The sequence below is a fragment of the Phyllostomus discolor genome, chromosome 9, assembly GCF_004126475.2.
Source record: "Phyllostomus discolor isolate MPI-MPIP mPhyDis1 chromosome 9, mPhyDis1.pri.v3, whole genome shotgun sequence".
Classification (NCBI taxonomy): Eukaryota; Metazoa; Chordata; class Mammalia; order Chiroptera; family Phyllostomidae; genus Phyllostomus; species Phyllostomus discolor.
Genome location: NC_040911.2, coordinates 77,935,868 through 78,007,956, shown reverse-complemented (window position 1 = coordinate 78,007,956; position 72,089 = coordinate 77,935,868). Strand labels below are relative to the sequence as shown.

The following is a 72,089-nucleotide window of genomic DNA, read 5'->3' as shown; positions in this document are numbered from 1 at the left end:
TAGTGTCCAGTGTTTGGCTCTGCTAGCACCAGGTGTGTGAACTATTTCTGTTCTGTAACAGATAAAGAATGAGAAGTATTTAGATGGGTGAAAAGGAGAAGGAATAACATTTTAAAAGTCATGGATGATATAATTGAGTTGAATTTGTAACATGGGGAGGAAGCCAACTTTTGGTGAGGAATCATCTGATGGGTTATATTTCCCAGGGCTTTGAGAGACAGACCAAAGTATGTAGATTTTTATTGATAGGACTTAGAAAGATTTAAAGATTTTTGAGTCATTAAGTGTTATAGGTAACAGACTCTTGGAGTTCCAGCCAAGATGGAGGCATAGGTAGAAACCCTTTGCTTCCTTACACAACCAAAAGGAGGAAAACAACCAATCTAAAATCAATAAACAACCAGAAGCACCAGAAAATCAAACTGCATGGAACTACTACAACCAAAGAATTAAAGAAAAAAATCAATCAGAACAACCAGACTAGTAAGGCAGCAGACCGCATGCCCTTAAGCTATGAAAACAAAAACTAAGCAAACAACTAGAACAGGACAGAATCAGAGAAATGGACATCACATGGAGAGATTTTAGTGGGGACTAGGAAGGGAGGAATGGGAGGAAAAGGTACAGGGAAGAAAAGCATAATTAGTCGGCATAAAATAGATGGGGAGAGATAAAAAATGGTATAGAAAACAGAGAACTCAAAGAACTTATATGCACAACCCATGGACATGAACTAAATGGGAGTGGGGGGGAATACTGGAGGGTTGGAGGGGCAGGGTAGAGCGGGATAAAGGGAGAAAAAACTGGGAAAACTGTAATAGCATAATCAATAAAAAACACTTAAAAATAAAACATTTAAATGTGAAAAAAGAAACTGTTGGAAAATGAAAAAATGTTATGAATAATATTAAATATTTTCCCAGCATGACTCTGCTAGGTAGAGTCAGGGTTCAAACCCAGGAACTCTGGTTCTAATGCCTGTCATTTTAGCTTCTAATACTGAATTCCTTAACAGGCCCACTGAGTTTTAAGTTTGTTTGGTCAAAAGTGCATTAACAAACATATTGACAGGATGGATGATAGGTTATTTCACAGTGCCTTACATCTGAGGAAACACAGAAGCTTGAACATGGATATTTTTGAAGCAATGCATCAAGCAAGTTACAAAACTGTGTCCTGAACATATGTGAGGGAGCTCCATGAGCACAGACCTGATATTGAGGAACTTACCCAGTTGAAATAAAAAAACAGAAGCTACAGAATTAGCACCAAAAGACAGAAATGTAACCAAGCCCAGAGATTTCCTGGCAAGAGTAAAGCGTTATGGTAAACTCATCTCCTGCTTGTCTGGCCTAGTAAAGCCTGACTGAATTATTAGAGAAAGGTAAAAAATTAAAATAAAAGATCCATTCGCAGAATTCCAACCAAGGAAACCTTTTTGGATTGAACCAAAAAGTTGGGAAGTGAGGTACAGCTGATTCCAAAACAGTAGATGAGTTATGAAACCACTTGGATAATTACAGCTTGCCAGGGCAGTGGCGTCTGGGTCATAAAGTGAAGCACACCCCCGCTAAGTGCACTGAGTTCTCTGTTTGTCAGTGCATGTGTGTGTCTGCTGAAGTGACCTGAGACAAAACACAGCCTGCAAGACTAAGCACTAGTTTAAAATTTGGTCAATTTGTTAATGCTTTCCTCCTTTTTCTTCTTTTTATTTGAAAAATAAACTGTTACACTTAAAGAAATAGGATAGTACAAGTTATTAACACACAGTCCAGGGTGTCCACATTAGTCAACACCAATCACAAACTGTGCTGACCATCTGTAAAAATCAATCAATCAATCAATCAATCAATAAGAAGAGGAAGAGAGATGAGAACCACTAATCTGGGGCTCAGAGATATTTTAAACATCATTTTCCCTCTTTTATTTCAGCAAATTATATTTGTTAAAAGGCAGATAAGTGAAAAAGTCTTCCAGCACATCTTGGTATCAAGAATTGTGGAGTAAGAACTTGCGTTTACATTCTTCTCTAAAATTCTCACTGAAATAATAAGAATTATTTAGAAATAACCCATATGTAAATATCCTTGGAAAATAGTTGTACCATCAGCAATCAGTAAGTATCAGCAATTTGATTTTATCTCATTCCCTGCATGTTCAGAGTGACTGACATCAATCTCTTACTCCTGACTAAACCCCCAAGTCCTATCTCCTTTAAACGTGAAAGATCTTCCTGGGAGGGTTACCCAACATTGGCATTGCATCTTGTATAAAAGTCAATTGGAGCCTTAAAAATGTAATAAAAGATAATAAATAAAATAAGAATAGTTGGGGAAATTATTAAATTATTAGTGCCTTTAATCAAGAGGCTAAATAATATAATAGATAACATGAGGAAAATGATTAGGAATTTAGAAAATAAATCAATTAAGTCCCATAAAATGAAGGGCAACAAGATGTATGACAGGCAAATAGGAGAGAAAGTTTAATAGACTTAGGAGATATGTGCACCAAACACAGTATTAAGAACTCAAGAAGAAACAAAATAGCAGGCAAAATAACCAGATTCAGCATCAAAAAACTGTGACCCTTGGATTTTACCCTACTTTCAAGCTAAGAAGTTAGCCTGACCCGGTTTTATGGACACTGGCTGAAGGAATAAGACTCATGGCTGTGAGATAAAAGCCTTTGATACTTGTGCACACAAAGCATCATAAGCATCAGAATATTCGAATCGGTTTCTCTTCCCCCAAATCCTGCACGGTGACATGGATGGGCCCAGATGGATGCCTGCTCATGCAGTGTATTGCATTAAGGAAGAAGAACCTGAGGTTAATTAACCAAATCTTTTATAAGGGCAATAAGGATGCAGATCTATTATACTGAAGAAAGACATTATTCTTACCTTTCTAAGCTGTATGAAAATTTACTCTGAATGGGAGTCACTATCTTTACATTCCATGGCTATTTGTTATGTGGCAAAACTTGTAAAAGATAGTATGGAACAAATATACAAAAAGGTGGTAGACCCGTGGAAGATGTTTTTTGAACAGGCATGAAAATACAGACACATTAGAAAAAAATTCCACAACATGAAAAAACATCAAAATTTCAGCCATGAAAAACCACCAATATGTTGCTAAGAAAATGAAAAGACACACACTGGTAAGATTTCTAAGGTCCAAGGATAAAGAGATAATCCTGAACACCCCTCATGTGGGTTGAGACCTTGTGCTGCAGTATTCTATTGCCAACTGTGTTAAGGAAGAAACTATATACCCCAGAATATCTTTTTCCCTGTGTGGTACTGCTTGAAGTTGACCAAAAAGGGAACCTGCAGAAGATCAGGTAGATAGAAGTGAAGCCCTGACCATTGCTTTCTGAAGATAATGACTTGATGAGGTGAGAAATAAAAAGATGTTTGACAGTTCCAGTTTATCCTCAATCTCTCCAGCTCAATGTTCAGTTCTTGTTACTACAATTCCTACTAATTAACAACTATTCCAGGCCAAGCGCCAAACTTTTGCCTTCAGATTACCAAACACAGGCATTTCTTGTAGACTTCTTAACCACCTTTCCTTTCCTAATACCACCAGATACCTGGATATGCTTGGCTTATTAGATGGAATGGTTGTTGATTCTGTGATCTTCCAGTTGTTCCTTTCAGCCTTTCATATCTTCAGCTCCTCCCACAAGTGTATAAGATCAATTCATTAAGTACTTCTCATCGTTAAGTACTGACTCATAGTAGTAGTTTTGCTTTCTTGACTGAGTCCTCACTGATACAAACTCCCAGGTTTAGAACTTATGAGTCTAGAGTTAATAGTTCCTTATAATGACTGCAGCTGTTTCAAATAATCTTAGTCCATAAAATAGTATTAAAGTAATCCCTGAGACTAATGCCCATAAGGACATAATAGAAAATCAACAATTAAAATAAAACCAAATTTAAATCTTTTTAAAAGGAAGTTAACTCATCTTTCACCTGAGATCTCAAATTATTTTGCAAATCAGTTTACAAATAAATATCTTCCTCATAATAAAAAGTTAATCACATGAAGAGGTAAGTCAACATGGAAGAAAGATAATTAACAAAGAAAAATACCCACAGGGACTTCAGATTTTGCAATGATCAGGCATAGACTTTAGAAGAGCTATGCTTATTATGTTGAATGATATAAAAAATGAGATTGAAATTTCAAGCAAGGATTTGATCTTTAAGCAAAACTAAATAAAAGACTAGAATTAAAAAATACAATAACCAAAATGAAGATCTAAATAGGACATACAATTGGACACACCTGAAGACAAATGTGGGATATATGGTAAGTCAGAAAATTTACCCAGAAGGAAATCAGAGAGACAAAAATGATGTAAAATACAGAAGATTAAGAGATATGGAAGATACCATGAGAAAAACAAACTACTTGGAACTGGAATCCTAGGAGGAAAAAAGAAACAAAATGAGTACAAACTGTATGTGGAGAGATAACCGCTGAGAATTTTATAATACTGTTGAAAGACATTATATCACAGGCTCAAGAATCACAACCAGGCAGTGAAAGACAAATACCATATGATCTCACCTTTAACAGGAACCTAATCAACAAAACAAACAAACAAGCAAAAGATAACCAAAGACACTGAAATTGAGAACAGGCTGACAGTGACCAGAGGGGAGCAGGGAGGGAATTTCAGGGGAAGGGAAGAAGGGTTTGCAGGAACTAGTATAAAAGACACATGGACAATAACAAGGCGGGTGGAAATGGGAGGGAGGTGGGGAGCTGGGGGTGGACTTGGATGGGGGTAAAGGGCAGAAAACTGTACTTGAACAACAATTAAAATAAATAAAATAAAATAAAATAATCACAACATACCCCAGCAGAATAAGCAAGAAGGAAACCACCTAGCCCCCTTATAGTAAAAGTGACAATTAGGCAATTAGTAAATATCAAAATAAAGCAAGAGGAATAAAAAGACAAATTACCTTCAAAGGAGTAGCAATTATATGGAAAGCTAACTTCTCAGTAGAAAACAAAAACCAAAAAAATAAGTGACGTATTAAATCTGTCAAAAGAAATAACTACCACCCTAAAATTCCATATCCAGAAAATATCCTTCAAAAATGACAGTGAAAAAAAGACACTTTTTTTGCTCAAACTAAACTGAATTAATTGTCAGCAGCAGACCTCCCAAAGGAAACAGTAAATGATACTCTTCAACCAGAAGAAAAATATTCTAGGTAGGCGTTTTAAAATACAGGGCATTATGAAGAGCAACAGAATAGATAAAGCTTTAGGTAAATCTAAATATTAACAATATTAAAAATAAAAAGTTTTACAGAATATATAAAGAATTAAATATATATGGAAACATTGCATATATCCAAAAAGGAGTAAATGGAGAATAAGGGCTTTAATGTCCTCAAACTATTCTAGAAAAGGGTAAAATTAATCATTAACATCACGTTTTGATAAGGGAAGAATATCTAGTCATCACACTAAAAGAATAGTAAAAAAACATACAAATAATAAACTAATATCAGAAAATGAAATAATAAAAATAATCAACAGTGCAAAAGAGGACAAAAAGTAAGTACAGTATTACAAACAGCATGTGGTATAAAGACAAAGCACTTAATCAGGTCATAGATTTAAAGCAAAATACTGAAATTAAAAGGTGACTTGTCATACAGGCTAAAATTTTTATTTATTTTTTACTTTTTGAGATTTTATTTATTTATTTTTAGAGAGGGGAAGGGAAGGAGAATGAGAGAGAGAGAATATCAATGTGTGGTTGCCTCTCATGTGGCCCCCACTGGGGACCTGGCCCACAACCCAGACATGTGCCCTGACTAGGAATTGAACCAGTGACCCTTTGGTTTGCAGCTGATACTCACTCAATCCACTGAGCTACACCAGCCAGGGCTACAGGATAAAATTAAAATACAACTATGTGCTGTTTATAAGTAACACACCCAAAACAGGAAGATAGGTGCCATGACCATATGTTCACGATATAGTCTTTCCTGAAGGCAGCCTTTGGTCCCCACTCAGATTTCTTGACCTGGGCCTTAAGGTCCAAATGTACCTAGGTTGCTTACAGCACTTGGCTATTGTAAATTGTGCTGTTTTGAACATTGGGGTGCACAGGTTCTTTTGAATTAGTGTTTCAGGATTCTCAGGGTATACTCCCAGCAGTGAAATTGCCAGGTCAAAAGGCAGTTCCATTTGTAGTTTTATGAGGAAATTCCATATTGTTTTCCACAGTGGCTGCACCAGTCTGCATTCCACCAACAGTGCACTAGGATTCCCTTTCCTCCACAACTTTGCCAGCACTTACTGTTTGTTGATTTGCTTATGACCACCATTCTGATCATGTGAAGTGGTATCTCATTGCTTTTTAATTTGCATCTCTTTGATGGCTAGCTCCAACCCTTCTTGACAGTGGATGGAACTGGAAACCATTATGCTAAGTGAAACAAGCCAGGTGGTGAAAGACAAAAATACCATATTGATACAGCCTAAAAATTAAAATAATAAAAACACAAAAAAATTAATGGTGGAACTGAATCAAATAAGCAATAAAACAGATAAGCAAGCAAAACATAACCAGAAGACACTGAAATAAAGAGCAAACTGACAGTAACCACAGGGAAGGGGAGAGGGGAATAAAGGAAAGAAAGAAGGGGAAGGGTCATCAAAGAACATTTATAAAGGATCCATGGATAAAGCCAAATGGGGGTAGGATTGAGGGTGGCAGATGAGGTAGGTGGGGCAGAAGAAAGTGGTGTGGGGAAAATGGAGACAGCTGTCCTTGAACAAAAGAAGAAAAGATCCAGGAAGTACCAAGCCACCTGTATGACCACCAGTCCTACAAGTGACACTGGCACTGAGAAATAACAGGAAGCCAACATAGGTGACTATGCTATTGACTCAGACTTTGAATGCAGATTTACTCAGCTTTTTTATTAACATGAATGCATGTTTAATCCAAATCTATACTAACCTAATAACATATTTAATCAAGTCAGTCTGAAGGTTCAGGTGAGGCACAGTGAGCAATGGAACCATCTTGCAAGGAAGATTCTCCAGAGCCAGGTGGGCAGCAGGGCAGACGAAGTCCTCAGTCCAGCAGGCCAGAGCCTCCAGTGGCTAATGCCAAGGGAGATCAGGTGGCATAGAGCAGCACTATGTTTTGTGGAGCTCAGCTCACTAAGCAGTGGTCTGGAGCCTACCTCAGTTATACCTTGAAGTGGCATACTCCACCTGTCTGGGTCTCTTGAAATTTGCCTTGGCACCCCTGATGGCAAGTGGAGAATTTCTTCAGGAGCCTTCCTATGGGTGGTCCTGCTCTGCAGACACATTTGTTCTGATCATGTGCACAGATACTGTAATTGTGTCTCCTTGCCAGATGTGTCCAGCGTGACTTAGGTAGTTTCTCTCTTCAACCAAAGTGTCTGGCTGATTGGCAGCTATCTTGGTTGACATGAGTGTCTCCATTTTGTTTTATATACTTTATACTGTCTTGACTGGACAAAAGCTACTTTATTGGTCCTGCTCTCCACATAGGCTAAAAGTTGAAGTATGGCAAAAGCTAGTGTAGCAATATTAACATTCAAAATCAAGAATAACTCTTAACAAAAATTATTGCTAGAATTTTAGAGGATACATAAAATAAAAAGTTAAATTCACTAGGAAATATAAAAATGAATTTATGTAATCAAATAATATAGCATCAAATATAAAACAAAAATCTGAAGAACTTTGAAGAGGAAAACAAAGCAACAGTTAGACCAAAAAAATAAAAAATCCCTCAATTTGTCTCCCATTTTCCCTTGTCCCCAACACCCACTTTATTATAAGTTATGTGTCCTTGGAAGTATATAAATAGTGGTTTTCTTTCTCAGTACAGTTATATTATTTAACAAAAACTATGGGGACTTCCATTTCCAGAATTATGGTTGGCTAGTTCATTAAACCAATCTTCCTGTCCAAATCAACTAAGGCTAGATAAAATAGAGTTGATAATTTAGTAAACAGTTGCCAGTCCAGATATAGTTAAAAGTCAGAACCTGGTCATTTAAAAGCCTTGTGGGAGTTTTGCCTGATTGTATACACCAAATCCGAGGAAAAACAACTTAGTGTCCCAATACCTAATGGGACCATGGAATGGGAGTCAAAGCTCAAAGGTCAGAATTCTCATAGGAGCCTTTGTTCTCATAACCCTGGGAACTGAAAGAGCTATAGGATCACCCCCATCCCAGAAGTCTTAGATGGATCTGAATGGGGCAGGGGAAATATCTCTGAGGTGTTCAAAATTTATAAGCTGTGCTCCCTGGCTCTGCAAACATAAAATTAAAATTACAGTGGTACCTCAGTACTCAGGGTTAATTCATTCTGAGCAGTGATAAGCAAGCTATGATTGATAAAGCATTATCTCTTATGGGGTGGTGTCATAACTCATACAAGTTCTAGCGAGTGAGACAAGTGGCAAGCAAGCTCCGAGTGCTGAAACATTTTTTCTCATCAAACCGTGATGAGTACCAGGTTTGAAGAGTTCTGAAGCCAATGAGTACTGAGGTACCACTCTCTCTGGGAGATCCACACTACTTGCAAGCCAGGACTAATTTAAACTGGCCCCAGACCACACACCTGGCAGAAGCAAATGCAGATCCTCTTGAAGAAATGCACTCTCATCCTAGGCCTCAAAGAATCTCTAACAAGAATTTTCAAAAATAAGCAGCTCACAATAAAACAATAACCTAGCTTATGAGGCAAAAGGCACCATTAGCAAAACCCACAGAGTGCACAAGGAACAATAATTACTACCCCTTGACTAAAAATGGTATTTTTCTCTGAAAATTTTCCAAGAACAGAAAAAAAATTCAGGTGGCTGATTTCAGATTTGTGAAGAGTAAAATAGAAGTACCAAATGTGGAAATGCCCACTTACCATACTCCATTTGCAACCAGTATTGCCACTCTTATTGCAGCAAATAGAAGAGAATCTACTATGAGAATCAGTGCAAGTCCATTGAAATGACAGGTAAACCTCAATTCCCCTTAGACAAGTTGTTGACTCTTAAAATTTTTGTCATCATATATAAGCCAGTTTTCAGAAATGAATTAGATGTCTCTTTAATAAAGGCATGGAAATTTGTAGTAAGGATGTTAGGAAACATTATAACATCAAAAGTTAATTGTATCAAGTGAATAAATAATGAAAATAAATCACTTTTCCTTGGAAATCCATTTTATTAGCATTTCAAGTTTCTAATTTTTGTGCTATGTGTAGATGTCTCCTGGGTAGTTATTTATAGAATGCTTTGATACTGATAAACAGTTATTCTTGCAATGTTTGTAGGAACTTTTGAAGTGACTATCTTCCTTCCATTCTATGTCTCAGAAAAAAATTATTCAGACAAAATGACACTTTCTTTTTCTTTCTTCTTCCTCCTCCTCCACTTTCTCCTCCTCTTCTTCTCCTTCTTCTCCCCTTCTTCCTAATTCAGTTTACTTCAGTTTAACAAACTCAGATTGAAAGCCTATCTTATAACATGTAGTATTACATGAGTCACATTTGAACTTTTCTTGTTCTTTGCCAGCTAATAGTCTAGTCAAAAAATTAAGTCATTTCTTATAACATCAAATTCAATTTGAAATTCACCTTCCTACAAGTGGTTTCTCTAACTGTGGCTTTGTGCCTGGTTGTCACCATGACTTTGAAACAACCTGTCTCTTATACATAGGTTATACTAGGTTATATGACTGTCCTCTTGTTTATATGTCCAGGTATGTTTTGCTGTTGGCTACTGTAAATATTTACATGAGGAAGGAAGCTTGAGATGATTTATAAAAACAAGGGAATAATTCTCTATTAGCTGAAACTCTTTCTTCTGCAAAAGAGGGAAACCTTAAACATAATCTGAACAGGAAATTTACAGGCCTAAATAACTAAAACACACAAGAGTAAATTAGATATAATCAGAACTTCAATTAGGAGATCTGATCTCTTTCATTTATTTTCCTTTTTTTTTTCACTTACAAGTGAGTTGTTCTCCGACTTGGTAAGGAAAAAATGGATCCCAGAATTGTCAATATGATCTTATTCTTGGAAGAAGGAAAAAAATCCCCTTCCCAAGAGATACATCAAAAAATCATGAAGCTGATGTGGACTGGTCCAACTTGGACCATATATGTCTTTCTCTGCTCATCACTATGGCTCTGATTGGCCAGGTCTGGGTCACATGCCCACTACAGAAATAAGCAGTAAGATGGAACCAAATAGGAACCAAATAGACAAAAAATAAAATAAAAGAGGAATGATTACCCTAAAAATAAAAAAGAGATTGACCCTACTTCCAGAAGAAGAGAGGGTGGCAGTGAAAACAAACAATATTTATACCAATTATAATCTATTTCCTCTCATATGGAATCTTTTGTTACCAAGAATTAATTTTATATGTAATATCTGGAAGAGATGTAGAGTTGTACAGTAAAAAAATGAACACTTCATTTTGGGAAATGCTTAGCACTAAAATTAGTAAATCAGAACTTGTTTTTCTTTATCAACTAACATGAATCTTTTATCATTTTGTCTTATACAATCTAGACAAGATGAATTTCTCTAACTAGAAATTCTACTTTGTGAAATCTGTTGTTGAAAGCCATCAGAATAACAGTGGCTTAGAACTACTTTAGAACTAATCCCCTTAGAACTACTGTACACAGAGCTGTCTTAGAAAAAAGTAAGTGAACAACATTACTTACATTTTTACAAGTAAACAGTAAGAACAATTGTATGGACCAAAAGAGAATGGAAGAAAATTTGTCAAAAAAGAATATTATCTGTTTAGGCATGGAGGCCCTGGACATAGTTACATTTAAATAACCTCATAGTTTGTATTTAAGCAGGCTGGCATTGAGTAGAAGAAAGTAATACCTTTGTAGACCCTTGTGTAGCATTTTTTGCATACTTTTTATGAATAGGGGAAGAAAAAAAAAAAGTGTTGTGCTCTGGCCATGGTGCTGAATGCTGGAGGGCCACACCTTGGGCAGCCCCAGGCTGACTTGCACAATGCAGGTCCAAATTGCAGATTCAAAGCCACAGTGAATGCTTGATTTTTGAAGGAAAGAGGTATTATTATTTTCTGACTTTGTTTAAGAAGAGGAAGAGTTGTGACATGGGATGAGGCAGAGGCCTTGGCTTGCAGGAAAGCTAAGTATTGGCTCCAAATCCTGTAGAACTATTTAATACTTCCTACTCAGTACCATACACATTCCTTAACTAGTTTGAACAGCAAATTAATTATAGACACTATTTGCATTAGTGATTAAAAAACTCTCACAACCCCAATGACTCAAAAAAATACACAGTTCCTTTGCTTAAGATGTGAGCTCCATGATGGCAAATGTTCTGTTTTGGTTTGGTTTTATTTGTTTTGTATGACCCTTATACATTAAACTGCACCTCAAAAATATAAGCACTATTCTTAACAGTATGAGAAAGTATACAAATATATAATATTGCATGAAAGTACTCAATCATTAGGAAAACAAATGTGAAATATCAATGAGATGTTAGTTAACATTCACTAGAATGGCTACAATGTAAAGGTGGACAGTAAAATTTCACAAGCATGTAGAGAAATTAGAACCCTCATAGATTGCTGGTAAGCATGTAAAATACAAATAGATTGTCATTTCCTCAAAAAGTTAAACAGAGAAACCCTGGAACTCAGCAATTGACCTCCTAGGTATACACTCAAGATAATTGTAAAGATAAATCTTGCAAATACTCATATAACCATGTTCACAGCTGTATTTGTCACATTATCCCCAAAATAAAAACAACCCAAATATCCACTAATTGATGAATAGATAAATAAATGTGGTATATCCATACAAGGGAATAGTATTTGGCAATAAAAAGAAATTAAGTATTAATACACATTACAGTGTGCATGAACACTGAAAATATGTGTGTGACAAAAACTGAGACATGAAAGGTGGTATTTTGTATAATTCCTTTTATATCAAATATACAGAATAGGTTTAAGTCTACAGAAACACAAAGCAGATTAGTAGTTGCCTAGACTGGGTGGGGAAATAGATAATGACTGTCAAGGAGGCAGAGTATCTTTTAGAAATCACTGAAATCTTTTTAAATTGATTTTGGTAATAGCTGTACAACTCTGTAAACATAATAAAAATATTAAAGCTGAATTCTAAATTGGCAAACTGTATGACCTGTGAATTCATTTAGGTTGGCCAAAAAGTCTACCTAGGTTTTTTTCCTGTAAAAAAAATCACATTTTTCATTTTCATCAATAACTTTATTGCTTTGGATATTTGAGTGTATTGGCCATCTCCTGATATTGGAGTCTGTTAGGTAGAGGCAAGGGGATGTGGCTAAATATTCTCCAATGCATAAGACAGCACCACAGCAAAGAATTATTTCACTAAATTGTCAATAGTAACAAGAAACTTCACAAACCACTTTTGACACATTTGATCAGTCACAGCATCTTCCCCATACACTGCACAATTTTTTTTTCTGCATTTCAGTTGCATTTTTACCTTTCTTGAAATAATAAAGTATAATACACCAAAACTGGTGCATATTTTCTTCCATCTTAAATATTTAAAAGGCTTCACAAAAATTCACAATTTTCAAAAGTTTTTTTTAATGCACACTGATATTACAGCTGTCACAATACAATCTAACAAAACTGTTTGGAATGAAGTTAAAGACAACTAAGCACTATTAGAGCCATTGTATGGAAAAAACTAAATGAACATTTTGGCCAACCCAACATTTTAATAAAGATTTTTATAAAAAGTAACTACATGGGAAAGAAATTTAACAAAATAGATACACAAAATGTATGCAGAAAATTACAAAACACTGCCAAAATAATCAAAGAGAATCTTAATTAATAGTATGATATTTTGTTTCCTGATTTGAAAGACCTAATATTCTTAAAATGTCCAATTTTCCTAGCTTAATAAACAAAATTAATACAATATTGATCAAAATCCTAAAACTCTTCTTTTGTCAATAATGACAAACTGATTCTAAAATTTACATGGAAAGTCAAAGGGCCTAAAGTAGCCAACACAATAATAAAGAACAAAGTTGGAGAACTCACAATACCTGATAATCAAGACTTACTATAAAAACTATTCAACACAGTTTGGTTATGGCTAAATAATAGACATATTGATGAATGAATAGAACATATTGATGAATGAATAGGCCAGAAACAGACCTGTACAAATACTGTCAACTAATTTTTGACAAAGGTACAAAGACAATTCAATGTATAAAGAACAATGTTTTTTTAAAATGTGGTACTACAACAATTTGATATCCTTATGCAAAAATGTGAACACAAACTTGGGCCTCATATGCCACAAAAATAAATGTAAGGTTAATCAAAGACCTGAATGTAAGATGCAAACAGATAAAACTTGTAGAAAAAATGATAGAATCTATGTGACCTTGGTTTGGAGATGACTATGTATACAACAAGGAAACATGATCCATGAAAGAAGAATTGATAAGCTAGATTTTATTAAAATTAAAACTCTTGCTCTGTAAAAGACATTGTTAAAAAAATAAAAACACAAGCCACAGGTTTTTAAACAGATTTTATTTATTTATTTTTAGAGAGAAAGGAAGGGAGGTAGAAAGAGAGGGAGGGAAACATCAATGCAAGAGAAACATCAATCAGTTTGCTTTCACAGGCCTCCAACTGGGGATGGACCTGGCCCACAACCTAGACCAGGACCTTTCACTTTGTGGGACAAAGCCCAGTGCACTGAGCCACACCAGTGACAAGCCACAGTTTTGAGAAAATATTCACAAAACACTTATCTGATAAAGGATTTGTACCAGAATATACAGAGAACACTTAAAACTCAGCAATAAGAAAACAAACAAATCAATTTAGAAATGGGCAATAGATTCCTCACCAAATAAGATATACAGATAGCAAGAAACACAAAAAGATGCTTAATATCATATGTCACTAGGGAAATGCAAATTAATACAACAATGAGACACTACTTGGTTCACAGCTTGGCCTCTCCTGGGCACCTCCATTCCTAGCATAGTAGCTGTCATCTGCAGACAACTTCATAGCTTATTATGCTGTGTGTACCCAGAAAAAACAAAGGTGGTGGCTGACTTTGAATGTACCAACAGTAATCAGGGCTCAACTACAACAGGAAAATGTACACAGTCCACATAGTGGGTACACCTTGAGTACTCAGCTTGGGTAATAGGGGAGGCTGTGCCACTGGACCCTACATGACACCCACCACCTTAGACCACTCTATCAAAGCTGTTTGATGTAGCAGCTCTACCTAATACCTAGAAACAAACACAGGGAGGTTGCCACACTGAGGAGACAAGGAAACATGGACCAAATGAAAGAATAGAACAAAACTCCAGAAAAAGTTAAACCTAGTTCAAAACACTGATTATAAGGATGCTCAATGAACAGACCTCAACAGCATGAAAAAAAATCTAGTCAATAATGAAGGATACACTAATTGAAATGAAGAACAATTTAAAGGGAATCAACAGTAGAATGGATAAAGCCAAGAATCAAATGAGCAATTTGGGATACAAGGAAGCAAAAAACAACCAATCAGAACAGCAAGGAAAAAAAAGAATTAAAAAATGAGGATAGTGTAAGGAGCCTCTGGAACAACTTCAAGCATACTAACATTCCCATGATGGGGGTGCCAAAAAGAAAAGAGAGAAAGCAAGAAACTGAAAACCTACTAAAAAAATATAATGACAGAAAATTTGCCTAAATGGGTGAAGGAAACAGACATACAAGTTCAGGAAGCACAGAGAGTACCCAACAAGATGAACCCAAAGAGTCCCATTCCAAGACATATCATAATTAAAATGTCAAAATGTTAAATACATAGAGAAAATCTTAAAAGCAGCAAGGGAAAAGCAGTTAGTTACCTACAAGGGAGCTTCCATAAGACTATCAGCTGATTTCTCAAAAGAAACTTTGCAGGCTAGAAGGGATTGGCAAGAAATATTCATAGTGATGAAAAGCAGGACCTACAACCAAAATTACTACACCCAGAAAAACTATTATTTAGAACTGAGGGACAGATTAAGAGCTTCCAGATAAGAAGAAAACCTAAAGGAGTTCATTACCACCAAACCAATATTATATGAATTGTTAAAGGGTCTCCTTTAAAAAGAAGATAAAAATATGAATAAATACATATCTGTCAACAATTGAATCTAAAAGAAATAAATGAGTAGAACAGAAACAGAATCATAGATACAAAGAATATTTTGATGGTTGCCAGTGAGAAGGGAGATTGGGAGGATGGACAAAAAATGTGAAGGGATTAAGAAGTACAAGTTTGTAGTTACGGAATAGTCATGGGGATGTAAAGTATAGCACAGAGAATAGAGTAGCCAAAGAACATATATGCATGACCCATGGACATGGACAATGGTGTGGGGATTGCTTGAAGTCTTGGGGGTGTCTGGGTGAAGAGGAACAAAGGGGGAAAATTGGGACAAATGTAATAGCATAAATAATAAGGTGTAATTTTAAAAAAGAAAATTAAATAATAAAACAAAATAGTTAACCAAGGTAGGAATAATTTTAGGTGATCTAAATTTCCTTAGACCCTTCCTTTTTTAGGTCCCAATCCCTGTTATCCTGAAAAAAGTTTGGAATAATTCTGCAACAACAATAATGACATCTATCATTGGCCTAGTTTTATAAAGCATCAAATTATCTGCTGTCTATACCAAATTCTCACTGTCTTAACAACTATAACTTTATCACCAGTGTACATTTGTGCTAAACCAAAGGCCTTTTGTTGTTCTTTTTCAAATATATCTTAAACCTCATAAAGCCTACATTACTTTATGTAATTTTAGGATCTGTTTGCCAAGATCTGTGAAAAAATCCAATATTTTAGGGTTTTAATAATTAATAATTTTAAGATTAATATATTTTGTGGTTTTAATTGGAAATATATTTATAGATTATTTTATTGAAATTATACATTAAATTTCTACCCATGAACATTGTATCTCCTTCAAAAATTAAGGTTTTCTTTTATGACTTACAATTAAGTTCAATAATTTTCCTCATATAAACACGTTTCACTCTTTCACTCCTAGATATATCCTGGGTTTTGTTCCCATGGTTAATGGGATCTTTGTAAAATGTGTTATACTTTCTAATTGCTTTGAGCTGGTATAATATATTCATGCTATGGATTTTTGTATATTGATTTTGTATCCACAAATAAAACATTTTAGTATGTTATTTTTCTGAAGACTTTGTTACTGCCTTTAAAAAATACACTTTGATTTCCTCCTTTCTGACAGTTATTTTCAAATATCTGAGAACATTTTTTCACTGTTTCTGGTCTATGTTATTTTTTGCTATTGGTATAGTTATTCCTTCCTAGAAAATCTACTTTTTCTCTCTGAATTCTTAGAAAATGGTTTTTCTTTGTCCTTTCTGTTCTACAGTTTTACTATTAGTCATAATATGATTAACTCATTCATGTGACTATCCCTCATGGTGGATTGTTTCTTTGTGTATTTGTAATTTTTTTACTATCAACTCTTTTTCATCTGATTGGTTATTTAATGTCTTCTGCTATGTTGCTACAAAGCACCTATTAGATTTCTTATGTCTTACATATATCAAACCCTAGTTTGGAAGGCCTCTACTAACACATTTACAGCATTAAACTGCACTCCAAACCCACAGAGAGGATAAATAGCCTCAACTCCTTTTCTCATGTGAGATTTTGTTCCATATAGAGATCCAGGCAAAGAGATGTTTTTATTTTCCCTTCTGTGGACTAGTGTATAAAGTTAATGTAGTCTTCTTACCAAAGAGAAAGTTCTTCCCACTATCCTAGCTCAATGCATATATGTAAATTCTAGTGATATGCCTTCTTACAAGCACCAAAAACAGATACCTGTCCTTACATGTACTTGAGCAATTCAGCTTCTCATCAAAAATATATGTGGTTTTTGTTTGTTTGGTTGGTTGGGTTTTTTTTGGACCCTAGCACAGACAATTATAAAGGCCTTTTCTTGTGAGGCCTCACAGGGAAAGCTGTGCACAGGTTGGAAGTCTCTGAGAACTGCAGTCACAGTCTCCAGCCTCTTCAGCTGGGCATACACTCACATATTAGCATTCCTACCTCAGGTGCCTTCATTCCTGGGTCTCTTTATCTGAGGTCTTTTTTCAGGTACTTCTGCTGAGTTCTCCTTTCAGGGGAGGAGAGGGAAATCTTGAAAACATTTTCCCCACTCCCAGTCCTCCAGTACTTTCCCACCCTAGTCCTTCATCTTTGTCTACCACTCAATGCAGGGATTCAGAACTCCCTCAAACAGTGAGACAACCCGGCTACCTAAGTCTGTGCTGGACCCATCTGATGCAACAGGAGAGCTGGAGCTTTCTCGGGTGTTAGCATCTTGCTTACCTCATCACATTAAGTGATGAAAGGCTTAACTCTCGTTTGAGCTTGTTTTAATGCCTATTCTGACAACTGGCAGCTCAGTTCCTTCTCTCTCTTCCAGCCCAGTTGAGCTCATGACAGCATTAAAATCCTGCCTCAAAATCCTAACATAAATATTGGACCCCATAACTTGCCCAGGCCACCAGATTATCAGCTTGTGTTTTGCCATTTAGCTTTTGATCCCCCCTTTGTTTCAAAGGCTTCATTTCTTTTTTGAAATGAAGGCACCTGAGGTAGGAAGCTAATATGTGAGTGTATGCCCAGCTGAAGAGGGACTGAGCTCAAGCTCAGTCCCTAGGTTTGCGGGATGCGAACCCTCATTTCATTTTTGCCCCCTAACAAAAAAGCAAGAAGAATTCTGCTTAAAGGGAACGTTATAATACATCAAGGCTTCAAATCTACACAGGGTGGGAGAAAAAGGAGAAAAGTTAACTGGATTGCCAACAATTACACAGGATCAAAGTTAATAATTTTTAAATTATGAAATCATTAGCCATTGAAATGTTCACTCAGAATCTGTTAAGAAAAAGACACCTAATTCTCAGGGATGACTTGAGATCTGGGTGTCCGGAATCTCTAGGTTCCTTTCCCACCAGGCATATCCACGATGCTTACTTTTGAAAGAGTTATAATTTTATAGGTTGTTTCATAGCTGAAAAAAATGTAAAATATCCATTTCTCACTATAATATACTCCTATATACATTTAATTTTTCACTGCATAGAATTAAATAATCTTGTTTAAATATGCAGAGTATAATGGTTTCAGGGCACTGTGTTAAGAAGTAATTTCATTCATCCCTTTGTACAACACATACAACTTCTTCCTCTTTTTTTTCAAAATAAGAATTTTATTTATAAATGTACCCTTTCCACATTGTTGATTTTGCAACTTCTTTCTCTTTGCTCAACTATTTCCCTTACTTACCAGTCTCCTACAATGACTGCCTGAGGGTTCTCAGTGAGTACATTGGTTACATTTCTAAGAAGCAGAGCCTAACATATTTGTTTGTTGTGTGTGTGTGTGCATGTGAGAGAGGGAGAAATGGTTTACTAAGGAACTACCCTCAGGAGAAACTAAAAAGGAGTGAGGAAAACAGAAGAGGAGGTAATACCTATGCAGATTGGTGGTTCAGTAGAAGCCTCAGTCTGACCTTAATTAGAACTTGAGGCAAAATGGGAAGGCTTTTCTACCCTTTGGTCATTTGGCAATTGGCTAGCAGATATATTCTCTTGTGGGAATGGGCTTCCTATTCATCGCTGTATGGGTCATATCCCACTGACCAAGGGAAAGTTTTGAGAAGCCATGGCAGCTGTGAACATGAGCAGCAAACTCACAGAGTTTGCACTAGAAGATAAGTGGAATCTTGGTAAGGCACTAACAGTATGTACCACAATGCAATACATCTTCTTGCCACTGTAAGGCAGTAAGAATGAGGATAAAATGGAATTAAGCATTTGCTTCTTTTGGGGGGACTTTGCTCCAAGTTGAGTATTCAGAATTACCAGTACTTAGGCACAGTTTCAAAATATATTTTAAAGACAAATGTTATTTAATCAGTAGCACATCTCCATTTCTTCAGCTTTTACTGTATTTGATGCCTTGCACATAACTGAGACTATAGTTAGGAAGGTAGAAACAGCTCATGTAGCAATGATAGAAGCAGCTACTCCCCAGTCAGCCACACTGCAAGCCCAGCCTCCACTCAGGACTCTCCAGGCTATAGGCTGGTTTCCTGAATCACTGGAAAGAGGCCTTTTCCATTCTGGGGCTATTTCACATTTGACCAAAAGTCTGTACTCTTCATAAAGAAGAGACACAGTCTGATGTGCAAAGGTTTGGATCCATACAGAGTTGGTTATGAATCTGCTACCATGACATCTCAGTTCTATGAATGAAGGCATTAGAAGTTACCGGCTGGCTGAACTGCAAAAAGGTTTCTGGATGATATTCTGTTCTCCAAACTTTTTGATGTTGGACTTCAAAATGAGTTAATCTGATCAGTCTTTTCAGAACTAGCCTTTCTGAGGTATCACTAAAATATAGCATATTTTTTATCAAGAAAAAACTATGAGCATTCTCTCATTTACCCGTGACTACAAACAGTTTTTAAACTTTCTTATTGTTGTCACTATTAGAGATGTTGCCCATTTATCCCCTTTTTTCCACCCTCCACCAAGCCTCTGCCTGCCCTCACCCCCTGGGACTTCACCACATTGCTGTCTGTGTACATAAACTTTGAATATTTGCATACATGTTTTTTTTGGCTAATCTGTTCCAGTCCCTCCCTCCCCACCTTCCCTCTGAGAGCTATCAGTCTGTTCCATGTGTCCATGCCTCTGGTTTTATTTCCACATATGATTGAGATCATACAGTATTTGTCTTTCTCTGATGGCTTATTTCACTTAGCACAATATTCTCCAGGTCCATTCATGCAGTCCCAAAGGATAAGAGTTCCTCCTTTCTTATAACTGCTTAAAATCCTATTGTGTAAATGTACCACAGCTTTTTTATCCATTCATCTACTGATGGACACTTGGGCTGCTCCCAGACCTTGGCTATCGTAAATAACACTGCTATGAACATATTCCAAAAATTTATATGGAACCAAAAGAGACCCTGAATACCCTCAGCAAACTTACAAAAGAACAAAGTTGGAGATATCACAATACATGATATCAAACTTTGCTACTAGGCCATTATAATCAAAACATCCTGGTACTGACATAAGAATAGGCATATATATCAATGGAACAGATCAGAAAGTCCAGAAATCAGCCCATGTCTTCATGGTCAATAAATATTTGACAAGGGAGGCAAGAGCATGTAACAGAGTAAAGAAAGTCTCTTCAATAAATGGAGTTGGGAAAATTGGACAGGTACCATGCCAAATAAATAAATAAATAAACTAGACCATTAACTTACACCATATACCAAGATAAACTCAAAATGGATTAAAAGACTTAAGTGTAAGTCATGAAACCACAGAAATCCTAGGAGAAAACATAGGTGGTAAGATCTCAGACATCTCTCATAGCAAAGTAAACCATTTTTAATCACAATAAGGGGCAAAAGAATAAAATGCTAAGTTTATACCTTCATGCCCATAAAAACAAAAACTATGGTATAAAGAAGGGCCACATGGTTGCTTATTTATTAATCTATATTTTTCATAGTCTCCTGAAATTCCTAAAACATCATTTCTTTGCACAAACAATAATTTCTAATAATTTCTACATTCCAAAGACAATGAGAGCAAGAGACCAATATTCCAGGCACAAGTTCTGTGACATGAAATAATGTATGGAAATGACTACCACTGCTAATTAATATTTCAATTTTCAGGTACTTTTTCTAGGTTTCATTTTATGACTCTAAATTGTGAAACAAAGTTCAATGAGTCCATTTTAGAACCCAATTTTCACATTGCTGAAAAATCTTCAATGTTCTTAATAACACTATTTAGAAGAAAAGGAAAATAATAGTAAAGTCACAAACTATAAATTTTGGTTTATTCTGTTTCATCTTAACTTCTTTGTCCTGCCATTTCCTATCAAGATTCTTAAATACCAGTTTAATGTACTAATGGCCAGAAGAACCAGAGAAAAGTGTTTTCAAGCTACACTAGGATCACATTTATGGTTTTCTCTTTTTTGAAAATTTTACTTGAAGTAGGAGAGATGAGTGAGAAACACTTTTTTGAGAACACAAATCTATAGTATAGCAGATGTAAACTTTCTAAATTCAAATTCCCCACTCTATCACTGCATGGCCTTATAGAAAGACTTAGAACTTAGTACATAGTCTCTCTATGCCTCAGTTCTCTGGTTTGAAAATGGGATTAATTATTACACCTGGCTCAAAGCTATCATGAGGACTGATAAATGTGAAACATTCAAAATAGTATCTGAAAAGTTAATATTCACAAAAGTGTATGTTCTTCCCCTCCATTACCTCTGTTGTATACATTGCAGGCACTACTGGACCATCTAAACTGGTTTGTGACAATTCCCTTGTGACAAGAAATAATCAAGCCCACTTTGAGATCAAGAAGGAACTGGTTTAAATAACTTTTCCTCATTCCTCTACCCAGTTCACAGACCAAAGCCATGCTGCCTTCTTTTTGTAATTCCACTGGAAGCTGCATTCCTCTGAGGATCACTTATCTGTTCCCCACATCTATAATTTTGTCAGTTTTAGATTGTTATATAAGTGGAAGCACACAGTATGTAACCTTTGGAGGTTAGTTTTTTCATTCAGCACAATTCCCTGGACCTTCACCCAAGCATTCATCCACTGTGTATCAATGGTTTGTTTCCTTTCACTGCTGAGTAGTATTCTGTGCTATGTATGCACCAATTTGCTCGATATTCACCAACTGGAGAACATGTGTGCTTTTTCCACTTTCAGCTATATGAATAAAGCTTCTCTGAGTATTTGTGTATGTGTCTTGGTGTCAACATAAATTTTAATTTCCCTGAAATAAATGCCCAAGAATGTAACTTCTGGATCATATGGTAAGTATATGTTAAGTTTTTTAATATATATTTTATTGATTATGCTATTACAGTTGTCCCATCCCCCCCTTTATTCCCCTCCACCCTGTACACCCCCTCCCATCTGCATTCCCCACCTTTAGTTCATGTCCATGGGTCGTACATATAAGTTCTTTGGCTTCTACATTTCCTATACTATTCTTAACCTACCCCTGTCCATTTTTCTACCTACGATCTATGCTACTATTCTCTGTACCTTTCCCCCCTCTATCCCCCTCACACTACTCTGCTGATAGCCCTCCATGTGATCTCCATTTCTGTGATTCTGTTCCTGTTTCTAGTTGTTTGCTTACTTTATTTTTGCTTTTCTTTTAGGTCACATTGTTAATAACTGTGAGTTTGTTGTCATTTCACTGTTCATACTTCTTATCTTGTTTTTCTTTGATAAGTCCATTTAACATTTCATATAATAGGGGTTGGGTGATGATGAACTCCTTGAACTTGACCTTATCTGGGAAGCACTTTATCTGCCCTTCCATTCTAAATGATAGTTTTGCTGGATAGAGTAATCTGGGATGGAGGTCCTTGCCTTTCAAGACTTTGAATACTTCTTTCCAGCCCCTTCTTGCCTGCAAGATTTCTTTGGAGAAATCAGCTGACAGTCTTATGGGCACTCCTTTGTAGGTAACTATCTTCTTTTCTCTTGCTGCTTTTAAGATTCCCTCCTTATCTTTCATCTTGGCTAATGTAATTATGATGTGCCTTGGTATGTTCATCCTTGGGTATAACTTCTTTGGGACCCTCTGGGTTTCCTGGACTTCCTGGAAGTCTATATCCTTTGCCAGATTTGGGAAGTTCTCCTTCATTATTTGTTTCAATAAGTTTTAACTGTCTTGCTCTTCCTCTTCTCCTTCTGGCACCTCTATGATTTGGATCTTGGAATGTTTAAAGATGTCCTGGAGGTTTCTAAGGTTCTCCTCATTTTTTTGAATTCTTTCTTCATCCTATTCTGGTTGAATGTTTCTTTCTTCCTTCTGGTCCACACCATTGATTTGAGTCCCAGGTTCCTTCCCATCACTGTTGGTTCCCTGCACATTTTCCTTTATTTCACTTAGCATAGCCTTCATTTTTTTCATCTAATTTGTGGCCATATTCAACAAATTCTGTGAACATCTTCATTACCAGTATTTTGAACTGTGCATCTGATAGTTTAGCTCTTTCTTCATCACTTAGTTGTATTTTTTCTGGAGCTTTGGCCTATTCTTTCACTTGGGCCATTTTTTCTGTCTGGACATGCCTGTTACATAGTAAGGGGTGGAGCCTTAGGAGTTCGCTAGGGCAGGGAAGCCCATGTCACTTTGTTGCAGCCCTGTGTGTGGAGGAGGGGTCTGAGAGGGAGCAACACCACCTGTTCTGCTCTCTGCTGACTTTCAGTCACTTCCCCTGCTACCCACAATCAAATTGCACCCTTCTGGTGCTGATTCCTGGGTGGATGAGTTTGTGTATGCTCTAGGATCCTGTGGGCCTCTCCAAGGAAGTCTCCCATGAGGCTGGGAGCTTCTCCTGCCACCTCAACCCCCACAGGTGTTTTCAGTCAGAGGTTCTGAGGCTTTATTTCCCTGCACTGGTTGTGCAGTCTGTCTTGCTCCCCAGTTGTTCCTCCTAGTTTATCTGCATGCAAATGTAGGACCTCCCTGTCTGCCAGCCACTGCCTTGCCAGGTCCACCAGCCACCCCAGTCCACCACCTGCCACCTTGCCACAAGTCTTCTCTGCCTGGCTGCCCACCTCCACCCCTCTTACTGTTGTAGATGAATGTTTCTCCTTTAAGTCCTTGGTTGTTGGAGTTCCATACAGTTCAATTTTCTGTTGGTTCTGGTTGTTCTTTGTTTTTAAATTCGTTGTCCTTCTTTTGGTTGTGCAAGAAGGCACAGTGTGTCTACCTATGCCTCCATCTTGGCCAGAAGTCTAGTACATGTTAAGATTTGAAGGTGATTTCCATTCTGTCTTCAAGAATGGCTACACAATTTTATAATGGTGTCAGCAGTACATGAGTGATACAGCTTCTCTTCATCCTCACCAGCATTTCATGTCATCACTATTTTTATTTTATCCATTATCATAGGTGTATAGTAATAAACTGAATCTCTCTAATGGCTAATGATGTTGTACATCTTTGGTTTTTTTTCATCTGTATATTCTTTTCGGTGGAGTGTCCATGATTGTTTTAAAATTGGGAGTTCTGTCTAAAATACTCTTTGTTACATATGTGGTTTGCAAATATTTTCTCCTGGTCTCTAGACTCTCTTTCAATTTTCTTAAGAGTGTTTTTCACAGAAGGGAAATTTTAAATATGATGATATTCTAGTTATCTACTTCTGATATACATCAGAAAATCCCAAGGGCATCAACAAATAAAAATTGAAAGAATCAATTATATATTTTATCAAAAGCTACACAAAATTTAGAGATTTCTGGCCAACTGAAGTCTAGTAAGTTCAATTTATCTAAACATAGTTCAAGAAATGGAAATTGAGTTTAATTTTTCATAAAACTGTAGGTAATGCTTTCTGCTTTAAAACAACAGTTGAGATCCTAAGAACATATTATGGAAGAGAAGGTGGTAATACAAATGAAGATAGCCAACTTCATTACTCAGTCAACTTCAGATGTAGTAGTTGTGTCATATGACAGTCAGGATTCGAAGGGTAACTATTTTCCATGCATCACAGACTCAGAACAAGCAGGTAATGAGGGCAAGCAAATTGGAGGTAAGACTAGGAAAGGAGAAGACTTCTTAGCAGCATGTAAAAAAGTAAAAAATTCAGGTGTCCTTGAAACTGGAGAGTGCCCCACTTAGCTTGCTCAGAAATCCTTTGTGTTCAACCTTAACACAGACCTACCAGCAGTAATAGCCTTGCAGATTTCCACACCACACTTCCACAGTGTGCTGACTCCTCCACTTACCTTTACTTAACCCATTACTTCTTGCCCCTCATCAAATGAGTGAAAGAAGTATTGTACCTAGATTATAGAGCAAATCCTCTGTTGACAGCAAAGGATAAAAAAATCAAGAAGATCCATTTTTGAATCCTACTTCTGCCAGTCACCTGTTGTGGACTAGATAAGGCATACCACATTTTATTGTGCTTTGCAATATTGCATTTTTTACACATTGATGGTTTGTGGCAACCCCACATCAAGCAAGTCTGTTGGTGTAATTTTCCCAATATCATTTGCTCAATTTGTTTCCCTGTCATATTTTGGTAACTCTTGAAATATTTCAAACATTTTCTATATTATTATATTTGTTGTGATCAGTGATTTTCTTTTTATCCTCATCTGAAAACATTTTTTTCATTGCTTTTAGAGAGAGGGGAAGGGAGAGAAAAATACTGATGCAAGAGAAAAGTACTGAAGTGCTGATTGGTTGCCTCCCATATGCACCCAATCATTCACAACCAGATTGGACCGGGGGTCACACACACCTCTCTGCAGACCAGGGATCAAATCCACAACCTACATATATGCCCTGGCACAAAACAATGGATATTCAATGTAGAAACAGCCTTATTTTGGAAGAAGATGACATCCAGGACATTCCTAGCTAGAGAGAAGCCAATGCCTGGCTTCAAATCTCCAAAGGACAGCTGGTGATTTTAAATTGAAGCCATTACTCATTTACCATTCTGCAAATCCTATACCACTAAGAATTTTGCTAAATCTATTCTGTCTGTGTTTTATAAATGGAACTACAAAGCCTGGGTGACAGTACATCTGGTTTACTGAATATTTTGAGCCCACTGTTGAGACCTACTACTAAAATAAAAAAGATCCCTTTTAATATGATATCGTGTATTGATAAGGCATCTGGTCACTCAAAAGCTGTGATAGAGATGTATAAGGTTAATATTGTGTCCATGTGTGCTAACAAAATGTCCATTCTGCAGCCCATGGATCAAAGAGTAATTACAACTTTCTCATTGTTTAAGAAATATATTTCACAAGGTGATATTTGCCATAGACAGTGATTCTCTGATGGACTTAGGCAAAGAAAATTGAAAACCTCCTGGAAAGGATTCACCATTCTAGATGTCACTATGACCATTCATGATTCATGGGGAGAGGTCAGAATGTCAACACTAACAGGAGTTTGAAAGAAGTTCATTCCAACCCTCAGGGATGACTTTGAGGGGCTAGGGGTGTCATTGCAGGAAGTACTACAGATGGCGTGGAAATATCAAGAGAACTGGAATTAGAAGTAGAGCCTAAAGATGTGACTGAATTGCTACAATCTCATAATAAAACTTTAATGAATGAGAAGTTACTCTTTATTGATGAGCAAAGAAACTGATTTCTTGAGATAGAATCTACTCCTGATGAGGATGCTGTAAATATTGTTGAAATGACAACAAAAGATTTACATTACATAAACTTAGTTGATAAGCAGTAGCAAGTTTTGAGAGGACTAACTCCCATTTTGAAAGAAATTCTACTGAGGGTAAAATGTTATCATGTTATCCCTGGTTGGCCTAGCTCAGTGGATTGAGCTCGGTCTGCGAACCAAAGTGTTGCAGGTTCGATTTCCAGTCAGGGTACATACCTGAGTTATAGGCCATACCCCCAGCAACCACACATTGATGTTTCTCTCTCTCTCTCTCTTTATCCCTCCATTCCCTCTCTAAAAAATAAATGATAAAATCTTTTAAAAAATGTTATCATGTAGCACTGAATGTACAGAGAAGTCATTAGTGAAAGGAAGAGTCAATTAATGGGGAAAACTTCATTGTTGTTTTATTTTATGAAATTACCACAGCCACCCCAACCTTCAACAGCCACCAACATCATGACAAGAACCCCCACCAGGAAAAAGATTCTGAATCACAAAAGGCTCATATGATGGTTAGCACTTTTTAGCAATAAAGAATTTTTAAATTAAGGTATATATATATTTTTATATATAATACTACTGAATACCTAATTGATGTGGACCCCGGCTTGTGGGGTCACCACATTGTGAATGAGACACAAGATATTCACACAGACTACTGAGTCCTGTGCAGGAAAAGGGTGAGCATGGCTTTTCTCTCAAGGGGAGCAAAAAGCTGTGGCCTCTGCCATGACAGGCCTTTATTCCTTTTCTCTGGGCACATTACATGATGGTCCTCATTTACTATGCACAGGTTCACTTCGGATGGTTACCTTTTACAGAAAACAAAGAAGCCAATGCCTCTAATCACATCACAGAAGAAGGATGTTTGCAAATGAAAAGGGAAAAGTGGTTGAACTGGTTACATTCCATACTGGGGAGTTTTAGCTTAGATTTTAGGAAGTTACAGTAAGCACTTGCTGTCTCAATTCAGGGTGAGGGAGTTTTAGCAAAAGCAAGTCTCAAAGTGACCTAGGTATACTGTAGGCCTGATTTCCCACAAGAGAACCTATCCATGGGCATGGGTCCTGTGCATCTGTGAGTGGGAGCTGGGCCCATGCCACACAGAATGGCCTCCTACACCTAATAGACTATAGTGTATTATAAACATAGTTTTTACATGCAGTGATGAATCAAAAAGTTCATGTGAATCTCATGATATCTACTATATTGTGGTGGCCTGGGACTGGACCCCAATATCTTCAAGGTATGTCTGTACAGAAAACATTAACATATCTAAGGTTCTCACTTGTAAAATGAAGATAATTATTCTTACATCATAATGATATTTTGATCCATAAATAAGATGATGCACACACTGGACCTGGTATACTGGGCCTGGTATATTTTAAGATCTTGTAAAGTAACAGTAATTTTATTATAGTCAAGTACCTATGCCCCAACAACAGGTAATCAGAAGTATGTCAACTGTTGACTCACCTAAGGAATGAATCAAATTGTGAGAGTGCTAAGATAATTTACCTGCCTTTAAAATTTGGGAGCTCTTCCAGAAACAGGCTAGCCCTACAAATTTGCAAGTTCAATTCTCATCCAAGAACATGGCTTGAAATACTTGTATAAATGGAAAATGGAAAAGAATAGGTAAGCTCAAGTAGTAATTATGACAAACATAAAATAGATCATAATTCCATTTCTGATTTAACCAATTTTCATTTAGAATTGGCCATAATAACAATTGCTATTCACAGTTTATAAATATTAGTCTAAGTTCAGAATGTTATTTCTATTTCTAAATAGTATAGACCAATAGTATCTCCCTGAGACAATCAGCTACATTGAATTAGCTTAAGGGTTATAGAGCATTGGTTATTGTTTTGGGTTGAGTTCTATAAAGGTAGAATCTGAGACAGGGATTCGGGTGTGCTCAGAAAAAGGGAAATGGGGGAAGCACAATAGGGCAGAAGAAGGGATTAAATGAGCAAGGATGTGGTCTCAACGAGAGCTGAGCTTCACCCTGATCCCCCATTGACCTCTGAAGTACTTGCACCATAGACTTGGTGCCTCTTTTAAGTATGGAGGCAGACCTCTGTAATTTATGTCAATTGTCACTAGCTGTGAGCTGTTACATCCAGTGAGCAAAACTTCACAGTCAGCAGGAGATCAGTTCTCTGGAGAAGGGGACAGTACTAAATTGATAGCTTCTGATACTTACAACAGCTAGAGGTTGGATGTACCTTCCTCTAAAGCGGATCTGTAGCAGTGAGGGAAGTGAGTATTCCTATTTGGAACCTCCAGAACCTCTGTTCCTTATTAAGAATATATTGGCTGTATTGGAAGTTAAATAAAAAGGCAATAATAAAATGCCCACATGTTGCCAAAGAGAATCTATCATCTTAGTCCTTACATTTGTGTGTGTGGGGGGGGGGGGGGTATGAATATCTAAAATATTGTGGTAAATGCTATAGACTTGTTTTTAAGAAAATGCACAAGTGTGTGTACATACAGTATTTGCACAGAATTCAAAGTTTCTTGAACTTTTGATGAAGCTTGCTTACAGTACATTTGAATTAGAAATTTCTGCTTTTAATCTGGCTTTGTACTGGTTTTGACACTAACACTGGAAAAGCAACCAGAGTTTAGAGGAATAAAGAATATCAGTGGAGATGCAAGATACAGATCTGTGTTACCAGGACAACAGAAGGACAATAGTTGAAAGAAATCAGTCATAACCCATAATAAGAAGTCCACCAGACTAGTATCTCAAGGGACACATGGTGTAGGGAAAAGGACTTGAGGGGGAAAAGAGGGGGATCCTGCAGTGTGCTTCTGCACAGCTGTTTACATCCTGCCTACACATCGTGGTGACATTCCCACCCTTCTAGCACAAGAGATAACAGCAGTTCCTAACAGGATCAGAAACAGCCACTTCAGGCGATCACAGTATGTACTTGCTTCCATGTTCAGTGCATTTGGAGATGTCTCTCTCATCAACCTCTGACTCTTTAACATGAAACAACACTGAAGTCCAACAAAGTCCGATGACCCCTATTTCCCAACAGACCTCACTAAAAGTCTATGAATGGACACCACCCAGAGGACACTCTAAAACCCAATCTGGGGGGAAATTTTTTTGAAGCCCAAAACTTGAGAGTAGGTATTGAGTGAGATATGAAATGGACCATTGTCTTTGAGATGTTTAGTGACAACTTCCTGTAGGTGTTTCAAAGAAATAGGTAACAGAGTTTTGTTTATTTTTACTGACATATAACATTTATATGTTATATGTTATATTTATATTTATATGTTAACATTTATAACAGCTCCCAAATCAAGAAACAGAACTTAACCTGCATCTTAGAAGCCATCCTGAAACCTCATTTCTGTGGTCACAGTTATATCTGATAACTTTCTTGAAGCAGGGCACAGCTGACCTGGAACTAATTAAGCAGAAGGTATTCATTTTGTAGCTAATTCATTCTGCCTATATTCATTTTAACTCTACCCCATTGTCTGTGAATACTTTTCACAGGATAACTGATAGTTATCCTTCAATTTAATTGTGCGTCTTGCAATGATACCTGATGATAAGAAGTTTCTCACCTTCTCTTCCAAATAATTCCCTTTGTAATTTTAGTTTCTTAGCATCTGGAATTCTGGGCATTCAAATACCCTTCATAAGAAACAACAAGAATACCTTTTCATGCTGACCTCTATTTTAAGGATCAGTTAAGAGGGTAAGGAAGTAATATATCTACAAACAGGATGGGAAGTACTGATCACACACTGATATCCACACACTTGGACAGGGAAAGTGCAAATCTGGGAAATATTAGTGACTTGGGCAAGAAAACAAGCTGAGACATTCATTGAATCATCTGCACTGGTTTAGAACCTAAGAGTAGATGTTCTTTCATTGCTGTGAAATGTAATGACAGGCAGGGCTTCAGATAACTATCCCCAAATCCGGATGCTATCTAAACCAAACCTGCCTGCCTGGAATCCTTTTGAATTTCAAAAATAGGGCCTGAATTCATGGAGAGTCTAGCTTCCAAGGCAATTTGGGGCAGTTCCTGTGTTTAGTAAGAATATTTTTAAAGAAAAGAAACATCAGTTTCTCCTTGCTGTCCTCCAGTTTAAACGTAAACCGTAAAGACAAATGTAGGGCAAAGCTTAATAGACAGTAGAGATCATATACGCAATAATGGGGAGAAGTGTTACAAAAAAAAAAGTAGGAAATATAGGATTTCACTTGCGACTGCCATATTTTTAAGTAGAAGAACTTCATCATCTTACACCTCTATCAATCACCACTAAACTATTCCTCTTATTCTTTTTTCTCTTTTTCAGTGATTGAGATATTTCCAATAGCTTCTGAATAGAAAGTATTTTTACATAGTAAAAATACAGGAATTTAAGTTCAGAACCTTCTCACTTCCTCTCTCAGAGGCAACTGCTGCTCCCTCAAACATCCCCCAATATCCATACATCTCTTTTAATTCATTCCTTTATTCCATTCATTTGTTCCTTCATTTGTTCATTTAAAGATTAATTGAACCTAAGTTGTGCCATAACCTGAATGTCTTTATGTCCTTTAGTAGAATTGCCTTCAGGAATTTAGGAAATATTTGGCAACTTCACTCTCCCAAGGCAAAAAATCTCAGTGTCACATAGTGTTTCATGAAAAGGAAATCATTAAGGTCAGAAAATGCTTCTATGACAGAGAAGATGATCAGGGCCCACCACTAGCATAGGTAGCTAGTTAGTTACAAATAAAGGAAAGGAGCAAAGGGAATAGACATTAAGCCTAATAAACTAGGGAGAAAAACTGGCTAAGTTTAATTAGGTCAGAAGCTACAGCTTCACATACTCCAGGGGACTGTAGTATAACTTTGCAAAGGGGATAAACACCCGTCTATCCCCCCCAATGTAGGGCGGAAGGGCCAGCTTTCTACTCTTCCTATGGCACAAATGGTCCACTCACCCAGGCTATGAGGGGAAGGAATAAACAATAAAGGGGAAATTTCTCTGCTGGGTGCATATCCAGTAGAAATCAAGATGGTGCAGGGGAAGGTTTTTCTACTCTGAGGCCTGAACAGTAGAAGCCAAGATGATGACCAAAAGGGGGAATGCCTAGCCTAGGAAAAGGATCAGATTGGATAAGGGACACAGAACCCCAGAAGTAGGAAATGGATTGGTTGGAGGAGGGGCCAGCACAAGCCCATAAAGGATTGATTGGGGAAATTGATTGGTTAGTTTGAAAACCACCTGCCTCTTTCCCAAACCCGAGATAATATAATCAAATTTTAACAAAGGCCTCTCTGTGGGTAACACGTGTTTGTGCATTCTCTCTCCATAGCAGCCATGAGGGCCTAGTAGCTGCACGGGTTCAAGTGCGGGCTCCAAGCATGGGCCTGAGTACAACAACTCAACATGGGCCAGAGTGCCACACAGAACAGACACTAAACTAGCCAGATGGGGAGAGAAACTGAACTGGACTAAGCTGTGGCATGGACTGAAGCAATGGCACAGAATTTCTGGACCCTAACCCTTCTTCCAGGCTGATGAAGGCAAGACTGGACTTCTTCCACAGCAAGATGAAGCTGAACCACCTGGTGGTGCATGAGACACAGGCACCAGGAACCTGGAGACAGTCTTTTATTTCTGTTCCAATAAATCTTACAACTACACCTCACCCTCCCATGTGTGGTCCCCAGAAGACTTTTCTTGTAACACTGCATTTCCACCGGCAACATCAGGTGCTCAGTTTTAGGTCTCAGCTTCCCAGAATCCCTTAAATTTAACCCAATAAGGAGTGGATTCCCTACTCAGTCTACTGGTAAGTTTAGTTCTGTGTAAGAGAGATTTAGACACACACAAATTGGGACTGAAAACTTGAGTTTCAGTCTCTGATCTCCATTTCCCTTCCTTCTAATTGATTTTCTATATTGCAACCAAAACGTCATCTACCCATCAATGTGGCTTTTGTCACAAAAATATAATCATGACTGTTGATACTTAAAATCTTCCCCTGAGTGTTAAAAGATAAAATGAAGTACATTAAAAATTTGAAGAGTTCATCTGAGCAAAAATCAATTTGCACAGGGACAGTGCCAAACCTGAAGTGGTTTAGGGACACTCTGCTTACAGGAGCTGCAGGGAAGACTGATACCATGAAGTAAGAAAGCAAAGAGAACAAGTTATATGAATGGCCATAGATTGTTTGTCCTTACTATTTCAATTCCAAAACCTTGAGGCATTCACAGGATTACAGTTAGGCTTGCTTACATAGGCCACCACAACATTAGAGTTACCTCAATCAAATGGCTTCTTTGCTTAATTAATTTAACAAGAGAAAGCTGAATTTTTTTCAATTGGCTCTAAGACTAGCTCAGGGTGTCCAACATGCATTCCAATACAAAACCATACATTTACTTAAAACATTATAAGATTTTTTTGTGATTACATGTCTGAATGTATTTAATGTGTGGCCCAAGAGAATTCTTCCAGTGTGGCCCCAAGATGCCAAAAGGTTGAACATACCTGCAGGATTTGGGTACTACTCACCTTTGTATTCTTCTCACTCCCAGTCACTTTGCTCCAGAATTCTGAGCTGGGATTTGATTGATGTGGAAAGCAGAGTACAGTCCTGAAAAGTCCAGGAAACCGTGAGGCACCTGTGAGAGGTCAGCAAATATCAAAAGGCATCAGAATTAGGATAAAGGAGTTTAAAAGTCCCTTGCTAGTTTCTTCTTCAAATCAGAATTTGAGGAAATGAAAATATTAACTCCTAATGAACACAGTTTGAGGAGGCCCTGCAATTGTTTACTTTTCATACTGAAGCAATATTAAAACTTTATTTAGCTATTTTTCAATAAAAAGATAAATATATCGGTAAAAACTTCAAGGACTAATACAAATATACACTTATGCCAATTTTCATAAATTCTAAGACTTCATATTTCAATATTTCCAAAATAAAATAATCATTACAAGTAATAATAATATCAAAATCCATGTTGTATAATTTAATGGGCAAGGGTGTTTATTTTTAGTATTATACTGAATGATGATATGCTTTTTAACAAATGTTGATTAAGTCTGATGAGGTATGAGAGTTAAGTCTCCCATCCCAGGTCTTTAGTGCCCACACCAATGATAGACACTTCTGGTATACACTTCTCAAAAGTTTTATGCCTATACAGATGTACATAAATGAGAGTATATATGATACATACTTCAAACCTCACGTTATAGTTACATTATACTTGCAGGAAAAATGTGAATGATGTTGTTAATAAAAATCTTTGCCTTTATTGGGTAATCCCACTTACAGTTTTCATATTCTTTTAAAAAGTTACTAGATTTTATTTGTTAATAATGTAGTTGCATGACAGCATTCATATTTATAATTGTCCATCATTTTCATAATTTTCTTATATTGTTTTTCTGGGTTATATTGAAGTCAAAATAGTAATCTGGGAGTTCTAATTTAACTTTGTAAGGTCTAAAATCATTTAAATAAGCTTGAACTTCTCTGTTTCCCAATGGTTTGAGAGAATGCATATGTTTATAATGCTAAATTAATTAAGAAAGGAGGTCATTACACTGTGGTGGTTTTAAATGCCTTAGTATCATACATAAGCAAACCAAAATCTAAGCCTGTAAATGCCTCAAGTGTAAGAAATCAAAATCTAAGGACAACCAATCACAAACAGCCAACTACATGTTCCCAACTAAGGCAACCCCTTAAGAGAGATATAGCCAATCAAATTATTTCCTGGCCTCACTTCTGCCTTTTCTGTATAAAAGTCTTTCTCCTAGCTCCTACTGGTGGAGTGCTCCTAACCTCCTCCAGTTTGGCACTGCCAAATTTGAGTAAATTTTGGCTTTAATAAAGTTAAAAATTTTAATATGCCTCAGTTTATCTTTCAACAAATAAAACTATATACTCTAGTACTTTTGAAAAAGAGAAATGGGGAGGTTAATGGAAGCATTTTGTCTACAGATTAATCTAATCCGTAGAAATTGGACTGTTTCTTCTGGAATCATTTTTAAACTTCCCTAGAAGATAATGTATTTCATCCACATATTCATGTATTTGCATAAAGTTGAGAAAAACATTCTCTAGAGCAGGGGTGTCAAACTCATTTTCACCAGGGGCCACATCAACCTCATAGTTGCCTTCAAAAGACTGAATATAATTTCAACTCCTGAACATTTAAGGAGTAGTTACATTTATAGAGTCCTAAAATTATTTCAGCCCTTTGAAGGCAACCACAAGGCTGATGCCCCCAGTAAAAATGAGTTTGATGCCCATGCTCTAAAGTAATTGTGATTTTTTTTGTCCATGGTTATTTCTCATCTTTCAAAAATAATTTCATATATTTCTACTTCATTTCCTATAGTAGAAATAATTCCATTTTTAGTTAATAGATTATCTATTTTACTAGTTTTTTTCAAAGAACCAATTTTTGGATTTACTCATGTTTGTGAATTTGTATTAATTAGTTACATTTTACTCTCCATTTTTTTAATTTCTTGGGATGGACATTGAATTTTTTTCCATTCTTTCTGACTTAGTGTGCTCAGTAAATAAGACAGACAGTTTTCCTCCAAGGTCTGCTTTAACCACACTGTTTTAGTTTTGATGCATAAATTTTTACTATTCCTATTTTTTCTAGATCCATTATAGCTTGATGTTTGATATTATATTTGACCTAAGAGTTAATGAGAAAGTTTCTTTAACACTTTTAAAGTAAGGTTCATTTCTCTTTTGTTAAAAATGTCTAGGCTTATATATAATGAGCACAGAATGCAACGGAATTTTGGGGGGTAACATGATAGTAGGTACAATTTTGTAAATAATTTCATGGGTACATGAAAAAAGAAATGTTTGATTTCCTTATGATATAATTTTATATACTTAATTAGTTGTTACTTGTATCTTAAATATCTTTACTATTTTTGCATATTTTATATGCTTTGCTCTGAATGAAGTAGATAAAATTTAAAAGCCCCTTGCCATTACCTCTGCCCCCCCCCCCCGTAGAGATTGTTTTATCTTCAGCTTTTGAGGCTGTTATTTGGTTATTTGTTTTAAAAATATGTGATGCACCTTCATTGATGGTACTTTCATTTTTGAAGGACCATCCTTATCTCTTGAATTTGCCATTCTTGGATATCATAAGGCCTGCTTTTGCTTTTTCTTTACATCTTCCTTCTGTGTCTTTGGCCATTATTTATTTTTTATGTATCTATGTCATTTTAAATGTATTTCATACAAAGAATTTAATAAGGTTCTAATTTTTTAGATCCAATTTGAGAATATTTTTCTTTCAATGTGTATATTTATTTTATATGTATTTATTGCTAAGATGAAAGTATTTTCCTAGTTCCACTATCAAATTTATGATCTAATTTGTTTTTAATGCTTCATTTGTGTTTTTAACTTTATGATTTGTGTATGTCTTTGTTCTACAGTCTGAATGTTTTATTTCTGATAGTTTGAAGGGTTCATGCTCTTGAATTTTTTGTTTCTTCTTATTTGCAGATGGTTTCAGAGAACAGAGCAACACAAAGAAGGTTTTGTTCTGCCACATGTATATTTGCAGTGCCCAGTGATTTAGAGCATTGATATTTTCTCACGCCTCTTCTTTCCCCAGCTTTATTGAGACATAATTAACAAAAAATGTATATATGCATGGTGTACAACTTGTTTTCATAAAGATATGCATTGTGAGGTAACCACAATCATGCTGTTTAATATATCCATCAACTTACATTGTTACCATCATCTGATTTCTTTTTCTTTTGTGTGTGTGTGTGGTAAGAAAGCTAAAGATCTACCCTTAGACAATTTTGCCCATACAATACAGTATTATTAACTATAGTTACACTGCTCTACATTAGGCTTCTAGAACTTACTCATCTTGCATAACTGAAACTTGATACCCTTAAATCAACATTTTCATCTCTCTCATAAGCTACTGCAGAGTCTTTATACTGAATGCTATGAAGTTTGGGGTTTCTTTTGAGCCAACAGAGTATCATTGAAAATGCTGAGTATTACCTAACTAAACTATTCAACACTCACTTTCCACAGAGTATCTCTGCTTTCATTGGTTTTATATATTCACCCATAACAGATTCTACTTAACAAACACCTTATAACTAAAATAAGTTTGAAATCAATGATATAGGTAACCTAAAGCTGCTTGCTATTTTCTGTTCAAAAGTGAACACATGCATGTAATATCACTTTTAAAAAGGTAAATGTAAATCTGTTTCTTTAGTTGTCTAACATGAGTAATAGCATTCTGATTCCTAATCCTTATTTCCAGGAAACAATGAAATAAATCACTCATGATTTCTAAAGTTCAACAATTTCAGTTCCTTCTGAGTGACTCAAGTTCTACTTGTGTATATAATCCACTCCAGGTCAGTTACTTAGAAACAAGAACAGAAAGCATCAACTACTCTAAACTGAGTATCTTTTGTCCAAGTGGTTTCCATCCTTCCATCTTTTACTAAGCAAAACAGCCATATTTTCTCTATGATTACTACTGATATCAACCTCAGTGCTTACCCATTCATTCATTCAAATTTACTGAACATCTACTATGTGCCAGACACAGAGAAATGGAAACAGCAGAGAACAAAAGGAAGTTGGCCACTATCATCAAGGAGATTTTCTGCTAGTCTTCTAGAGGGAGAACTAAGAATTAATAATAAGAACAGAAATGTGTCCGGCAGATTCAGAGACAAGTAGTTCATTATTGGGATACCAGAAATGGGAGCTTCTAGGTTCCTAGCTCCTAGCCCAGTACCCAGCACATGGTAAAAACTAAATAAATATGTTGAAGGAAGGGAGGCTGGGAGAAACAGGGGAAGGAAGGCTCTGAGTTAAGATTTGCAAATTAGTTTCTCAATGGTGAGGTAAGATTTAATGACGATTTAAGGAATATATGTTCAAAAAACAACAAAATGATGGAAAACACATTTAATGGAAGGTCCAAATGGAGACATGTGAGGAAACAGGAGGAACCTAGAAAACACTCTGATGGGAGAAGTCCTTGAACACCAGTCCAGGGGTTACACGGTAAAGAATATGATTTGTTGAGCAGGTACATAGTAAGAGTGAAGTCACATTATAGGAATATTATTGTACCAGCAGCATTCCTGACCAGACATTAAAGTCCCCAAACCACTTAGGGAAGTCGTAGCTATATTAGGAGCCATATTCTGAAACTCTAACCTGGGATCAGTGCTGCAACTTGTCTTACCCATCCCAAAGGGTTCAGTATAAAGATTCATTCATGGAAAAAACTATCATCCATATTGGGTTTTTTCCCTGATTTGTTAACTATATTGAGAATTTTACTTCTTGTGTTTCTTTTTTATTTGAGACCTTTAAAATTAAATTTACTGGGGTAACATTCATTAATAAGACTATATAGATTTCAAGTGCACATTTCTATAGTTTTTAAATATCTGTAAGTGGCAGTATTGACTATAAAAATGACATTAAAAGAAGGACAACAAAGAAAAATACATTTGGAATTAAGTCAATTTAATAAATTTAAATGAATTATATGAGAAGCAAATTTGGAACTGAATTGTATATATTTCCAATACCAAATTTTGAGAAATTAACTTCCTTGATACCTCACTTCTACTTTGGCATTTTCTCCAACAACCTCCCTTTATTTCTCCCCTTTCCCCACCTCAATCCCCTGTTATAGCAGAAAAAGTTGCATTGGTCCCCACCTCCTTTGCCCATTCTGTTCTTTTAGAACTGATCTAACTACATGTTTGTTCTCCCCCTGGCCTATGAAATTCCTCAAGAGCAGTAACCTTGTCATTTTATTTTTGCCTCAACAGTGACATGTGCAGTTTGTGGTAGGTAGTAAAGACGGAAAAATTGTAAACCATTCTCCATATAAAAAGCTTATTATACACTGATCCAATTTCATTAGAGCATAAGCTTCACCACTAGCAACCTCCTTTATGATTAAGTTTGTTTTGCCTAGTGGTGTGTTAGTGGAACTCTCACTCAGCAAACTCGCAGTCTTCACCTCTCTGATTTTATAGCATTGACCACAACGTGGCATGTCTATATTCACTTCCTAGGGCTGCTGTAACCAATTACCATAAACTTGGTGGCTGTCAGGTCAACAGAAACTTATTTATTCACAATTCTGGAAACCAAAAATCCAAAGTCAAGGTGGTCGTACTACCTCTGGAGGCTCTAAGAAAGATTCTGTTTCTTGCTTCTTCCAGCTTCTGGTGGCTGCAGATTTTTTATTGATTTTATTGGGGTGACATTGTTAAGTAAAATTATATAGGTATCAGGTGTACAATTCTATAACTCATCATCTGTATGTTAAATTGTGTGTTCACTGCCCTAATTCAAGTTTACAGGTTCAAGACTTTGATACAGACATATGGACATATCTTATGGAGGCCACCATGCAACCCATTATGATATCTATTTTAGCTTTCTGATCAATTTTTCATTAATGATTTCAACAGCAAATCAGAATTGGTGAGTGTTGACTTCAGCTTGTCCAATTTAGTTGCAACCCCAGACTTCTAAATTTGACATAAAATTATTTTCATTTGTTTATCAAGAAGTCCAAAAAGCCTAATGAGAAAATTTATAAACATACACATTCATAAGAAAAGTGTCTTCCACTTGAGTTTCTCTCCATTTGGAAGTTAGACATTCACTAAGAAAAAAAACATGGTTACTTTTCAAATATTTTGGTATTATATATATATATGGTACTGATATTATTTATATATATATGATGTATGTGTGTGTGTGTGTGTGTGTATCCATCCATCCCAGTTCCCTCTTTTGTCTATGCTTCTCTTTGTTGATTTTCTTGTTTTTAATTACATATTAGTTATGTGAATCCGAAGGCTGGCTTTAGAGCTAGTGTTACACATTAGGATTAGGACTATGATTAGGCAAAGATGAATATTTGGAAGTAATATTAAGATTATTGTTATAGTTAGGACTACAGCTATAGTTATAGTTAAGTTAGGTTATACTTGGGCTAGACCTAGAGTTTGGTAAGAATTATTTTTAAATCTAGTGTTATGATTTGAGTTTGAGTTAGGATTCTTGTTAAAGATTAGCATAAGATTAGATTTAGAGTGTCATCTTGATCTAATCAAATTCTCTCAAATAGTTTCCTCTTCTGTGAAATGATGATGAAATTTATGTGATAGTGCTTACAAGTGGAAACATATGCTAATGCATAGGAAAGCTCTCAGCAAAATACAGTAAAAATAATATGATTTTTTTTAGTATTATTGCATACAAAGATTGCAACTTTATTTGTCCAGAATAAAGTCAAGTTTGAGACTTTTTGGTTATGTGATGTCCTTTTTAAATAAATATTCTATTTATAGTCTACCCTAATTCATTCCAAATGAGACGTCACCAACCTCTGTATGCTATATGTGGCATTATGCTTGCTGTTTTATAGTGTATATGGAGAACTTTATTTATATAGCATGGCCCCTTTCTTTAAGGAATTTTCTTCTCTAATTGGTTAAACAAGTCCATCTGAAACTACAGTGAATATCTGAAGGCAATGTGTGTGTGTGCCTGTGTGTATGTATAACGTGTGTGAGATTATCATTGGTGAAAAGTTTAGCACCGAAGCACATAAATGAGGGTTAGTGTAGGCACAGCAGGTCTCCTAGAACACTGAGTTTCACTGGGACCTCATGAATTGGCAAGGAGTTAGAAAAGCAATGGGAGATGATATTTTGTTGCAAGAAAAGTTGAGTATAGGCTGTTAGGCAGAAATGACCCCTTTGTGTCCAGGAGTGGATGAGCACAGACCATGACAGATAGCTGTGTGTATGGTGTGTGAGAGAGGATAATGGAAATGAAGTTTGCATCATTGTACTGGAAGCAAACAGTAAGGTGCTTTGTAAGCCAGGCTGTGAATGTTGAATTAGGTCTTTACAAATAAGTGACAGAGAGCATTAACATGTTCAAAATCAGTGATTTTTAAAAAGAGTTTTATTAGTTTTTAGAGGGAAAGGGAAGGAGAAAGAGAGGAAGAGAAACATCAATGTGTGGTTGCCTCTCCCATGCCCCCTACTGGGGACCTGGCCTGCAACTCAGGCATATGCCCTGACTAGAAATCGAACTGGTGACCCTTTGGTTCACAGCCTGCACTCAATCCACTGAGCTATACCAGCCAGGTCTAAATCAGTGATTTATACATCATTCTTATCACCTGGGAATTGAGGAAAAGACCAGAAAGTTACAAACTGAGGCAGGAGCACCCAGCAGAATGCTGTAGGAAAGCACTGAAATTGTGTGTCTGAATTGGTTGATGGTAATTTAAATGATAAGAGAAAGGGCCAAAAAAACATTGTGGGGTGGGGCATAAAACCCTGAATAATTGAAGAGGAAAGATGATGGCAGGGAACAATCAAAGATTGCCTTCTAACTTAAGCTGGGTATGAGGTGGAGCATGGTGAAACCACTAACAGAGATAGAGGAGATAACCTTGGACTTATTGGACATACTCACCTGGATTAATCAGTTTTTAGCTTCGAACACAATAAATTAGTCCTACACCTCAAATTACAAAAATAAAACAAAAATAAAATGAATTCAAATCTTTATAGTGTTTCGAAAACTCTCCAAAGCCATGAATAAATACACATATTTTTGCTCACAGTCCGCATTCAAATTAAGCAGTTCTTTAGAGGAAGGACTGTTCTGTCACTTAGCATCTATATTCCTCCTTTACCCTGCATATGTGATGTGGAATAGCATTATGTTTACCTGGTATTCACATGTATATAATTGTCACACTATCTTAAACTGGCTTCTTAGTACCAACCTGTGGGCTGAATGTGTGTGCATGGTGTGTGTGATGAGGGATTAAAAATACAACCTCAGAAAAAAAGAAAACTTCAGTCATTTCTTTTAGTTATTAAAATGAGTAGCGGTTATTGGAAATGACTTTAAATTTGAGTCTCAATGAACAGTTACTTGAGTCTTTCTGACCAAGCTATGACTTAAGAACCTCAGTCTATCTTGGATTTTGAGGTGTGGTGTGGCCAATATGAATTTAAACCACCTCCCCTCATTCTTAAGGGTCTTAATTCAAGGAAAAAGCATGAGGCTGGAACAACATTCTGCAGTCACCTCTCTCTCAAACCCTGGTGAGGATAAAAGAGTCCACAGCTCCTTCATTCTGTATGACAGTTCAGCCCTGTTTTGCTTTTCTTTAACACAGATTTATTCTAGGGCCTGTTCTTTTTCAATGTGATCCACTTGGCCGCACCCATTTGGAAGAGCCTATTACTATGGTCAGGGTTGGTTTGGCTTGCTGTAAGCTCCTTGCTACATTCTTTTTTTAGAGCCTGCCAAATGTGGGACAATGGGTGTGTCTTGTTGACATCCTGTGGTTCATCAGATATGTAGGATCACTTCATTGCAACCTATTTAGAAGCCTGCAGCTGTGCTGGGAGGCCCAGGTCAGCATGTCTAAGAGGAAGCCCAAACTCTGATTCACATTTAACCAAAATGCTTGAGGGGAATGAGAACACAAGCATGCCTTGCTTTATGAAATACATGGGGCTCTCCCCCCTAGATTAGTGATTTATGGTTGCAAATATTTGCCTATCTCTCCAAACCATAATTTATCCCAAAGAGATGACCATGTCACTTAAACATTTAGATACAAGAACCACACACAGAGTGGATTTCCTGGGTCAGTTCTGATTTTCAAAGTCTGTGCCCCATTTTTGATTTGCCACATCCAGACCACAGGGCCACTTTAAGGATAATTTAGGAATACAGGGAATACTAGTGTGTAGTTGAAATGCATACCCCATAGCAGAAAAGGTTCAGAGGACACAATTTTGGGCTGGAGGGTGCAAGCATCACCAGAAGTTTGTTCCTCTAATAATTATCTAACATGCTCACACCATATCCCCTATTACAGATTTAAATGGATTAATAACCTCATTTTATTAAGTGCAAATGCTCCCTCAAGTGGTTAGACTTCATTCACACTTTAGTATAACACACCTCAATGAGGTTTTCCAGTTCTTTCTCTCTGAATACCTGAAACTCCTAGAAGATGGGGGCTGTGAGGATAGAGTGTTTGCTTTATTCCCAAATGTATTTCAGGAAGCATAATCATTAACTTGAATTAATAAAAATACAATCAAACTTTATGTATGATCAGGGGCCACTGAATATGTTTAACATGAAAAATGGACTCCGAGAGAGAGAGAATAACCAAATATGGTAAAATTTTAAAGTTCAGTGATTCTTGGTACAAGATATAGGGATGCATTTTACACTTTTTGCAAACTTTCTAGAGGTCTAAAATTTTCAAAAATAATTTTTTAGAAAAAGATTTTAAATAACGGACTCTCATACCTGAAAAGTTTAGCCTGAAATCATTGATCCAGTCAACGAATGATTGACATTATGAATGTTCTTTTTTTTTTGAGCAAAAATCTGAGCAGTATTCATAGAAAGGTAGTAGATGGTATTAGAGAACCAGAAATTAAAATAAAAATGGCATCTGGTGGCCAGAAATAAGTAGGTGGGTGGTAGGCAAGGAAACTGCAAATGAAAATGAGATAAAGGAAAATAACACATTTGTAGAAACTACCTTCTAAGCTCCTGTCAATATGGCCACATTGGTAAATGCAGTACTCACATCCTCCCACAACCACATGAAATTTACAACTAAACTACAGAACGAACATAATTCAGAACTGTCTGAAGTCCAGCTGAACAGAAGTCCTATAACTAAGGATATGAAAAAGAAGCTTGCTCCACCTCTGCATCCACCAGTGTGTTGTTCCACTTCTGAGATGGTAGGGTTCCCAGTGGTTGGCAGGGAGGATGTGCTGGTTCTTCTGCTACCAGCTCCATGGCACCACCTTGCCTGCTTGTGACTTGTCCTTCTCCACAGCAGCATCATTGAGCTGCAGCACATCATCATGAGCATAGAAATTAAAGAGTGGCCCATTCTTTTCTTGTGCTTTGGTGACAATGACAGAGAAGTTGAGGTGGTGACATATGATTAGGTACTCTGATGTGCATGAGCTGCTCCACCATGATGACTTGAGCTCCCTGAAATCTTTGCACTGGATTTCAAGTGCCTTCTGCAGGAACTGCTGCATGGTGTTGCTTTCTTTCATCTTGACTATCTGCCAGTGTCCAGAGACACCCCAGTAACTGAAAGTAATTTTAATGTCTTTGCCCTTGATCTTCTCCTGCTTGGCTTCCCACTCTTGCTATGTAGCTTCCAGAAGCCAATTCTCCTCTTTGGAGTCAGCAAAAAGCTTACGTCCACATGTGGGTTCTTCCCCAATTTCCTCTTCTTTCTGGTGATCTCTTCCAACTCCTCCTCATATATGACCACCCCTTCCTTCTCCTCACCCACCTATTCTCTTCCTCCAGAGTGAGGGAGAGGATAGAGATCTTCCACTTGGCCTCCTTCTTGTGTTCCTTCTCCTGCAGCTTCTCCAGCTTTATCTATTCTATCAACTGGCCCTTCTTGGCCAGCTTCTTCTCCTGTTCCTTCACCAGTGCCTCCTGCTTGGTCATCATGTCACTGAGGGTCACAAGTCCCACGTGCAGAATATGAATTCTGACTCTATGGCATCATAGAGTACAGATAACTTCTTGTCAATATTTTGTTATGTTCTCCTCTGTGATCTGCTGCTCCATCTACTCCATCTGCTCATGCTGCTTCTCCCACTTCTACATAAGGTGCACAGTGCAACCCACTCACTTAGCGTGCCCTTGTCCTGAACCACAGGAGAAGCATCAGCAGTAGCAGTGGAAACAATGGCAGCAGCATGGCAAACTCAGTGGCTGCAGTGACTGCGGAGACCCCATAGTCAGCAGACACTTGCAACATGAAGTTGGCCACCAAGGGATGCTCAGGCATCCCACCCCACTCTATCTCACGTTAGATTTTTACAGTGAGCCACTAAGTGGAAGGAGAGGTGTAGACACAGAATGAGCTGTTCCCTGACCTACATGTGGCACTTTAAAATTGGGAGGAATATCTCTGCTTTGAAGGTTCCTCATAGAAAGCTAGGGTCCAAGTACATACCAGCCCCACCCAGCCCAGTGTCCAGTACTAGGAAAAGAAGTCCCCATAATTTCTGACTGTGAAAACCATTGAGGAGTGTGGCTGAGTGAGAAGGAGGGCTTCTGGAGTCCCAGGCATTCCTCTTAAAGAGACAGTGTGCAGACTTACTCCAACACACTCAATCTGAATTCCAGCACTGGGGTGGCAGCTTGAAAGGCACAATGTACACAGGGAAGGAACTGAATTGTCTGGCTTTGGGGCAAGAGCTGGAGATGTAGCTTTCTCCCAAACAGAAGTGCTGAGGCCATGTTGCTTTGCTGAGCTCTCCTCACATGGAGCCAGCAGGTAGTACCATATCTGAGTCTCCATGAATCTGGCTAGCACTGTTTACCCTGCCATGGTGATTCCCTGATACTCCACCCCACTTGCTGGTCCACCCAGGTCATTTCCAGTGGCTTTTCTATACAAACAACCTGTCTTGGCTCATGCTGGGAACTTTCTTAAAGTGTCTCAAAAGTCCACAAACTCCAACAACAGCATCTGGCCTTGGTGTACCCTATCCTAAGAGTACTAGTATGTTGTGTTAAGTGGTCACAGGTAGGGCACTAGCAGCACCTGGCTTTGGTTCACAGCTTAGCCTCTCCTGGGGACCTCCAAGACCAGCAAAAGTAGCAGCCATCTGTGTATCACTCTGTAGCTCATGCCAGGTGAACACACGCATGGCACAGAGAGTAGCTGATTTTAGCCTGCACCTCCCAAGAGGCCCCAGAGCCAGTGTACCTGGTGGACTATTTTAGACCATGCTGGAGCACCACCCAATCACCTCCACTAGTGACACACTCAAAGAGTGAACTTGGTGGGCACAGTGCCCCACTGAAGTGAGCTCTTCTCTGTGGGGTTGGCCCGTAGATAGCAGCTCTTCCACTGTAAATGCAACTGGTCTTCATTATCAATCAGCCTGGGGGTCAATCCCTCCCACTCACCTGCCAACAGCAGGCTTAACTACAAAAGAAGGGTACACAGTCCATACATGGGGTGTACCTGGAATGCCAGCTCAACAACCTGGAAGCTGCATCACTGGACCAAAGAAAACACCTACTAAGTAAGGGCCCTACCAAAACTGGGAGACATGGAAAATCTACCTAATACATAGAAATAAACATGGGGAAGCAGGGGAGAAATAACATGTCCCAAATGGAAGAACAAGAAAAATCCCAGAAAAAAATAAATAAATGAAATGAATGCAAGAAAACTACCAGACACAGAGTTCAAAACAGTGTATATAAGGATGCTCAAGTAATTAAGTGAGACTGTTAACAGCATAAAAAAAGACATACAAATCATACAAAATAAGCAGTCAGAAATAAAGAATGAAGAGTTCATTCTTTATAACTGAAATGAAGAATACACTGGAAGGAATCAATAGCAGATTAGATGAAGCAGTGATCAAATCAGCAATTTGGAAGACAAAGTAGCAGAAAACACACAACCAGAGCAGCAAAAAGAAAAAAAAAATTTTAAAACGTTAGGGTAGTGTAAGGAGCCTCTGGGACAACTTCAAGTATACCAATATTTACATCCTGTGGTACCAGGAGAAGAGAGAGCACAAGGAGTTGAAAAACTATGTGAAAAAATAATGACAGAAAAATTCCCTAACTTGGTGAAAGAAATATATATATATATATATATATATATATATATATATATATATACAAGTCCAGGAAGCACAGAGAGTCCCAAACAAGATGCACCCAAAGAGACCCACTTCAAAATAATCATAATTAAAATACAGAAGGTTAAAGACAAAGGGAGAATCTTAAAAGCAGAAAAAGAAGAGCAGTTAGTTACCCATAAGACTGTCAGCTCAATTCTCAATAGAAACTTTTCAGGCCAAAGGGGATTGGCAAAAAGTATCCAAAGTAATGAAAAGCATGGCCCTCTATCTAGAAAAGCTATCATTCAGAATCAAAGAACATAAAGAACTTCTCAGACAAGAAAAAAATGAAAGGAGTTCATTACCACCCGACTAATATAAAATGTTTAAGGGTCTTTTTTAAGAAGAACAAAAAAGGATAAAAAATATGAACACTAAAATAGCAATAAATACATATCTATTAGCAATTACTTCAAAAGCAAATGGATTAAATGGTCCAATAAAAAAGGCATATGGTGGCTGAATGGATAAGAAAACAAGACACTTACATATGCTCACTTGAGACTGAAAGACACACATCACTCCAGATCAAGAGACATACACAAATTGAAAGTAAAGTGATGGAAAAAGATAATTTATGAAAATGGAAACAGAAAATAAAAAACTTGGTTTAGCAATACTTATATCAGACAAAATAAACTTTAAAACAAAGGCTATATAACAAGAGACAAAGAGGCACCCAGCAATTCTACTTCCAAGTATTTATCTGAAGAAACCCAAATACTGAATCAATAGCCAAGATATGGGAGCAACTAAGTATCCTTCAATAGGCTAATGGATGAAAAAATAGTACATATATACAATGGAATATGGCTCAACCATAAAAAATAATGCAATCTTGCCATCTGCAATAACATGCTTGAACCTAGAGGGTATTGTGCTGAGTGATATAAGTCATATGGAGAAAGATAAATGCCAGAAGATTTCCCTTGTATGTTGAATCTAAAAAACAACAATCAAGCAGAATGGAAAGTGACTCATAGATATAGAGAACATTTTGACAGTTGCCCAGTGGGAGGGCAGTTGGGGGATGGGTGAACAAGATAACAGGATTAAGCAGCACAAATTGATAGTTACAGAATATTCATGGGAATGTCAAGCATAGCATAGGGAATATAGTCAATAATATTGTAATAACTATGTGTGGTGTCAAATGGGTATGAGATTTATCAGGATCATCACTTAGTAAGTTATATAAATGTCTAATCATTGGGTTGTACACCTATAACTAACATAATAGTATATGCCAAGTGTAATTGAAAAATAAAAACACATTTTTTAAAGAGAAATCACATTTTTATATTTTGTCAATTTTGTAAGAATTCCTTCTTTAAAAAAACTCCTCATGAGGATATGTTGTTTATTGATTTTAGAGGGAGAGGAAGTGGGTGGGGGGAGAGGAAAACATCAATATGAGAGAGAAACATCATTTGGTTGCCTCCCATATGTGCTTCAAACAGGGATCGAACTCACAACCTAGGTATGTACCCTGACCAGGAATCAAACCCACCACCTTTTGGTGTATCGGACAATGCTCCAACCAACTGAACCACTCAGCCAAAGTGCCAGAATTCTTGCATGTGAAATTTTCAACCATGGGATGAGTTAGCCTGAAGCCCACATTAACAAATTAATCCTTGATTTTGGAGTTAGATTTTCTCACCTTTCCTTCCTTACTTCCCATTTTCAGCTTCTCCATGACAGGTGGTTGTTTTCTCCTTTCTCCAATTAAAAAGGAGAGAACATTTGATTTGTATCTCTTCCTTCTCTTCTATCATCAGTTTCAATCTGCATTTCTGAGGCTTATTTATTTATTTATTTATTTATCTTCCCTTTTTTAATACTATCAGTGATGACAAGAAGGAAGAGAAGGATGAAGCTGGGAGCTACTTTTACTGAGCACCTGTGATGAGCAGTGTGCTACACTAAGTATTTTTCATAAAATTAATTTAAATTTCACAAATGAGACAAGTAAGGTCCAGAGAATTTAGGTAATTTATTCGAGTTTGTGCATTATAAATTCAAGAGGTGCAGTCACAATCTCTAGCTATGCCACTTCAAAGCCCCTTGTCTTATACTTAAACACTACATCTGGGGGGAACAATTTAACCTGAAAGAAAGGGTTGCAAACATGTATGATCTGCTTAATTGTTAAGGAAAATTTAGATTTTCTATTACTTTCCATAAAAAAGTAATGGAAGTAATTTAACAGGAAAAAACGTCATAAAGAGTTCAGTAAAGCAAAGTTTAAAATGATTTCCATAGATTCCCCCACTTGGTTTTTGTTGAATTGATGAAGTTACCCAGTTGTACTGGAAAAAGGGATAGGATTCACATACATATGACCCAGTCATGAGCTCTGATTCTGACGTGTGACATGAACAAAGTTCCTTCAACTACCTCAATCTAGATGCCCCGCTCTGTAAAGTGGGTTTAGCAACCCTCCTCTGGATCTGCTGGGACCACTGAGACAATGACTCGAAGGCCTTTCCCCAAACTTTTTTAAACAAAGGGTAGCGTACAATTATTGCTGCTCTTATCATTACTTGTAGCAAAAACAGAAATCAGCAGCACTTGGTATCATTTTCATGACACTTACCTATTTTGTTCTTTATTTGTATAGCATAAGCAATCTTGAAATCATTAGAATTTCTTTTATGATTGTGGTTTCTTAATTCTATGATTATAAAATCTGGACTTAACTCCAGATCCTCTAATATTTAGTTCAAGTATTTCTAAAACAGGTGAAAACAGGACTTATTTATATGTTAATCAATTTCCTAAGTGCAAGACTTCTTTTCTCACTACAGAACAGAGAAATTAATGGAATAAAGCTGTTCCTGATTCTTTAAACAGACCTGTCATTAGGCAAAATACAGCAAAGTTCCCTTGAATTTTGGATTTCATGGATTACTAATATTTTAAAAAATAAAATGAAATGTGTGTGTTTGTGCACACATGTCTTTGGCCAACTAAAGATATTGCAGACACACACACACACACACACAAAAGTGCATGCAAATTCTTCATTAACTACCAAAGCCACATCCTAAAAAAAAGGGGGCAATTCAACACACAAAAATACCCAAATAAATAAAAATTATTAAATTGCAATAAGTGTGTTATGAAAGGTACTTAGTCATTTAATCATTTCCCCCCCAAATTCACTATGGTCCATTGGAAACCTTCCTATAGATGTAGGTCCCTAGATGAGCCTTTGGAAGCCCTTGAACTTGTGGATGTTTTAAGAGTGAACTTCTCCCATGTGAGGAATCTGGCAGAGAGGACCAAGCCCATTTCATGAACTGCCTCCTGTGAATCTTCCTTGCTTTGTGTCTCAGTATGACTGTTTCCTTAAAAGAAGCCCTTGCTCAGCCCCCTTCTGTTCTGTCATTGGCTGTATAACCAGTTAGCAAGTAAATAAAATACCGTATTTTGCCCTGTATACTGCACTCCAATGTATTTGACCCAAACTTTCAGGAAAAAAATCTTTTGTTTTAATTTTTTAATTCAATTTTTATTTATTTACATTTAGACACTTATAGATTGTATTATAAAAGAATTTTAGCACTTGTTTTTGAATATATTATGGTACAAGAAAATTTAACTAACAAATAGTTACAAAACACAAGAACAGCTATAATGTATTTCAGGTACTACCTATGTATAAAGGACATCCTTATTTCTCCTTCAAAAATTTGGGCAAAAAAGTGTGCATTATACATGGCAAAATACACTATATGTCTTAGTTTACAGTTGCTCTTGTTTAAAATAAAGGAAGGAAACGTGACTTTTCCTTCGTGTTTGCTTTTGTGATATCTTCCTTTTAATTTAATAAAAACAGAGGTTAATACTGATTCCTCTCAAGAAAAGGCAATTTACAGGAGAAGAAATATCTTTAGAGTACTTTCTTTTATTTCTCCCATTTGAAAAGGGAAGATTTAATTAGAAGATAAAAATCTATCACTGTTTGTCTTTTCCCCTAATATTTACACACATATTTTGGAAACATTCTCTGAGAACCATGATGTTAAACATTCTTGACATAAAAATTATTCATCTAGCTGTGTTATTCAAAACTTGAAAATTCAAGCAAAAAAAAAGAATAGGTTAATTTGAGGGACTATTCAGCCTTCACTTAGGGAAACAATTTAAAAAGGAAATCAAGTGTCTTTGGAAACTAAATGAGGTCATGGACTGAAAATGTCCTTCAGTAAATGTATTAAAATGCAAGAAAATGAAAGAATAGTTCTAAAAATATACATCATTCTCGCCTTGCACACATCACCTTAACTTCACTAAGTAGCATCTTTCTCTCCCTCTGAATGTGTTCAGAAAGATTCCACATGGGCATTTTTATCATGCACACCAGTCCCCGAGGTCACACCCTGTGGTCATTCTTCTCTGCCTTTAAAGTCATTTGCAGAACTGGGCGTAGTCTAGAGTATGCTGATTCTTCATTATTCTTTATCCCAATCAGTCAAAGCATAACATGGAACTTCTTGAACTTAAAAGAAACAGCCTAGATAACCAGCTGTGCTCAAACTAAAACATCCAAAAATAGCATTTTATTCTCCCTTTTCTTTAACGGAATCACTATCATCCTGGGGAGTAGAAATATCACCTAAGAGGACTTTCAAACTGCACTAAGTCTGTCACTCACATTTAGTAAGTTTCAATAAGACTCCTTCAGAAGTAACAGAAAAATGAATGCCTTGCTCTACAATTTCAACATCTATAAAGAGACAAGTTCATCCAACCCAGGAAAAATCTTCAGAGGATTCCCTACTATTTAATTAAATAGGCTAGCAAGTCACAGAACTAAGTTTTGTTCCTTGGAAAATTATCATCTATCTACATCACTGTTTTTTTTGTGTGTGTGTGTGTGTTTTTACCACAGTCTACTGCTTATTAGCAAGAATTTCTTCAGTTCCTGTGAGGGTGAGCTAAAACATGGACATAGTACAGTCTGAGAAGTAATAAGTATCATTAATATTTTGTTCAGTAAGAGGAAGCTGGTTCACTTTTTACAAAATCCACATACTGCTGAATGGTGGCATGATTTCTACTCTAATGCACATGGCTAATTGCAGTTTTTACATACCGACAGCTTAACAACTCTCATTTCATACAAACAGTATGAATGGAGATTTTCTGAAGTAGGATCTACTTCTTCCATGAATATTCTTATCAAAACAATAATAAAAACAATTTAAATGTCTGGCAGTCTTACCAGTATTTCCCAAGGGGGGAAAATTATTTACACACACACACACACACACACACACACACACTCTTTTGACATAATTACAGAAGCTATCTTGTATGTCTATCACTCACTAAACCAGAGCTGATGTATCTTGACATTGGTTTTAAATGTATCTTATCATTTTCCCTCTTTGTACAGGTCTTGTAGGTATGAATACAGAGAAAGTTATCCTCATCACCATAGTAAATCTCTATATGTTAACAGTAGCAGGTTAACAAAATCCACAAATAACAGACCATAATATGCAGTGTCATTAATATCACTGGGTCCACCATTTCCATCTTGTGCACACCTAACAAGAATATGAGCCCATGTAAGGTCAGACACAACCTCTCTCACCTATCTTGCACATCTAGTTGTATGCTCAATACATAGCAGAACTTCTATAACGGTTAAAATTTAAACTCTATGAAGGATACGTGTATCTTATGGATCATCATAGCAGAGAGCTTAGCACACACAATGAGATTAATTAAATATGTGTGATATAAATGAATTATTGAGTGACTGAATGAAGGAATGAATGGTTTAGAATTAGTTAGTGAACAGAAGCAAAGCCGTCCCAAGTGAACACAGTGTCACGGGCAGTGCTTAGTGGGTTGAATATAAAGCACGGTAGGTAGGTTGATTGTTATTGGCTGTAGGAAGCCACTAAATATTCTTGAGGGAGAAGTGGGTTGGTAAAACTGTTATTTGAGAAATACTGTGGTGTTTCTTATATGATGGATTGTAGCAAAGAGAGAGCCAAGGGAGAAAAAGTCAAATACATCCATAAGCTTTACCACAAAAGAATGTCACCTTCCAAGCATTTCTCATTTCTCTATCTTTCACTCTCCTTATAAGTCCCTCCAAGACTATTTAAGTATCTTCCTAGCTTAGGCCCCTCTTCTCCTTCAGTGTATTCTATACTTTACCACTGGATTTATTGTCTTAAATTCCAGTTACTTTTTTCCCATGCTTCTAATCAGAAATCTTCACTTCCTGACATGTGGTATTAAAACCATGAATCTAGTATTAAACACTCAGTACAATGCAGTGAAAAAAAGTTCTACATTGGTGTTAAGAAAACACAGTTCAGGTTTTCAGAATCAACTACTTTTTAACTAACTTCCTCAACCAAATGCCAAACTAGACAGTTCCTAATGATGTTTCTAACTCAGAATTTTCTATTTTGTTTGATCTTATCTTTGAGAATACTCTCTATGCACATTACACCAGTACTTCTCAAATTTCACAGTATGTATGAATCACCCGGGGAACCGTTAAAATGCAGATTCTCATGTAATGAGACTGATGAGATCATGATGATCATGTAAGTCACTCTGATGCTGCTGGTCTGTGGGCCACACTTGGAGTAGCGATGCCCTAAATTACAGCTATGTTGTAGGACTCCATGTTGGTGAAACAAACAAACCATCTTCTTTTCTTCCAAACTTTGCTGAATCTATCAGTCACCTTGGAATAAATGCCTTCTCATTCACATTCTCCAGTCAGAAACTGTCTCATCTTTCTTTACCTATTTCATTCCAGCTAGATGACAGCCATCTCAATAAAGCTCTTCTTAATCTAATCCCTCACCCCTAAATCTTTGTGTATCTCTTATAGCATCACGAAAACCTTACATTACAGTTATTTGTGGATTTGCCTCTCCCCTCTAGCTTGCAAGCTGATGTGGACCCCAGCCTGTGGGGTCCGCCACATTGTGGATGAGATACAAGAAATTCACATGGACTACTGAGTGGAGGAAAAGGGATGAAATGGCTTTTCTCTCAAGAGGAGAAAAAAACCTCAGCCCATGCTATGACCGGCCTTTCTTTCTTTTCTGGGCACATTACATGATGGTCCTCATTTACTATGCACAGGTTCGCTTTAGGTGGTTACCTTTTACAGAAAACAAATGAGATGATGCCACTAATCACATCACAGAAGAAGGATATTTGCAAATGCAAAGGAAAAGTAGCTGAACCGATTATACTCATCCTTGGAAAGTTTAGCATGGATTTTAGGAAGTTACAGTAAGCACTTGCTGTCTCAATTCAGGGTGAGGGAGTTTTAGCAAAAGCAAGTCTCGAAGTGGTCTAGGTACACTGAAGGCCTGATTCCCCATGGCAGAACCCACCTGTGGGTGTGGTTCCTGTGCATCTCCAAGTGGAAGCTGGGCCCATGCCACGGAGAATGGTTTCCTATAGTAAGGCTCCTGAAAATACAAATGACAGCTGCCACTTTTGACTAAGGAGTAGGAAGAAGACATCTAAAGGAAGAACATGGTCACATTAGTATGTGTCAGGAAGTTCAAATTGAGTAAGTACATCTGACCCCAACATATTTCCTTCAATTATACCTGACAGGCACTATAATATGCTCTAGAACACAGAATCTGACACATTGCTGGACTCTCATAATTGCTTATGTTTGGCAATGGAGACAAAGTGGAAGAAGTGACAGTTCTGTTTTTTGTATGCTTAAATTTCAGGTGTAGGCAAACAACCCAGTAAAGAAGTTCTCTCTGCATCTGGAACTTGAGAGGAGACTGATCCAGAGCAGGGCAACTAGGAATGACCCTGGAGAATAAGCCACCTCATTCCACCAGCAGAGGTGCACAATTAATGTACTCGCCCTCAATGGTCCAGAACATTTTTATTTTTTGAAACACAAGTGCAGTAATGCAAATGCATAAAAATGCCCTTTTAAATTACTGACTCAAAGCTTGTTTAGGTTTAGCATATTATAGAAAGGCAAGAGGCTAGTTGATGTATTTTTTTAGCATGATGCCAGTTATATCCAAAACACTAAAATATCATGTCAGGGTAACATATCATGAAAAAAATGTATTGCATTTGTAACCTGTCTTTACTGTATGATCTATTTCTTTTGCAATATATTTTATTGCTTGGGATTTATGGCATCATTTCTCTGCATGGCTTATGCACAAACACACATCAATGTGTCTGCCTTCAATCATCAAAGGGCAGATATTCAGGTCAGACATCAGTCATTTACTAAGCTCATCTGGATTAATGAAGGACTAGGGCTTGCATTCAGCACACACAGAGAGCAATGTAAGGTATGTCTGTAAGTAATGTCAACTTACCTCTGAACTGTAATGCCCAGATTTATGTCTGCCATGTTCTTAAATCAAAACAATATTGACTATTGTGGAAAAAAATTCCATCCTGCTTGCAGCTGTGGTACCTACTATAGCCCTGTTAGGTTTCACAGAATATTCAACCAATAAACTTCCTCATAAATCTTACTCATTAATTTCTGATTGGGGTTGAGGTGGGGCTTCATTGGGTGACTTTGAATGGAGTAAATATCCTCCTAAGTGAAAGTGAATCTTGCTGTCTCTGTTGGTTCCATCCTAAACACATGGCCTTAAAACAATGAAAGCTGTCAAAAGCCTCCAGACAGACTCCTCAGTAAAATCACTGTGCTGGAAAGCTCTCTGTGCTTTCTCCCAAAGCATGTAGTTTAGAACATTTGATTCTTAAAATCACCTTGTGAGGTCAGCAGAGTAAGTGACACTAGGTTAATCAACATGTATGCAAACTGAGCCCCATGATTTGGTTCAAAATATTAGAAACAATGAAACAGAGGGAATGCTGGTTTTCATTACTGTAGACTGATGCCCTCTCCATACTATGATTTTTTAAGATAATAACAGGCCAAGCAGGAGTAAATAAAATGGTAACTTAAAGATCCAGAATGAGCCCCCAAATACCAACATGATTAAATTCTTGTGAAGGCAGAGTAATCTCAGCTGGTGAGATAATTGTAGAAATGGGTCAGTAAGTAGGCATTTTACTGCATCCTTACTGAAGATGGAGAAGAAGAAAAATAAGATATGATCAGCATAATGAGACCCTCAATGAGTACCTAGAAGGTCAGCTCATCCCCCGCTTTATTAAATGTCTCAGCTTCTAATAAGGGGCTTGAGAAGACATGATACCCGGGATTGTTAGTTAATAAAAATATATACAGATCATGTTGATCTCCAAGTAAATCATTCTTTAAAAGATTTCCTCAACTGATGACTACACTGGTAGCTTTAAAACAAAGCAATATGTAAGAGGCAATATATCAAAGAGCATAAACATAGATTTACTTCTCGGAAAGATATTTAAACTCTCTAGGTATAAAATTTCCATTCTGTAAAATGGAGCTGGTATGAGTTTTAAACAAATTAAAGTACATATAACTTTCATTTTTTCTGGCAGATAATGTTTATAAATCTTAACCATGCAGTGTTGCTTGTACCTCTGACTCTTTTCTACATGCCTCTGGAACTGAATCAATGCTATGTATCTTATGACACAATATGGAGAGAAGAGAAACAGATTTCAGTGAGTACTTTGCCTCCTTTACTGCTAGAGAACTGTCAGATAAGCAGCACTAGAGATCAAACAAAAGCCCCTTTATATGGCTTTTCTCCAGAAGAAATCAGAAGCAGAGTCCCAGGGTAATCAGCAGTGTAAATGAAACTTTGAACTGTGCCCAAGGAGGGAAAGGCATTTGCCATAACTATTCATTAGAAATAGTGGTGTCCTACAGGAATCCTTTTTAAATGTTTACCTCTAGAATTAAGTTGGATGGGGAGAGAGGTGGAGAAGGGAAAGGAACGGAAGGGAAGGGAATGGGGAGAAAGAAACAGGGTAGATTTGGAAAATGGAAGAGAATTTCATTGATTCTTTTAGGACAAGAGCAGTAACTTTTCCAAAAGACACTAAGACAAAGCCAGAAACTAAAAACAAAACAGCACACAAACAAGGGATTTCAAGAGAAAATGTATTTATGTCAATTAGTCTTTCAAACCTATTTTGTCAGTTTTTTTCTTCTGACTCTAATAAAGTAAGTAGCAAGCAAGAAAGACAAACAACACTCAAGGGCCAACTATTTTCTCTTGTGATACAGTCAAGGCTTTTAGCCACAGGTAAACCATGTATTCCACTGGGGAAGTTAGCAATAGTGTTGGCAGGCAAGGGTCATCTCATCTGGGGGTGAAGGACAAAAGAAAGTTATAGCTCCTTGCTCTGGATATGCAATTTCATTATTTCATTCTTTAATGACTCGTTTGAGGATTCTGCTGTAGGCTTTTTGGATGATTGTGCACTTCATACTTGACTCTTTAGACATGTTTTTGAAAACATCTCATGCCTTTACAGAGTAGAAAGGGGAGAAAGACATTAGATCTAGATTCACAAAGCATTCATTTTAAGGATCAGAAGATTTTGATTATTTGAGATCTTCTTCTTGAACTTAAAGTGCTTTTATTAAAGAGTTTTGATAAGCTTGGGGTTCTCAATGTCCTTTTGCTTGGCTTTCATGGGAAGGATGCGGTAGGCAGGTGCATATGATTCCTGAGCCAACATAGTGCTCTATAGCAGAATATTTCCTAGGATTTGGAAAATTGAAATAATTCTTTTATGCTCTATCAACCAGGGACCTTCAGTAGTAATAATGACAGTGGTGGTGATGAAATAGCATTGACTGGCTGCTTATGTTGAGCCAAATATTGTTTTCAGGACTTTTTGTGCATTATATCATTTAACCCTCATAGAAACCTAATGACATGATATTATTAACTTCATTGGAGGGGAGGAAATTGAACAAGGAATCATGATGCAAAATATGGTCCAGGTCTTTGCTAACTAAGGTAGCAAGATAGATAAGAGATGACAAAAGATAAACAGAAAGAGAGACAAAAATGGTACATCATGTACTACTTCACTGTTTAACTCTCAAGGGTGTTTCAGGTGTGATATGAGTATTGAGAATACATCAGGAACTGAAGTTGTGGCTATCAGCGAACTTGGACAACCTGCACAAAGACATGCCACTCATGACCACAGTGATCTCTTTCCTGACTGCCAAACAATCACTATAATGACACTAACGAAATTATTGAAGCAAGATGTACTGTCACCAGACAGTCTATAATGTTTCATTTCCCCTCTCTTTTCTTTCTCTTATAATCTTTTTTATTTTCCTTTTTTCATTAGTGACCCTACATGAACTATTTTCCCTTATGAGTACATTTGTATGCAAACAATTAAAATTTTCTGAGTTATCTTTTGATATGAGTTCTAGAGAGGTGGATTATCTTGCCTGAAGTTACACACCTAATAAATCCGGAAACATGTATATGAACCCAGGCTTTCTTATTTTCACTGGATAATCTCCTCCAGAAAAGATCTGAAGTTTATGTTCTATAATTAGAATATAAAGGAGCTCCAAGTGAGAAAAGTGGTGGCAAATATTGGCTACAGGACTGCAAAATTATTTTCATTCTTTTCTTTCCTTCTCTCTCTTGCACACATGCACACGCGCACACACACACACACACACACACATGAACTTCTCTTACACAGGCTTCATGTGACACCCATTTTGTGATTCCTATTCCATTTCAAGAATTCCTTTGGTATTTATTTCAGGAAAACTCTGCAAAGACAAATATGTTAATGCAATGGGGGTTGTACTTTTAATAGCAACAATTCCCATAGTGTGCAGGGCTTACTCCAGGGAAAGGAGAAAGAGCACCCGTGGCTGGAGCTGAGGCATATAGGTCATACAGATTTCCAACAGATATGCCAGGTTGCTCTGCAGTCTGAGAGGTATTGCTCATTCTGCCCACTCTCCCCAACAGTTCACCACATTCACCTCCACAGTCATCTCCAAAGGCCTTTATCTCCAACATGAAGCCCTTCTGGCATCTGGCGAGGTCTCCAACTTTACAACTGCCAAAGCACTGGCAGCCCTTCTTACCATGACTAAATTTAGTGCATGCTACTTCCACTTCCCCTTCTACTTTCAGAGCTTCAAGTGCAACTGCAGCATTTCCTACCATAGCCACATTCTCCACTGAGCATTACATATAGCACATACGTTATAAATATTTATAGATAATTGAAATCTGAGGCCTATGCCCATTGGTCATCTAGCTAAGTTTAGTAACTCTTCCAATATTTCCTTAAACATAAACAAGTCAGCAGAAACCAACCAGAAGTATGTGACCAAACCTATTTGATGGCAGAGTTGATCTTTTCAAATGGGAAATAGTCTTGAATTTCTGCTAGTTATCTTTTCCATTCTCCACATGTGCCAATTATTTTTTCCAATCACATATTCTTGGTGAGATCTAAATAAATGCCCAAAAATATTCCACAAAATAAAGAATTGCCAAGATACTTTCAGGTGATGTTAGAATAAGAATGGAAATTGTGTTAAGGCAGAGGAATCAGCATAGGGGCTGCCTTGATGTTTATCCACCAGGCTGAAGAGACAGATTAAATCCAGTCCAGGTAATGGTTAACGCTGATTCAAATTAGAATAAAATTTTTACCCTGGACTTTGCAATTAAACATACTCTTAGAGAAACCTAGTTCAACTCCTTATATAACTCTGTTCTTTAATCAAATAACATCCCTTTTAATACTAATTTGATGAGTAAATGTGGCAGGGTGCTCAGGATCTTCTAAAAAGTGTGACACAGACTTTTATTTAAAAATAAATCTGAATAAACTAATCCGAAGAATTAATGACAGAGCTAGATATGGAATTTAGGTTCTTAGAATTACAACTTGAGACAGCTCTCTTTCTGACTCTACTAATACATCTCAGGCTTCTGAACACAATCTTGATATTTGATCAGCTCATATTCTGGGACCTCTATCTGTGGGGTCCTTCCACTGCTCAATTCTATTCCTCTTTTGAACCAAGATGTTTTTTTCTTCTGGGAAGCCTAGATTGTCCTCACCCAGTAAGTCCTTGGAAGCTTACTGACCATGTCCTTTATGAGTATCAAGCATATTTACTATCATCTTCAAGATTAACACAATAATCACAAATAAACTTGTTGTTAAACTGCACTCTGGTTACCACATGAAGGTCCACTAGAATTTTATTGTACCTTCAATAGAAAAATTTCCAAGGTTTAGTATAGCAGAACTTCAAGAAAATTTTTTTCTAGAAAACTACAGGGTTTTTTTGGGGGGGGGCATTTTTTTTAATTGTCATTCAAGTACAGTTTTCTGCCTTTTACTTCCATCCCAGCTCACCCCTCAGCCCTCCCCACCTCCTTCCCATTTCCATCCCCCCCTAGTTTTTGTCCATGTGTCCTTTATATTTGTTCCTGCAAGCCCTTCCCCTTTTCCCCTGAAATTTCCTCCCCTCTCCTCTCTGGTCATTGTCAGCCTGTTCTCTATTTCAATATCTTTGGTTATATTTTGCTTGTTTGTTTGTTTTGCTGATTAGGTTCTTGTTAAAGGTGAGATCATATGGTATTCGTCTGTCACTGCCTGGTTTATTTCACTTAGCATAATGCTTTCCAGCTCCATCCATGCTGTTGCAAAGGGTAGGAGCTCCTTCTTTCTTTTGCTGCATAGAATTCCATTGTGTAAATGTACCATAGTTTTTTGATTCATTCATTTACTGATGGGCACCTAGGTTGTTTCTAGCACTTGGCTATTGTAAACTGTGCTGCTGTAAACATTGGGGTGCATAGGTTCTTTCGGATGGGTGTTTTAGGGTTCTTAGGATATAGTCCCAGCAGTGAAATTGCTGGGTCAAAAAGCAGATCCATTTTTAGTTTTCTGAGGAAGTTCCATACTGCTTTCCATAGTGGTTGTACCAGTCTGCAGTCCCACCAACAGTGCACTAGGGTTCCCTTTTCTCCACAACCTTTCCAACACTTGTTGTTTGTTGCTTTGTTTATGATGGCCATTCTGACTGGTGTAAAGTGGTATCTCATTGTGGTTTTAATTTGCATCTCTCTGATAGCTAGAGATACTGAGCATCTTTTCATGTGTCTCTGGATCCTCTGTTTAAAAAGTATTCAATTAAGCATCCAGCTGGCTCAGTCAGTAGAGCATGAGACTCTTAAACAGTATACAATTAATTATTAATATTACTAATATGAGTATACATTCTATTAAAAAGAAATATTCCTTCTCTGTAGAAAGATAACTGGAGTTTTACTGAGAAATGAAAAACCCAGCCTCAAGTATGCTATATTTGCTCTGACTGTGAGCCTGCCTATTCAGCTCCTCATCAATCAGGGCCTTGTGGGTGAGACATAAAGACCATTAACAGCTTTGAACAGAGTCATAGGTGTATGATCTCAATCTGGCTGTCTGAGAGTCAAATTAAGCAACAAAATCACAGAAAATTACACATACACACAACACACAGAATTAGAGATCAGGTTTCTTCTCTAAAAGATCTGCCAACACTGGGTTCACAGTCCCACAAAGCTACCAATTTGTAGAAGCTGACGTATTTCGGTAACGTCTGAGCAATTGACTATGCAACAGGCTGTATCCTGCCACTGCCTGGAACTCACTGGTCTAAGGAACCTGCCTAAACCAGTGGCAGAATGAGGGGTGGCATTAAGCATGGGATCTTATCACTGTTTGTCTATGTATACTGTGTGCATATACATTTGCATATATTTTATTTTGAACATAAAACTAATTGTTGCCAGTTTTGATTTTCATGCCTACATAGCCTAAATACCCCTCCTTTGTACCTTAAAATAGTCCACTTCTACTTTGTGCTAAACCGAAACCCAGCAAACTAAATATGTAGGAGTGAGCACTGAAAGGGTCAATTGCGTCTGAAGCAGCCCACGACTGTTTATGCTGGCATCATTTCTCCCTGAAGATTTTTCCTACTACTTTCTGGAATCATTCTAACGTAAGCATTTTTCTGGTTTTCAGATTCAAACACATTCTAGCCTAACCACCTGTGTATGCAATTGATTTGGTTTTAACTTTGAGCTTCATCCCTGAACCAGACCTGGCACCTGCAGAAGAAAATACCAGGGGCTAAAATAGAGCAAGCGAGGCCACAAAATAGTGTAATATCCTCCCACTGTGGTTCATAGGGGATGCTGTTTCGGGGTGTGCATTTCATCTCACGAGACTCCAGACAACAGAAGAACTAGACAAAAGGAAAACATGTGATGGAGCACTATTTATACTGCAATCTTTCCAACATTTCAGAAGGGAATGGTTTACAGATGTATACCCTCCAATGACATTTACACATCTATTGTTTTCTTAACCTCCTTCCCCATCCCATTACAAGATTCTTGGTGAAAAAGATTACAAACTTCCCCATGCTGTTCTATGATAAAGAACACATTTCCTCCTGATTACAAGGAAAGACATGATGAGCTGTACAATAGGCCAAGTGCTAATGTAAAATCAGCTTCAGAAAATGGAATACATTTATGATTACTTAAGCATTTGTATTTCAAGCCATAAATTCTTCCCTGTCTGAAACAGACCACTTAACCCAGTCTTAGAACATCAAGCTGCTAATTTACACAGTATTCTGACAGGAAACCATCTACAGCGATGAATGCACAGTAGGGAATTTTAACAGAAGCCCATCTGGACTTTTAGCTATTGAAGGCAATTTTTTTGTTAATAATCTATTAAAGCAAGATGCCGTAAAGATGAGTTACCATCTCTTGGTCATAAATTTCAGAAGAGACTATGAAGAGCCTCTTAGTTTTGCAACTTTTTTTCCACCTCTTTTCAATGACTTAATTCATCAACATTTAACTTAGCATCTTTCTGCCTTATTATAACTCTCAAAGAGTTCAAGGTGCCATTAGGGTCACAGTTGTTGCCTTCAGGAAAGGATATCTGTCTTGGACACATGCTTTTTATTAATTTAGGCCTCTGGATTCCTTCATGATGAAATATGTCTTCAAAAAGTCAGATTTCAGAGTTGCAGTTTTATTTTCATTTTGAAATTATTTAAAAAATAGTAATCCTTGTCTTGTCAACCAATACTCCAATAATAAAAATAAAAGTCTGATTAGTTGGCAAATTTGGAAGTTTTGGTGTTGAGAGGAATTATTTTAAATAGCCAAAAAACAAGAGAATATGAAGACTTCTTTCTTTCCTCTAGCCCTTTGTTTGCTCACCTCCTTCAAGTCTCTGTTAGCATCACCTTCTCAGAAAGGCCTTCCTTGATATTCCCTATTTTATATTATAATCTTGCCCCACTCCCAGCTCTATTGAGTCCCCTCCCTGCATCATTTCATTCTGAAATACTACGTATTTAATTATTTATTTAATTTCTTGTCTTTCTGCACCTGTTAGAATGTGAGCTCCGTGAGAACAGAGATTTTTCTATTGGTTCCCCTACTTCTGTGTCCCTAGATCCTAGAAGAGTGCATGACACACAGACGGTGTTGGAAACCATTTGTTGAATAAGTGGATAGATAAGAGAAAGATGACTGGTTTGGCAAACAAAAAAGAAATAGTGATGACGGAACTAGACCGAGAATGGTGCATGACACATGGTAGGTGTCAAATAATTTTTTTATTAAATAAAGGATAAATGGATAAAAAAATAATAAAGTTTGGGGAAAAAACACAGCTAAAGAACTGAAGTAAAGTAAAAGAGTGGGATAATTACATTCCCAATTTCTCTTAAAAAGTTATTTGAGATCATTACGATGGGGTTATTAATCCTGGAGTTTTCTTTTAAGAGAAATCTGCTAAAGATGAAAGAAGAAAAATAGAAAATCAAATGAAAGAAATGTTTTAATGTGAAAATAGTGTTTCAAAGCCACATTAAAATAGTTTAAATAATATTGCCAAAAAAAGTTTAATCACTGAAAATGAATAAGACTCTACAGTCATGTGCTGCTTAATGATGGAGATGCATTCCAAGAAATGAGTCATTAGGTGATTTTGTCTTTGTGTGAACACCACAGACTGCACTCGCACAAACCTAGATGACATAGCCTGCTGCACATCCAGGCTGTATATCATAGTTTAGTGCTCCTAGGCTACCAGCCTATATAGTGTGTTACCGTACAAAACATGAGATTAAGTCGAGCACAAGAGAAAATGACATAATCAAGAGACACAGTAAACACAAGATGCATTAGGTTGTGGTGGGTGTACCACTGCATACTATTTTAAAGTACACTTGTTTTAATAAGTAAAAAGAGTACATTCTAAAATAAGGAGTAGAAGTAAAGTAAATACATGAACCAGTAACACAGTCACCATCATCATCATGTTAATGTACGGTGTACATAAGTGCATGTGTTATACTTTAACACAACTGGCAGAGCAGTAGGTTTGTTTACACCAGCGTCACACAAACACGTGAGTAATGCATTGCCCCACAATGTTAGGACAGCTGTGACATCGCTAGGCTACGGGAATTTTTTTCAGTTACTTTACAATCTTATGGGACCATCCTGTATATTCGGTCTGCCATTGACTGAACCTTCCTATGCAGCACATGACTGTCCATAAGGACAAAAAAAGAAATGAAATCATCTATAGTTTATCTTTTAAATTCCATCTCTGTAAATATGTGGATGTACTAAATATATTTTTGGCATTTTTCTATGAAGTTTACATAAAAATTTTAATAAACAAGCAGGAAAAAATTCATAAGCTCTGATGGTTAATTTAATGTGTCAGCCTGACTGGGCTAAGGGGTGCCGGATAGCTGGTTAAACATCACTTCTGGGTGTATCTGTGGGGCTGCTCTAGAAGAGATTAGCATCTGAATCAGTAGACTGAGTGAAGCTCACTCTCACCAAGGGTGGACGCATTCCAATCCATTTGAATGACTGAAAAGAACAAAAAGAGGTGGGAAAAGGGTGATTTCCTCTCTCCTTGTTCCAGCTGAGACATCCACCTCCTCTTTCCCTCAGACATTAGTGCTCATGGTTCTAGGAGTTCAGACTCAGACTGGACTTATACCATTGGCCCCTGATTCTCAGGCCCTTGGAACTCACACAGAATGCACTTCTGCATTTCCTGGTTCTCCAGCTTGTACTTGGTAGTGCGCCTTCTTGGACTCCATAACCACATGATATCTATATATCTATACACTATATATCTATATATGTATATCTATAGCTATAACTATGCCTATATTTTATCTACCGCATTAGTTTTGTTTGCCTGGAAAACCCTGACTGACACATAGTAGGTACAATGTGTCTTTTTTCTTACAATATATTATTGTCTTTGGATAGTCTTCCATGCATCCTGTCAATGAATTTTTTGTTATTCCTTTGTGCATAGGTGGACCTTCATTTTTCTAGGCAGTTTTTGTTAAATTCAGTAAGCCCTTTATTTGTGGGAATGCATTCCAAGATCCCCAGTGAATCTTCTATATATATGTTACATATATATAATATATAATATATATTATATATGCACATACACACATATGTATATATGTATATATACCATGTTTTTTCTATAGGTACATACCTTCTCATTTAAAGGAAGCACTGTATGGCTTTTCTCTGGCACACCTGAATTGCCAGCATCACTATTCTTGCTGTTTGAGGCCATTGTGAAGTAAAATAAGGGTTACTTGAACACAAGAACTACAATACCATGACAGTCAACCTGATAACCAAGAGAGCAACTAAATGCTACTCAGCATGTAGTGTACACAGTATGGGCACCCTGGACAAAGAGATGAATCCAGGTGGGACGATATGGGAGTAGCAGATTTCATCATGTTACTCAGAATAGCATGCAATTGAAAACATATAAATTGTTATTTCTGGAATTTTTTCCATGAAATATTTTTGGACTACTTTATGACCATTCTTCTAGACAATTCTTTGCCTGTATCTGTTATAGATTTCTCAAAGCCTTAAAATAAAATGAAAAAATATTTAAATTTTTGATGCAGGTGACTATGCTTACTACCAAAATATTAAACTGATTCGAACTTCCATTTGCAATATTTGAGAATGCCAGTCCCTTGCAGTATTTTAATGATAATTTTAAAATATATATATTGCCATTTTGATAGAAAAAAATAAAATGGAAATTTGGCTACATCAAGGTGATAGAAAGATGGATATTCAGGGAAACCAAACAACATAATTTGGGATGAAATTCCACAACAGTACATTTGCTTTGTGCTTTTCATTTGGTTACTTTAAATGCTAAATAGACCTTCAATGTTAGCAACTCCTCTAGACTGATTTGTAATCATAAACCATGTCAACTGTACTATAAGTATCTTGTGCACAGATAGATATTGTATGTAATAAACAGTCCTCTAATTTTCTGCAGATCATCTGGGCAATTTATGAACACTAATTCAGTTTCATGCTTTCCTGTTTTTCAGAACACCTCTGCAGAATAGAGTATGTACAAGAGAGGAAGCATGCAAGGAGGGAAGAGAGTTGTAAATTTAAGATAATCTCCAATCTTAACAGCAAACTGAATTTGCAAACAGAGGGTAGATTTGTTTTTTATGTAATGATGATAAGCCTTGATATTTAAGGAACTTGCTATAATGATTATTGGTAGTGACCAATTTAATGTAATAGAATCTGACTTATGATAACCATTAACCTGCTGGTGAGTTATCTTTCCTCCAAGAGTAAAACTCATCTTTGTATTAAATTTCTATTTCTCTTCAATTTTAGGGTCCCCTAAGCCCACGGTCTTCCAAATGGACCAGTATATTCAATATCAATTGGAAATATTAGAAGCGTAATCTCTCAGCAAGTAGCCCAGCCAGATCTGCAAATCAGAATCTGCATTTTCTCCTAATCCCAGTGGTGAGTGTGCATACAGAGTGTTGGGAAACATGGAACATCAGTTCCTACTGAGAATGGAGTGCAAACATGGTCAAACCGGCAGGCTCTAGACTACTGCTACGCATGCCACATACTCTGAGATGCCAGTGTGATCCATCTTCAGAAGGTAAAGAACAGGAAAGAATAGGGATCTGTAAAAAACATCTCATAAACAAGTTCATAAGGAAAACCGCCAAGCTAAAACTTTTCTGAATATAAGAACAGCCCTGATTTGGATGGTCCATAAACTAATCATTAAATTTTTTCTCTAAATACTTTGCATAAAGACATTAATTTGAAGTTAAGTCCTAAAGGTTTTTTTTTTTTTCCCAGTTAGTGATAGGGCAAATGATCATTGGTTATTTTTCCCAGGCTTTCCAAAAAGGAAACTATTTCCTTGAGGTTTTTTTTTCCACTCATCTGTTGCTGGGTAACAAACCATCCCAAAGCATAGTGGCTTAAACTACAATTCATTACTAATGGTATCTTTCATGATTCTGCATGTTGACAGGGCTCAGCTGGGAAACTGTTATTTGAGGCCTCCCAGGCAGTTGCGGTCAGGTGGCAAGTGTGGCCACAGTCATCCTGGTCGGATGTCTAAGGTGGCTGACCCTTGTGGTGAGAATTGTTGCGGGCTAGGGTTGACAGCTGGGAAGTTTGACTACAGCACCCATACATGGGTTGTACATGTGGCTTGGTATGCTCAAAGTGTGGCAGCTGCATTTGGAGAGGTAGTATCCCAAGAAAAAATATTCCAAGGGACCCAGGCGAAAGCCACATGCTTATGTTTGAAGCTTCTAAGCCTCAGAAGCTTCAAACATAACTTGTGCGATGTCGTTAAGCCCTGCCAAGGTCAGGGGATAGAGGAAATCAGTATCACCTCACAATAGGAGAAACAGTAAACATTTTTAAGCCATCTTTAATGCACCACAAGATTTTTAAGTTAGAATAATTCTGACATGCTCCATTCTCTGCCTACACAGCACACCCAGATCCACCACACATGTTTAGAACACTGGAAGGGTGCAAAGGAATCAGAACCTTGGTCCCACACAGGCCAATTACAAAGCATCACTCCCTCATCCCACGTTAGATGAAGTAGGCTTTTGTCTATGTATTGCTATATGAGAACTCAGAAGTGTTCTTTAACTTAAAAGGTTTCCCCCCATATGATGACAACCCTCAGTTTCACTCCTCCTAATATCCATTCTCCACACTCCTCTTACCAAAAGTCTATGTCACTAAAATCTCATCCATTGAGAGAGCCTAGAAAACTCATTGGAGACTTTTCTTCTCTTGTGTGCCTAACAGGCTCTTGGTTTTGCTATGGGGCATTTAAAGAGAAGCATTTCCTTTCTGAAAACTGTGATAGAGCCCATTTGTGGCCCACATAGACCCCAAACTGCTGTGACTAGCAAATTGGTGCACACAGCTCTTTGGCCAGAACTATGTTGCTAGACTATTTAGCGGTAAGGGGATGTTTAACACTCTATTGTGGACCACTTCACAGATAGAAGATCATGTAACAAAATACTGAGAAGTAACATTAGCAAAGGGTGGAATAGGAGGTCCCCTGTTCATATAGCTTCTCAGCAACAGTAATTTGGCAGCTGTCAATGGACTAAAGTGCCTCTGTGAAAGCTGTGAATTCCAGGTGGGAGAATCTGAAACCCCAGTGGAGCCTAACACCAAGGAGGGCCATTTTGAGAAACCAGGCCCATGCCTGAGTGGCTGACTCACCGATTGTGATCCCAGCTACAGGCCCGGAAACAGCTCCATCCCACCGTGCACTTGGCTACATTTTCATTTCATTCATTGTATTCTTCAGATCCAGAATTTCTGTGGGTTTTCTTTTTTCCTTTTTTTTGGAACTTCTGCCTCTTTGTTAAACTTCTAATTTTGCTTGTGATTTTCCTGATTTTGTAGAACTGCTGTACAGTGTTTTCTTGTAGTTCATTGAGCTTCCTTAAACCAGCTATTTTGAATTCTTATCAGGTGAACTGCAGATCTCATGTCTTTGGGGTCCATGATTAGAAGATTAATGTACTTCTTTTGTGGTATCATGTTTGCTTGATTTTTCATGTTCTTTAAAATCTTGCTTTTCTGTCTTAGTTACCTGAAAAGGCAGTCACCTCTCCTGGTCTTTACTGACTGACTTTGAGAGAGAAATAACTCCCATCAACCCTGCTAGGTATCCACCCTGAGGCTTTTTCAGACTTTCTGTGGATATACCTACCCCATACTTCTTTCACACTCTGTGGCAGAATTCTTTAGTTTGTGTGCTTTCTCTTGATCCTACAACATCAGGCCAGGTGCTGACAACCACCCTTTTGCTTTCCCAGGGGCTGTGCTAAAGCTCATGTTTGCGGTCTCCCCTGCAGATTTGAGTCAGCTTTCTGCACATGTTCAATAGTCATCTGCCAAAGTTGGGAGCATGCATGGTGGGGGTTGGGGGGAGGTGCAGGGAGTATGTCAGTGAGGCCAGCGGAATACTAAGAGTGCCTTGAAAGAACTGGAGTATCTATGGACAAGGTGTCTGCAGTGGCTTGCTGGAGAGCTTCTTGATGGAGTTCGTGACCTATTTAGTAGGATCTGTGTCCCTTCAAGAGTCCTATGTGCCACTTTCCCAGCCTCTTCCCACACCTAAGTCATGCAGCTCGCTACTCAGTACTCAGGATGGGGCCAGGGAGAAATGAGCCCTTTGGCAGCATCCCACACAGCTGGGGAAGCTGAGTGCTCACTCACATGCTCTCACTCATCACCGTGGGAGAAATCAGAGGCCAAGATGGTCTCTCTTGGCCCTGAGCAGTGCCACCTTGGAGAAGGTGTGATATAGGTAAAGCCAAACTGTTCCTCTTCCCCTCTCCAACATATACGATTCACATATTTTTTTTCTTTCACTTCAGTGGTGTGCTGGAGCTTCTCTACTGGAAACCAGGACTTCCACAAAGGCTCTCTCAATCACAGATGATTGTCTAAGACAATTGTTCTCCATGGGCTCTGGGCCATGGACAAGAGTGGCTGGAACTGGTTCACAGTGCCCACAGCCCACCTTGAGGTCTGTATGCCTATTACACAAAGCACTCATGGGTGAGACTTTTCCTAGGTCCCTTAGCATGAGGTAGTGTATCCCACAAAGTCACTTTTTTTTTGTTCATGGATGAATGCCAAATTGTTGCTGTTGAGGGGGGAGATATAAGTGAGTGACATCTTCAGCATCTTGCTGATGTCAGTCCCAAGTAAAAGCAGATGTTTATAGGTCTACTCCTCTGTGAGTTGGTAATGGCAATACCATCTTTGCAGGGTTGTTATAAAAAGACCATTGCATAGGATTTTAGGGAAGCCTAGGAGAAAGCAGAGACACTCTGCTGGAGTTAAAAGCCTGGAGCTCTAAGTTAGCACTTAGAGAAAGGACACCAGTAGAACTACACACCCCACATTATACTATGAAGTGAGAATGAAATAGTTTATTGTAATAGCCACTGTAATGTGAAAATTGTTTGTTAGAGCAAGCAGCATTCATAACTACAGAAAAACTATTTTTCATATTACATAATATATAGTCTATATTTTTATCTAGTGAAATAATTAAATTAAATATGAATGAAATACAATAAATGCATCAGCAAAACCATTTTAATTTAGGAGCTCAAATTGACCAGGAAATGTTTTCTAAATGGCAATTCATTTACTTCTCTTTTCATTGCAAGAAATTGCACATATATTATAGCATACTTATAAGGTACATTACTCTACCCATTTTAAAATATCACCATCTCACCTGTTTACATTTAACTTTAAATGATACATAAAATACCTGAAGCTAAAGAGGTCAGGAATTTTCAGGCTTTCTAACCATGTCCCTCCCTCTGTTTGAATATGAAAAGCTATGATGAAATATGTAAGTAAAAGTTATTCCTCCTACAAGTCCTCCCTCTTCTTGCCCCAGATTATTTCAAGTACTTCTTGACTAAATCCAACCAATAGGTAATTTATTAAACCATCAATTTTAAAAGGGCTATTAATGTTTTTTTATAATTCATATCTAACACTGAGCTATTAATTATATTGGTAAATCCCTAATATTCTCACTATTAATCTATAAAAGACACACACAGTAAATAATCATACTCATAACTATTTATTATTACTATTCCTTACACAGAAGATGTTTTAAGAATCTGTTTTAGTTATGGTTTACAAAATGAAACCACGGAAGTGTTCATGTTGTAATCACAGATGAAAACAATATATGGAAGGCCAGCATAATTAGAATTAATGCTATTTTGAAAAATACATTTTGTGGTTAAATAATCTCAATATTGGGTCCACTTTAATAGGGAAGTTCAAAAGGAAAACCATACATTTCCCACTCATTTTTGTTTGGAAAATTCTGTATTCACAGATGGTACAGATGTTTTGGCATTCTAAACTAAAGCATCTCTATTTATGCTTTTGTCTTGGAAGTCTCTTTCGTGGTTAGACCACATTTTGTATACTTCCGATGATGGACATATGATCTCAGCCTAGCCAAGGCAAGGGGCAGGCCACATAAACCATCACCAAGGTTGCAAACTGCTGCCACCAAGAAGTTGGAAAAGACAGTTTTATAGGCCATGAAGAAAACTGGGACCCAGATTAACCAACCAAACATTCAGTGAATAGAAAAATAAGTATGTGGCGTTCACACAGAGCCAATATGTGGCTCAAAGAAACTTATTGACACAGGACAGTGGAATAAAAATTTCATGTTTAAACTATTTTTTATCAGGAGGGGAATAAGAAGGTTAGGAAGAATCAACATGTTTTGGGGGGAAAAACATTTTAAACAATAAATTTATAATTTCATTAAGTGGCCACAATTTGCATAACATTGCCAAAATCTTTACTCTTCCCCTTCCTTTAAAGATATTTCCCCTTGAACCCAGGACAAACACCTTGTTAAAACAGCATAAAAAAGATAAATGTTTACTTTTTTATTTTCAAGTATTTGAGTTGCAAATTTATACATGGATTTGGTGGAAATGCTTGAACCAAAAATTGAAATTATTCACCAAGAAAAAAAAATCTTCATATCTTATTATACAGATGTAAACATTCTTAGAAAATTTACACTGACAAGGAAAACAGAAGGATTGAGAAACTCACTAATTCTGACATAATTTGCAAATCAGTCTTAGTTAACACAAATCCTTCTGGGAAGAACCTAATATAAAATCACTAGTGAGAATACAGAGATTTCATCTTGCCATATTAGAGTAAGCACAACTGAACTTGTTCTCCTTGCAGAAACAACTAGAATATGAAAGACAACACATATGAAAGAGTATTTTGGGACACTGAATAACTGTGCAAGACTGTGATGTTAGAAGGTAAAACAAAGGACTCCTACAATCCACGTGTTTTGTTTTGGGTGAATTTTGTTGTTGTTGTTGTTGTTTTGTTCTGAAGGCATGCCACGGACTGTGGCACAGCAAGGAAAAGCTGCAGGAGAGCTGGCAGGTTCTACTGAGAAGACAAGGTAGAGATCCAATTTCAGATACAAAGGCAGCTTGATTTTGTGGGGTAGAATACTACAGATGAAGGAGTTGCACTGAGAAAGAGTTCCAGGAATCAATATATAGGGTCTTTTTTAGCCTGTTTCTAAATACTAAGACCCAAGTGAATAGGGTGAAATGTCCTGATGCTGGATGAAGAATTCTCAGAAAGATTAAACTTGAACTGTTCCAACAGTGCAGACAAGGCTGGTGGATATTTAAATTCTATCCATCAGAAGTGCAGTGACTTCAGTGAATACAGAGGGAACATCCAGCACAGAACCTAGAATAGTTAACCTTAGTAGTAAGGCTAAAGCAGCACCATGACAAATGACAGTATAGACGTGCTTTAACAAACTTTAAAACAAGTATGGAAAGTGGAGGGGAGTGAAGGAGGGAAATCAGACAACTGTAATAGCATAATCAATAAAATATATTAAAGAAAC

The 72,089-nt window shown here is 37.2% G+C and overlaps 1 pseudogene; it reads right to left on the bottom strand.

Moving 5' to 3' along the window:
• Positions 1 to 43,190: 43,190 nt before the first annotated feature.
• Positions 43,191 to 58,357, bottom strand: LOC114506071 (annotated as a pseudogene).
• Between the last annotated feature and the right edge of the window lie 13,732 nt (positions 58,358 to 72,089).